This window comes from Pygocentrus nattereri, chromosome 17 (genome assembly GCF_015220715.1).
Source record: "Pygocentrus nattereri isolate fPygNat1 chromosome 17, fPygNat1.pri, whole genome shotgun sequence".
NCBI lineage: Eukaryota > Metazoa > Chordata > Actinopteri > Characiformes > Serrasalmidae > Pygocentrus > Pygocentrus nattereri.
Genome location: NC_051227.1, coordinates 34065533 through 34137288, shown reverse-complemented (window position 1 = coordinate 34137288; position 71756 = coordinate 34065533). Strand labels below are relative to the sequence as shown.

Genomic DNA, 71756 nt, shown 5'->3' with positions numbered 1-71756 from the left:
TCGCCTTTTCAGTTTAAGATGTATGTTACTGTGCTAGCTAAGGCTAGCCATATTAATATTACCCAGCCAGCCAGATGAATGATAGCAGTGAGGCAGCAAGCTAACGTTAAAGCTAAACTTGGTTCTCCAGCTACGACCTGATTAACCCTGAACTGGTTATTTTCTGGGTTTAACTTCAAAACGAGTGACATTAGTCAAGCCATAGCTCTTTATAGTAGACTGTTTAGCTAGCTAACCTAGCTAGTCAACATTCTAGTTAATATCCTAACCGTGGTAGCCTGGTCTAAAGCTCAGCTCTCTGGTGTCACTAAATCATCTTAAACTCTTAGTTTCTAGCCACATTCAGACACATTCAGCCTGTAACGGTTTTAGTTGAGTTTTCCTTTACATTTTTATTTATTTTGTCCTTTTATTTATTTAATTTTGTTTGACCTTTTTATTTATTTTATTCCATACTTTTCACCTTTTACCTTTTTATTTCATTTATTTCTTCCTTTTATTTATTCTGTCTTCTGTTTTACTGTTTATTTTATTTCCATAATTTACTTTTTTATATAAACTTGGTGTTTTAACCCTCTTTCTTTGTGCTTATATTTTATTATTCTAATTATTAATCTCTATTTTATTGCGTTACATTTTAGCCTGTCCACTTATCAGTTTATTCTGAATTATTTTATTTCTTCTTAATTAAATCCTCATTGCTTGTTTTTTGCTCTTACCATTTAATTTGTATTCTGTTTATAAAGTTCCTTATTTTAGCTTGCCTGCTTAAATATTTGATTTTAATTTTAATTTTTTTCAGTCACTTTAAGTTAAGGGGCGGGGTTTTTGGGGGGGGGGGGCGATAATATGTTTGCATCCACCTCAGAAAGTATGTAGTTGCACCCCTGATGCAGAGCAATAGCTGTACACAGTCTGTAAGTGTGTAACTACAGGGCTGATAAAATGGACACCCACTCACACAATTTTCATGATGATTCTGCTGTTCACTAATGTTTTCTCATTTGTTCTCAGGTAAGAACAGAATCTACACGCTCAACCCTGATAGCACATATACATCTCAGAGACGTCTTTTGGATGTAACACAGTTCGTCTGGAATACGTATTTAATAAGCGTGTGCTCATCGGCAATAGTCTCTGACACGTCTCTGGTGGATCGTGAAAGACCTTCAGCTGCTGCATACCATACCTATCTGGCTGCGTCATAATCACGCCTGCGTCTCGGAGACGCTTCTGAGATCTCTCCTAGACCATTTACTAGAGCGTTTATTCATCTGCAGTACATCTTTTAAACATCGGGCTTGGATGCCAAAATGACGTTCATACGCTGCATTGCAGACTGATATGTACAGTATACCTAAATTGCAGCATCTGAGCGTAACTGAATGTGTGACATTTAGAATCAAACCTTCTTACATAAATTACATTCAAAGCTAGATTTTATATTCTTCTTCCTCCCTGAGTTAAAGATATAAAATATACAAGCAGAGAGATCGTATGAGCCATTAAGAAGCCTAAAGACTCAAACAGAAATCTACACTGGAAAAAGTATGTATAGAAATTATGCTATATTATTTTATGTGATTAATCAATATTATTATTAATATTATTACCCCAAAACAAAATTAAGTGAAAGGGAATTTTCCTTTAACGTGTTTATTTAACAGAAAATCAACAATAGAATAAAGAATGGAACAAACATGTGGAATTAACAAAATAAAAGTTTAGCGTCTTGCTGGTGCCAGGCGGAGGTAGTCCTTTAGGCATTTTTCAGCCTCTGCTTCCGTGGGAGCTGGTAGCGCTGGGTTCTTCACTGCGGCAGCTGTGTGTCAAAATGTAGAATATTATTACTATTCTTATTAAAGAGGCATAAGGACTATACATTTATCAGCTGTATTACACTGAATAAATGGAACTGCCTGTAAGAATTAAATAATCTAACGTATCTGTTATTAGGCCAGGTTTTTAAGGTATTATGCTACAGGCATAAATATAATTTTAAAATATATTGTTAGTAATATTTTTGTGACAACACTCCATACAGATACAGATTAATATTGATGATCTCAGTCTTTTTATATTACTTAATGATTGGTATTACCTTGCATTTTTGACAGATCTGTAAAAATATTGTCTCCCTGCTGGTTGTCCTGGGCTAAAGATGAAACAAGTTAAGGTAAGTTAACTGCCATACTATAAATTGCCATTGTTTGAGAATATTAGTTGTTTAAAGAGGCATACATTGTATTACTGTTGGGCTACTAAGTAGTAATGTTTTTTTTATAATTACAGGAAATCGTTTAAATTTTTGTTCATGGCAATTGGCAGTGTGCTACAGATGCAAGACCGAGATCAGAATGCTATAGTATTCATTTATCCACCCCTTGGAAATGTTTCAGACATTATACCTTGAACATCTGATGGTTTGTTGCACCACTCTTGTTCTGCTCTTGCTCCCGACTGGAAGCTGCTGGACAATGCTGAGAATGCAAAAAAATAAGTAAGGAATAGATATCATATGGGACAATATTATTAAGGGACATTACGCTGGTTTAACTATTGTAGCATAATACACTCTTTATATTTGTGGCTTTACACTTAAATATTTCACAGAGATACAGAAGACTGTGTAAATGTCAGAGACCATTTTTTTGCAAGTTCTTGATTTTTCAGATATTTCAGCATATCCTTTATTCAGGATATTAAGAGTCCTTAACGTCTTTGAATGTCATTGGGATGTCTTGGATAGTGAGAAGCAGAAAATGCTCCAACTTCAAAGACTGAACTTTGTAGTTATGGAAAACCTCTCTGCAGATCTCTGCAGAAAAACTGAAAAGAATTACAGTTGTAACAAATGTAAGGGTTGAAAACTTGCACTTAATGTTATGATAAATAAAATGTGATCTCTGACTTTAGCACAGTACTGTAAACGTATAGTAATAAACCATTATGGTAGCATCCTTATTATGAAGTTAAATGCAATACCATTTTGTGTTCCAGGTCCAGGCTGGTTTTATTTTTTTTTCACTGGTGGCGATTCATCAAATTCACCAATAAGATGGTTTTCTGCAAGACATACTACACAATAAAACAGAACATGCAAAACATTGTCATATTCAATCTGTTTTGTCAAAGCCATTTAAAGGAACTTTTGTATCTTCAATTCATACCTTTTTTTTGGATGAAGGCGGCACCTGTCTTGCAAGTCAACCTGCACAAAAAGAGACAATTATTGAGTGTTAGATAAAAGTAATTTGGGACTTGCAGTTAATCATCTTGCCATGTTAGACTTGGTGATTACTTTAACTTTGAAAAAAGAAATTTAATAAGTTTTATGCATCTTGATCTTCATCCTGAACATTGTTGGTCACTATACCATGAAATGTTTGGAGTCACTTGTCATATGCTAGTTGTGATAAGCTTGTTTATAGCTTTATTTTGAGAGGGATCCAGAATATTTATGGGAGAGATAGAAGTATATGATCAAACAGTTTATGTCATATCAGTTTGTCTGCCTCAAGATTTAATATATGTCATTCTAGTTAATGAACCATTATATATTTAATCTTTATACAACTTTCTGAATTGTTTTAGGTCATCTGCATTGCTGCTAATTATTGTGGATACATGAGCAGCAATGCAGATGAAGTTGTGATTAAATATTAAATATTAAGATTAAATATATAATAGTTCATTAACTATAAATGTATAATAGTTCATTAAACCCCCACTAGTTATTCGAAACCTGTGCAGAACTGATGCATTTAGAAAAAAAAAGTAAATTTGTTGCAGTGTAAGTGAATATTTTGTTGCCAACATGAACCAAAAGTGGTTCTTCTGTTGCATCACTCAGAGAACACTTGAAAGTTTTCCATAATCTGTAACCTGCGTGTTGAAATGTCAGTTTACAAATTTCCTGACTTTGTCTATGAAGCACACTGTTTACATTCAGTAAAGGTAAATATTTTTTTCACTCAGTTTATCTGTTATCTCAGATGTGAGAAAAGTGTAGGTTTGATTAGTTTTGTTTATTTAATAAGAAACCTCTTAATGAGATAATGTTACCTATCCACTGAGTGTCCAACTTTACCATACTTTTTAATATATAGTTTTTTCATAGTGGAAAGAGCCTGCATATTTTTATTCAACAGGCCAGGTTTACTGCTGAATTTCATTCCAGACAAGCCAGAGCACATCAGATTAACTGTTTGAAAACTGACGCCACTGATTACCCTTTGATGTTTGAGCATTTGGACTCTTCTCTTTTTGACATTTTAACAAAGCATAAACATTTATCCAGACAATATGATTTATTTGTATGTATTGGTTAATAAAGGAATTTGTTCATGCCTGATTTTTTTACAGTAACCTGTTAAAAACATTTTTAACACATTCACATTTTTAAAATTGGGAAAATGTGAACCTGTTTATCATTAAAAACAATATGATGAATTGCACAGAGCAATATCAAAATGTCAACAACCATTGTGAATGTAATGGTAGTAATACAAAACTAGCATTTTAAATTACAAAACTAATACTTTCAAATTACATGCCATCAAAAACATGTTTTCTAAAATATTACATTATAAGATTTTGTTTAAAAGATAATGCAAATAATGACTAAACCAGGTCATTTTAGACCCACTTATGCATCCAAGGGCTAAACAAGTAAAATCAGATGTGCTCAGGCTGCTTTAGAATGAAAACCTGCAAGCATCTTTGTCGGCCCCGCCCTCTTTTATTTAACTGGGCGAAGTATACGTCTCTCACACGCGTTACGTGAAGAGGCGTGGCTTCCCGCACAGAGCTAAACGCGAGTGTGGTTCAGCTGCAGCCGGTGAGACATGGATGGAATTCACGTAAGTCGTTAAAATTTGATAATAATATAGCGCGAGACTGACGTAGTGCTAAATTAATAACAGAATTGTATTTGCTAGCATGACTTGACACGTTTCTAGCTATGAATATAAAAAAAAAACTGCTCCTAAAAAGCGAAGCTACCTCAGGAAAGGTGGCCACTCATAGTAAATGTTAGCCAGTTAGCAAAGTTACTTACTTTTGTAAACGGCGAACAAGAGTACTCAAGTAAAATGTATTGGAAATGAAAAATGTCTCAAAAAATACTACTTACAAACACAAGAAGCAACAAATATATACAATAAATTGGCTTGAAAAAAGGTAGTGGAAGAGCCCAGGCCCGTAGCCAGCATTGTGATGGAGGGGGATCTTTTTCCCCCAAAAGTGGACTTCATTTGGCTCTATACTCCAATGCCCCCTAAATACACGAGCACACTTCAAACCTTTTAATTTAGACATATTTTATTCATTATAAGTTTGTTGTGAGTCTGTTGTTGCTGTCCTTATTTGTTCATCTGTTGCTCCCAACTGTTAACATAAATTTGATATAAATGTAAGTCAGGCCCGTAGCCAGGGGGGATCGAAGGGTTCGTTCGACCCCCCGCCCCCCCCACCCCGCCGCCTCCTCGCCCCCTCCCCCCGTACACACATGCCCCTCAAGATAGGTAGGCTATTCAATGAATGAATTGTTCATCTCCGGTGAATATACATCAAATTTTAATTTACAATATCACATCCAGACTAATAAAAAAGAAAAGTAGACTCAGAGAAGTGAGGAGTAAGAAAAATGGTTAATGTTTCTCTTTACACATTTTGTTCAGACTGTTTTACACCAATCCAGTAGGCGGCGGTAATTCCCCCATTTCTGTTGTTAGCTAGTGGAAAGAATAAGAATCAGGGGATTAAGTTACTTGAGAAAATGGGTAAAAAAGAAGACAAGGAGCGAAAACGGAAGAAATCGGCGGCAACATTGTTCCAAAACATTGGTGACTTGTTCAAAAAAAGGCCCAAATTCGGTAAACTGCTGCTGCTGAGTGCAGGGCTTCTATTTCTTTACAACTCCCCTGCGTTAACAGTGCCGGACAGAGAATGGTGGGTCATTTCATATGAAATCAGACACTTTGGGGCCCGACCAACACGGATTTTAATCAAACTTTGTGTGCCTTTTTAATGGCAAGGTAGAACCCCAGAAGTGCATTTGCATAAATCTGCCACTAATATAAAGGGAGAAATGGACTAAGAATGTTTTAAGTAAGAGGGTAGGACACTACACATTCAACCTTGATTGTCAATTTAAATTACAAACAGATGGTTTTGATGCTCTTTGAAAGCTCTTTTCTAGCTCTACAGAGTACACAAACAACATTGAACTCAACAGTTAGCCGAGTATAAATTATGAGATATTAAAATACTAAAATCTGAATATAAAAAAAACTATTTTAAAATGGTCAGTATCTTTTCCACACATAGCCTGCAATGTCATGAACAACCTCTGAAATATTAGTGCCAGATTCATGCAAATGCAGTTTTGGAGTTCTACCTTGCCACTAAAAAGGGCCTGACTGTTGAGTTCAATGTTGTTTGTGTACTCTGTAGAGCCAGAAAAGAGCTTTCAAACAGCATCAAAACCATCTGTTTGTAATTTAAATTGACATAATCAAGGTTGAATGTGTAGTGCCCTACCCTCTTACTTAAAACATCCATCCATCCCTCCATTTTCTAAGCTGCTTCTCCGTCATGTCGCGGGGGGATGCTGGAGCCTATCCCAGCAGTCTTCGGGCGGAAGGCAGGATACACCCTGGACAGGTCGCCAGTCCATCGCAGGGCAGACAGACAGACACAGACAGTCACTCACACCTAGGGGCAATGTAGCATGTCCAATTGGCCTGACTGCATGTCTTTGGACTGTGGGAGGAAACCCACGCAGACACGGGGAGAACATGCAAACTCCACACAGAGAGGACCCTGGCCGCCCGGCCGGGGAATCGAACCCAGACCCTCCTCGCTGTGAGGCGATAGCGCTACCCACCACGCCACCGTGCCGCCCTACTTAAAACATTCTTAGTCCATTTCTCCCTTTATATTAGTGGCAGATTCATGCAAATGCAGTTCTGGGGTTCTACATTGCCACTAAAAAGGCACACAAAGTTTGATGAAAATCCGTGTCGATTGAGTTCCAAAGTGTCCGATTTCCCGTAAAATGACCCTAAAGGAGAGGAAAAACAGACAGACAGTGAAGGCAAGACCCAATTAAAAAATAAAGAAAAAGAAGGCGAGACACAAAAGATGGAGAGGAAAAATAGACAGACAATGAAGAAAAGCAACAGAGTCAGACAGCAACAGAGATACAGAGGAGGGAGAGCAACAACAGATCTAGGTGAGCAACAGAGAGAGACAATGAACTCCCAGCACAGTTGTAGGAAGATTTGAATAAGACAGAACACTTCAATTTATATCATTATTAATTCATGTTTAAGTTTTAATGACCATACCGATAGTGTACCTCATGAAGTAATTCTTATCTATTTATGTCAACAGTAGAGAGATAGGCAATAAAGGACAGCAGCATCAGAGACAGACAATGGAGGGCAGCAACAGAGACAATGGAACAAAGCAACAGACAACTGAGGTGAGCAACAGAGACAGACAATGAAGTCACATCACAGATGTAGGAAGTTTGAGTAACACTTACATTTATATCAAATTTATGTTAACAGTGGGGAGCAACAGATGTACAAATAAGGACAGCAACAACAGACTCACAACAAACGTATAATGAATAAAATATGTCTAAATTAAAAGGTTTGAAGTGTGCTCGTGTATTTAGGGGGCATTGGAGTAGAGAGCCAAATGAAGTCCACTTTTGGGGGAAAAAGATCCCCCCCATCACAATGCTGGCTACGGGCCTGCAAATAGCCAATGAGCTGCTCCGCTTGCCAACCAATCAGCACGCAGTATGACCATTATGACTAGGGGTCATTGATTAAATGAATCCTAAATGATTAATGAAATCAAATTTACCAGGGTAACTGTGCATCTAATTGCTGTAGACAGAAGCCAAACAATATTGAGAAGAGCAAAGCAGTTCTTTAAGATGCTTAATATAGCAGCTTCTGTTGAATCTCGCTCCACCAGTGAAGGACCTTTCAGAGAGGCTTCAACAGATACAGGTGCAGAGGTTTAGTCATGGATCAGGTACAATTGTGCTTATTTTGACAAATCAATCAGGTTTAATTTTAATGTGCAGCTGCGTTTTAAACCCCAGAAGTTACTGGATTAGCCAAAATCTCTGTTAAACTGATGCCGATCAGCTAGGCCCTTTTTGATGCAATTTACAACCATTTTCAAAAAAGTTCTATATAGAACCATATATCACATTCTCCATCAAACCGAAGAGCATCTCACTGTGCGCAGAGGTATTTAAGTATGCAAATTTATATAGAACAAATTTCTTTACTGAAGAACCCTTGAAGAACCATCTTTATGAGTGCAGAATTGCTAAGGAAAACCATACAAACACTTTGCAGGGCACAAACAGAGAACAGCTCAATATAAAGCCTGTTCATCAAAAGGAAATAATTAACTGGTGATTGGGCAAGAGACTCAATGCTAAGGTGAGAGTGACCTCTGCAGGCAAGGAGGAGAATGACCTGGCCTGAGCCTGACAGGCATTGATTCATATGGTTAATCATTGATGTCATGATGTCCTTGGCAACCTGTGCATTTGTAATAAACATCTGAATGACTATGGAGTTACAGAGATTAACATGCTGAAAAACTATGCTAGAAGGCAGTTTATGTGCTCATTGTCACTTTCAATGATAGGTGGGATTGGTGGGAGGGAAAGGTAAATCGTTGTATCGTACATTGACGCTGTGTTTTCTTGCTGTTGGTGCATTGTGATGTACCAAAAATTTAGGAGGTGCCTTAAAGGTGTGCAAAAGTCATTACAATGATGCTCAGCGTGACCATGGACAGGAGCAAAAAGGTAAAATAAAGACCTTGTAATCCAGTAGCCATGGAGGAAACATTTGACAACAGTGTAGATTCATTATTGTCTGTCATTGGCAATAGTTGTAATTTGGTCTATGTTGATAATGAATAACATAAATTTTTCCATATATAAAAATACAATTTGTTTGAATTATTAATATTATTTCGCTCTTTTGTATGAGACCGGTTCATCATACTGGGCCATGCACAAAAAATCTTGATGGATTGCTGAAGAATAAAACATTGCAACCCCTCGCCCCCAACGTCTACATTCTTCAGTACCTCTAGAACACTGGACAGCTGACTGCAGCCATCCGTGAGAGAATGCTAATGGCGTCCCCTTGTGGAGACATTATTTTGCTGCGGGAGTGTTGCATCTAAAGCCTCTTGCTGAGCTAACCATGATAATCATTTGCTTTCACACAGAATATTAGAGACAACTGAACTGCAAGCATGATGATGGTGCCTGCAGCACATTTGGCAGCAAAGAGAAGAATACATAGTGAAAACCTCCTAAAGCAAACTATGACACATACAGCTAGAGGAAATAACATGAATGAGCAGAAAACCTGTAACTTTTAACTCATGATTTTCTAAATTTCAAGTATAAAATATCAAATCATGCCAATGATGAAAACATGAAGAACAGGGACTCTCCTTAACCACTGCTGGGAACCACTGGCCCAGTGCAGTCCATTTGAAAACATGTCAGTGATTTAAGCATAGAATTTGTTCCAGGCAACTGAACGCAACAGACATTGAACAGACATTCACAATTACGCATATGCATTAATCAATAAATCACTGCATCCTCTTTGAATACCCAGTTAGGAGGTGATTTCTGATTTTATGTTATCATCTTGACCTCTGGGTAAATAATGCCTGAAGGGCAATTCCACCGATTTTTAAAATTTCTGTATAGTTTAGTGGATGAGACGTAAACAGAGTTATTCAGAACGGTTCATTGAAGAGAAACTTACAGATTCAGATTTCTTTACAGTGGTGATGATAGAAAGCATGTGTTGCGATGTGTACAACAAAAAATTAAAGCCATTATATTTACTATTTAAAGCTGCCAGAACATTAAACATTTCAGATGTCTGGCTCCGTTCACCATGACTTTGGACAATTCTGACTGGTTAAGTTTTTCTGAAACTAAGCAATTCACATCAAACCACTCTGAATGACTTTGTTTACATTTTATCCATTTAATTATCCAATTATTAGTTATAATAAAATTTACATTAGTTATCATGTTTAAAAGCCTTTGTGACCCAACAAAAAACCTACGCCACTGCACCGCTGGCCTACACTTTCACTCTGGCTGGAGAGCATGATGTTTGAGCGCAGCTGCTGAAGAAGATGGATAGTGTTTCCAATTTAGAAGATATGGAACGATGAGAGTAACTGTAGTAGTTACATCATGAAACCTTTAAGATCAAATGTTAAGCTATTTTGGCTATGTTATGGTTTATCTCTTGTAATCTATAGACAAGCATATTCTCTTGTTTTCCTTTAATTATAGATGGTCACCATCTCCGGTCTCAGTCTGCATCAGACCTCCAGCAGTGAACATCCAGGGAACGGACATTGAAAGAGTGGACTCTTAGGTACCTGGGTGTGCATCTTAACCATAAACTGGACAGGTCAGACAACACATCTGCACTTTACAGGAAAGGACAGAGCAGACTCTACCTGCTCAGGAGACTGAGGCCGTTTGGAGTGCAGGGGCCACTCCTGATTACCTTTTTTGACACAGTGGTGGCATCAGCCATCTTCTATGGAGTGGTCTGCTGGGGCGGCAGCATCTCCACTGCAGACAGGAAGAAACTGGACAAACTGATCAAACTCGGTCCTGGGAACTCCTCTAGACCCAGTGCAGGCGGTGGGAAAAAGGAGGATGCTAAACAAGCTAGCATCCATGCTGGAGAACAAGTCCCACGCCATGCATGAGATTCTGGCAGCACTGGGCAGTTCCTTCAGTGACCAGCTCCTTCACCCCAAGTGTGTGAAGGAGCGCTATTGCAGGTCCTTCCTTCCTGCTGCTGTGAGACTGTTCAACCAGCACTGCTCCCAGTAAACCACACACATACAATATACACACGCGCACACAATATACACACATACAATATACACACATTCAGAATACAAATATTTTTAATAGTGCAATATGTTCATAAGTGCAATACAGATCTTATGCAACTCTTATTTTATTCTTATTCTTATTTTGTTGTAAAGAGTCTAGAGATTTAGCTTTAATTTTTATTATTTATAATGTTTATACTGTTTCCCATTTTTGAGTGCCTTACTTTTATTACTCTGCTGCTGCTGTAAAACTGTGAATTTCCCAGCTGTGGGACTAATAAAGGATTATTTTATCTTCTCATCTTATGACTCTGACACCTTGTCAGTGGAGATCAGCTCCTATGTTCTTCTAGCGGTTCTCACTGCAGTTGAAGTGACTGCTGCTGATTTGGGCTATGATAATAGGATTGTCAGCTGGCCGGTGAGGTAGCAGAATCCCTATGGAGGCTTCTCCTCTACCCAGGTACTCAAATTTAAGTCCTTTGCAATTTTTTCTGGTATACAATAAAACAGAAATCAGAGTTGTGTTGTGACTGTATAATTATTATTTTGTGTTTGGATCCCTTTTTATATTCTATGTTTTATTGTTCCTAATATGTTAAACTCAGTAATGAATTTGAAATTCTAATATGCAGACAAATTCATTTATATGCAAATGATTTCATTGAATTTAAATCAATGTAAATCATTATTCATATATATATGAATATCCAGTATAACAAAATGCATTATGTTGGTTCTCAGGTATAAAACAAGGTATAAAACAATGTATGCAGTAACTTTACACCTTGGTTGCACGAGCCGATGTTGATGCAAAAAGCCCATTATTTTGGGATCAATATTTTTCATCAATATCTACTCTTGGTGGACTACTTCTTTTTCTCTTCATTCGTTTTGTGCTCTGCCTTCATATCTAATTAACTCACTTTTGAACCTGAGTCAAATGCACCTGATACATTTTGGTATTACGGGAGATCTTTTGAAAAAATATGTGTGATCAACAGTCAAAAGATATGAAAAAGTCAAGACTTATAATAAATAATCATGAGACTTTTTACTGTCCTGCCTTCCACCCAGTGACAGCTGGGATAGGCTCCAGTACCCCCGCGACCCTGAGGGAGAAGCGGCTTAGAGGATGTGTGTGTGTGTGTGTTTTTGTCTGTGTGTGTGTGTGTGTGTGTGTATGTCTGTGTGTCCAAAGGCCAATTGGACATGCTAAATTGCCCCTAGGTGTGAATGTGTGAGCGAGTGACTGTCTGTGTCTATCTGTCTGCCCTGCGATGGACTGGCGACCTGTCCAGGGTGTATCCTGTCTTTCGCCCGAAGACTGCTGGGATAGGCTCCAGCACCCCCCCCTGCGACCCTGATGGCTTAGAAAATGGATGGATGGATGTATGTATATATATATAATGCTGAGAAAACATATATATATATATATATATATATATATATATATATATATATATATATATATATATATATATATATACACACACACACACATATATATATATATATATATATATATATAGTTGGCACGATACTCACAATATTTTAAACAAAATGGGAATGAAAATGGTGAAAGTTACCATGTTGATGCACAGCTTACCAAAGAGACTAGAGCTGAGAGGTGGGAGGAGTGTGGTGTATGACGGCCAAACGTGCTGGAGTGGGTTGCTGCTCGTTTGCAGTCTGCTCTTGTAAACTCCTCATTAAGGGGAATAATCAATGAAATGTCCATTAACCACCATGCATTGTTACATTTCTGCATCATAATATGACGATGCCACAACTGTAACAGCCCCAGCTGTTTCATACGTTTTCTCTCAGTTTACTTGCATTATTCTTGAAGTGTGACGCTCTTACAAAAGCAGCATTTCTATGATGGTGCTCCCAATTATTTTGACTACTTTTGCCAGCTGCCTTTTTATGTAATGCTTTTTTTTTGATTCAACAAAAAACGTACAGTGCAAAGACAGAGAAAGAAACCAGCACAACACACAGAAAAGCAAAAGCAAACATAAGTGAACGAGCGACACACGCGCTCAGGCTGACTTCTCATGTGACCGCTTCTTTTTGTTTCTGGAGCCATGCAGAGACTTGGTAGGCTGCTCTATTTTGGATCAAATTCATTAAAAATGAAACATATTCATTTCGTTATTTGACGAGTATCAAAGAATAAAATGTTCCTTAAGAGCCCACTCAGAATACAAGATTTTTTTTTTTCGTTATCTTTTTTTTTCCCCAATAAAGTCTTGCGTTGATTCTTCCAAGCGTTTCTCCTTTTCTCTGTTCATCGTGCGATCATGTGAATCTGCTGACTCTGTGTTTGGACAAAAATATGTGAAATTAAATGCAATTTTGAAAAATAAATAAATAAAAACAAAGGTCGTCAAATCACAGTCCGTGGCCACATATGACGTCACTTCCTACACAAATGGTCTGGTGTGACAGCTAAAAACAACAATAACAAGACGGAAGAGGAGCTCAGAGATAAAAGTGACTGTTTTCTTCTGTACGCTCTCTTGGCGTTACGCTGCCTGCCTTTTCGTGGGTATCAGCTGAGCAGGAGACCGTTAACCGTCACCCCAGCAGCCTTGTTGTTGTGAAGTGTAAAGCTAGCTGCGGTGGTCGGCCGGCAGTAATAACAGTCTCCGGGTGGACAGCTTCACTCTCAGGCAAACAAACGCTGCTCGTCCGTTAAGTTCGTTAGCTAAGCGGCTCCGGCAGGTTTCGTCGTTTGCTCACTCTCTCATTAACGCTGTTGTTTCCTAGGTGGAAACCGCTAGCTTTACTGGCCTGTCTGTCATCATTACGGCTCGCTGTAGGATCCAGCTGTCCATTCAGTCCGCAAGTTAGTTACCAGCTTAGCTTACAAAGCGATTTACGAGGAGGACACAAAGCAGACTGCTCCTAAAACAACGCACGGTCGTCTCTCGTGCTTAATTCCTTGTACTGTCACAGCTGAGTTGGGAATCATGTTGATCACATGTTAGTCTTTGAACTTTCCACCAGATCTGGTGAAGACACAGTCTGTAATGTTATATACGTGTTCAGTTCTTTGACGCTTCTTTTTCAAGACCCTGTGTGGTGTCATTACAGTGTCTTAACCCAGCTTGGCTATTAACAGATGAAGAGCTATAACGTAATTTTTGCCTTCGCGTATTTGAAGTCAGTTAAAGGGAACGTCCACACAGCTTTCAAAATTCCTGCATAATGAAACGTTTAAGATGTCTTTCAGAGTGGTTTTGCCGAGAACTGAGAAACTTGCCAAGTCAGATTCGCTTACAATGGTGGTGATAGGAACCAGATATCTGAATGTCTAAATGCATTTAAGAGCTAGCCCACAGAAAGCTGTTAACGCGAAATAGTTATGAATGTGGTGACTGAGACACTGTTTTATGATAGTTTTTTGAACGGCTTAGGTCCTAACTGTGTTTTTAAAATTCCTTCAGTGTGAAGCGGTCAATGGGGGCCTTGTAACCATGGCAAACATACTTTATTATATGTAACGTTGATTACTTTAACGTGATCAACATGTAGGTTCACTGGTTTTTGCTGTATTTGTGTATCACAACCTGGTTTCTGTCACAACCACTGTAAAGACATCTGAGTCGGTAAGTTTCTCTAGAGTGAACTGTTTCATACCAAATCGCTCTGAATGACTTTGTTTACATCTCCACAGGTGTGTTATGCAGGGAATTGACCAGAAATGAAGACAGAAATATAGATGACAGAAAAGTAGCTAAATTGTTATTTCCATGCTCATTCAGTAAAATTTCCTCTGGCTGTAACACCATGGCAACTTTGTCGTTGAGTATACTAGTCTTTTGTTTTGTCATGTGCAGCTGCCGCTGCTCCTCCTGCTTTCTTTGTCATGCAGAATGAAACTAGCACTGAGTTGTAAACTTAGGTTATTCAGTCTATCTTGAAAAAAAGCTGTCTGTTTGCATGGGCTTGGGCCTCTTGCTGATTCAATACTTGTTTTCCTCAGTTGCTTCTGGTGTCCCTCCTCACATCTCTGAGCTCCGTGTTAAGGAAAGGTGAACTGAGTAGCCTTACAGGACACACAGAAAAGTGTGGTCGAGGACTTGTGGAAAGACACATTTACAGCAGGTAAGATTCCTAAAGTACTTTTGCTCCTATTTTGTATGTTAGATTGGAACAGTCCATTGCAGGCAGCTCAAAATTCTTCAAAATAATATCTAGACCAGGGATCGTTAGTTCTTGTCCCAGGAAGCTGGAGTTGAGGGCACTTTGGTGTCTACCGTGTTACCGTTGTTTGCTGTGTTTTTCTTACTGTGAGGTAGAGTGTTTAAGTGTGATGGCCCACTCTTTTAGATGCGTGCCTTAAGTGAAGTGCTTTAATTAAATATTTTCTCATTTTAAAGATAGAATATCAGATCCATATCAGCTGATAATCAAGGTTTTAATGTCAGTACAGGTAACATGCCATCTCTACCTCAGCCTTATCGGTTTTGCAGAATTAATTTTGCATTATTTTTATGCTTTCATCAGTCAGTGTTCTACCACTACAATACGCAGCATCCATTGCATCACACAGTCATTAGGAATCCCTACACCGCTCAGAATATCCTGACTGGTTTAGGATTTGATCTGATCTAGAGGCTAATAAATATATCTGTGGTGCTAACTTCCTTTAGCACTGCATATATGTTTATTAAATACCTTATCGAGGTTACTTTATTATCAGTAACCTCAGTAAGTTGTTAAACATTGTTCTTGGTTAAAGGAGTAATTAAGTTAAGTAATTAGCCAGGTAGCCACACTTGTAGTCTTTCAAGATTTACTTCCAGCTTTAAGACACTTCAGAAGGAGGTTTTTCCATTGTGGCCAAAGTGGCCCTTAAACCTAGTAAATAATTCATAACTTGAATCAGGTATGAGTGAGAAGAGAAATGACTTGTGTGTGTTGTGCTATACCCCTCCAAACCAGAATTGAGTCTTTGTTTTCTAAACATGCTGGTTTACTAGTATTTGGGTCACAGAACAATATTGATAAAATTGATTATAATTTTTAGATATACTGAAAGGTAACACTCTGTCGTTTGTGTGGTGTTTCAGAATGCTTGAAAGAACAGTTTAAAACACATACAAAATAAATAAATAATAAGTTTCCTTTCTGGAAGTTTTTTAGTTAACGCTTAAATGTGGTGTAAGAGATGAAAACATTCCAGCTATGTCAGGTGTGTAAGACATTATCTTAGCGTGAAGTAGCAGCACTCTGGGAAGTATGGGTTCTTTAACTATATTAACACAAACTTAAATAGCATAGACGTTTAACAAGCTGTTAGCCTTCTTGGACAACACCTCTCACCACCTGCATGCTACACTGGATAAACAGAGAAGCACATTCAGTGTCAGACTGTTACAGCTGCGCTGTGTTAAAGAGCGCTGTGTGAGATCTTTCTTACCCACTGTTGTAAGGCTCTACAATGAGTCTCCTTACTGCAGAGACGATACTGAACTATGCTGAATCACATCACTATAATCACCTCTCCTGTTAATACTCACTGTGCAATATATCATAACTGCTACTGTAATGACACTCTCTCTGTGAACTTTGCACTGTAATATCCTAGTTATGCCTATACTCATTGTGCTTTTATACCACCTCATACCACTTGGTGCCCACTGTCATGTAAAGACAATAAATCTGTCTTATATGCAAATACAAATATAGTTTTATTTTTACTTTCTTATACTTCAGCTAATGTCTTTTTTTTATTTCTATGTTTTATTTTCTGTGTATCACATAAACGTTTATGTGCAATTATGTCTTGCTACTGAAACACTGCAGTTACCCTTCATAAAGTTCTATCTGTCTGTCTATGTGATATTGTGCTATATTCGCTGAATATAGTGATGTTAAATTGTATCAATACTACTAAACTACAAACCTTTTTCTGACCTGGTCATGAATTGAAACTGTAGATGCGTACTGAGTTTTTTGGTCTCTGTCTCAGTTTGATTGCACTTAAAGCAGTGAATGAGTTCTACGTGCGTCGTCTCAGACGTCAGTCCTGTGTTGGACAGGGCCATGGAGGCACCTGAGGGGGAAGGCCGCACATTCATGCAAGTGATCAGTGAAAAATACAGCCCAGAGAACTTTCCGTACCGCCGAGGCCCAGGAATGGGGGTGGTTGTACCGTCTGGCCACCAGGGATCTCCTATGAAAGGTGAGGCAAGTCTTTAGAGAAGACCGATACCACCATAAGAAAGTGAATTCAGTCAATAGGGAGAAAATAATATGTTCTTATATTGGCTTAATTTATGCTTATTAGTTTGAATCCAGAGTAAATTGATGGGATAAGGTTTTTTTTTTTTTCATCCCTATAGACCGGCTGAACTTGCCCAGTGTGTTAGTCTTGAATGGCTGTGGAATCACGAGTGCAGGAGATGAAGGAGAGATTGCAGCGTTCTGTGCTCATGTAGTTGAGCTGGACCTATCTCATAATAAACTCATGGACTGGCATGAGGTGGGTGTCTTCTTTCTGCCCTCTTGAGCCACTGTAGGTAAATAAAGATTGATAGAAGGGCACAATATGATGTTTGTTACCCATTATGGCAGCCGTTGCAGTTCTGATATGGTAAGTTATTTTGGTCACACTATTACAACCCAATATTTAATCATTATTGATTCACCAACGCATGTCATGGGCAACCAAATGTAGCAGGTAAACATTTTTAAAGTTTCATAAAGTACCATATGTTCATCAGTCTATAGAGTCTGTATATGGAAACTAAGAAGCCATTTTGAATTCATTGTTTTTAAAATGTCATGAAAACCAAAGCATTTACATACATCTACCTGTTCAACCTACAGAGGTTTAGCCCTGCCCTTTCACAAGCTATAATAAGTGTTTCCGGCTGAACTGCTTTTTGAATGAGGCAAAATACATGGCAGCCAATCGGAACAGAGGTCATTTATGTGCCACAGTATGACTAATTAAAACAGCCTGTTTAATAATAAGTGCATGTTTTTGTTACATAAACCTATACCAACATCAAAGAGGACCTTGGAAAAAAAATAAAATACAAAAAATGCAGGACAAGGGGGGCTGTTTATATATTCCAAGGTGCTGAAATCTCAATGTGTAGAAGTATAATAATAATTTTATTATGTCTATGTGATGCAGCCTTATTAGATACATCAAGTACATATCGCTGCTGTCAGAAGAAAGCCTTGTATCTCCTGTATTTTAGGCTTTTTGTCATTTTGGAGATATGAGGTTTTCTTCTGACAACAGCAATTTGATTTATTGATCCTTGAGGGGAAATCTGGGTTCTACAGTAGCAAAAATGTATACAGCTCATTCCTTTTTTTTCTTCTGTCATTCTGAATTCTCATCTCAAATCTGAATGTTCTGCTTTAACTCCTGTTTCAGATCAGTAAGATTGTTGCGAACATTCCAAACCTGGACTTCCTGAACCTCAGCTCGAACCCACTGAGTGAAGCGGTGCTGGAGCCAGACTATGCTGAGGCTTTCTCCAGAGTGCGGCGCTTCGTCCTCAACAACACCCAAGTGTCCTGGGATGTCGTGCACACCTTCACGCGCGAGATGCCTGAGTAAGATCACCAACTCTTAGTGTCAGCATTTCTGTAATCAAAAACCGCATGTGCTGATATTGAGGTTCACTGAAAGAGATCACTGCACGTGACAGACACTGGCCTTGGGATGCCCTCAGGATTTCAGACACCATGTTGGTTACTGATTCCTTAAGTTAGAAATATTGAATTCAAGTGGATTTTGGTTTATGCTGTCAGCTTCACTTCTCTAGTCTTAAGATCACTAGACATTTTATTGAGTTATGCACTTGTAGTTCTACTGTAGTCCATCTGTCTTTGTGTAATTTGTTAGCCTTCCTTTGCTCCATTCATCAAGGGCCATGACCCAGAAAGGGACCACCAGTGTGCATGTATTATTTGGGTGGTTGATTATTCTCTTCAGTGACACTGACATGGTGGTGGCATATTAGTGAGTTGTGCTGGCACAAGTGTATCAGACACAGCAGTGCTTCCTTCCAGTTTTTAAACACTCGTTCCACTTACTGTCCACTCTATTAGACACACCTACATTGTCAGTCCATTTTGTAGATGTGAAGCTTGAAATGATAGGTTATCTGTTGCTGCCATCCTCTAGACCTTCAGCACTGGTTTCTGGCAACGGAAGGCTGGCTGTAGGCTGTAGGCTGGACATTTCGATTGACAGATTATTTTCAGGCTTGTTTTACCTGAGCGACATGGCATGAGCCTCTCAGAACATCTTGCTTTTCATTTTGCTGCTGATGTCAACAGGCTGTGTGAGCACAGTGGCAAAGCATTCCAGATGTGGCATGGTGTTCAGAGAATAGGCAAGGAATAGGCATGATATGTATCACAAAAGACTCCTCTTTCCACTGACATTCATGTGGGTCCTCTAGACTGGAGGAGCTGTTCCTGTGCCTTAATGAGTACAATACTGTGACGGCTTCTGCCACTCCATGTACTTCGCTTCGGCTGCTGCACATAACGGACAACAGTCTGCATGACTGGAGCGAGGTGCGCAAGTTTGGCTCAATGTTCCCCTCTCTGGATACGCTCGTCCTGGCTAACAACAACCTGAGCTCCATTCTTGAGTCGGGGGACAATCTCTGCCGACTTTTTCCCAATTTGCGCAGCATCAATCTGCATAACTCAGGTAAGATTTCTTATGATTAAAAAGATCATATAAATTGGCGTCATCTATTAAATGTGTGTCTATTGTTTCATTTTAAATTGGCCTAGTTCGTTAAAGAATTCAAGTTAGTTTTTAATGTAAAGCAAAGTAATATTGTTAAAAATAATTATTATAGAAAATAATATTGTGTGAAAGTCAGCAACCACCCCTTTATTTAATTTCCAGTCAGATCAGCCCACAAGTGCAAGTTATTCATAAGTTATTCATTTTCAGGATATATTTCTGAGGAGGTTAGATGTAAGATAATGTACTTGCATAAGGACGTGGAAATTCAAACGATCTGTCTGCAAATCAACCACCGAGAAAATGCTGGTGTTGTCAGAACAATGGGCTGATCACCCTATAATCCAGAGCTCAGCATCACTGAATGAGATGTGGAAAAACATCCCTGAAATTTTCTTTAAAAAACTGAAAACAAGTCTAAATACTAAATTCTGAATAAATTAGATTATATTTAGTTATTGTGGCTTTTGTGTAAAGTCAAAATATGTTTTCTGCCGCCCCTCCCCCTCCCAGACACGGGGAGAGGACCCCGGTCACCTGGCAGGGGAATCAAACCCAGGCCCTCCTCGCTGTGAGGCGACAGCGCTACCCACCGCGCCACCGTGCTGCCTCAAAATGAATAGCTTTAATAATTGAAGGGTGGTCTCTGACTTTTGCACAGTGTTATATTTACATAATATTTAAATATTAAAAATACAAGTACGGTTTTTTGAGTAGCATTTCTAAATCTGTTAAATTCTAAATCAGGCAAACCCTTAGTAATGCAGCACAACACAAAATGACCTGATTACCTGGGTTTCTTTTTATTACGGCACTTGTGTGTGTAGGTCTAAATCGCTGGGAGGACATTGAGAAGCTAAATTTCTTACCTAAACTGGAGGAGGTGAGGCTACAGGGCATTCCCCTTCTGCAGACCTACACCAACACGGAGCGACGCAGTCTCATGATAGCACAGTAAGTGTCTCTGTTTCTTTGTCCTTTCTTAGACTTTCCTCTGGGACTGAAATTAAAAAAATGCTGTCTGTCTCCTCCCACCACAGACTGGCGTCTGTGACCTGCCTGAATGGGAGTGTGGTGTCAAAGGGAGAGCGAGAGGACGCAGAGAGGTTCTTCATCCGTTACCATCTGGATCACCCTGAAGAGGAACTGCCTCACAGGTACAGTGCAGTTAGTACAAGGAAAAGCAACCAGCTTCAGAAAAGCCACAACTGGTTTATTACAATATAGTTGGTTTTTGGGTTGGGCTTTGTAAAAGTGTGCTCAAAAAATTGATGTAAAATTAAATTTGCAATTCTGCACATATCAATGAAAATCTTGTTTTCAAATGTTAGGGCTTTTATTTGACTTTTTGTTATGTATTAATGCTTAAAATGTTAGATTTCTACTTGTTCCACTTTGTACACAAATTATTTCTTTTATCAAAAAATAACATTTAAACAATTCTCCCCTTGTCCCAGATGTCCTCAGTCAGCCAAAGATGTTTGATATTCAAAGTTTGTTTCTTAATTACTCGCACTATTGCTACAAGTCTCATGTTGTTGGAAGCCACCTAGTCTTAGTCTTACAAACCCAATTCCAATGAAGTTGGGACATTGTGTAAAACATAAATAAGAATACGATGATTTGCAAATGCTTTTCAACCTATATTCAATTGAATACATTACAAAGACAAGATATTTAATGTTCAAACGGATAAACTTTATTGTTTTTTTGCAAATATTCACTCACTTTTGAATTTGATGCCTGCAACACGTTCCAAAGAAGTTGGGACAGGGGCGACAAAAGACTGGGAACGTTGAGGAATGTTCAAAAAACACCTGTTTGGAACATTCAACAGGTTAATTGGGTATAAAGGGAGCATCCTTGAAAGGCTCAGTTGTTCACAAGCAAGGATGGGGCGAGGTTCACCACTTTGTGAACAACTGCATGAGTAAATAGTCCAACAGTTTAAGACGTTTAACAACGTTTCTCAACATGTAATTTCAAGGAATTTAGGGATTTCATCATCTACAGTCCATAATATCATCAAAAGATTCAGAGAATCTGGAGAAATCTCTGCAAGTAAGCGGCAAGGCAGAAAACCAACATTGAATTCCCGTGACCTTCGATCCCTCAGGCGGCACTGCATTAAAAACCGACATCATTCTGTAACGGATATCCCCACATGGGCTCAGGAACACTTCAGAAAACCACTGTCAGTGAACACAGTTCGTCGCTCAACAGCGTGGCTTCGTAGTAAAAGAGTGCGGGTACTAGACTGGCCTACCTGCAGTACAGAACTGTCTCCAGAACTGAAAACGTGTGGCGCATTATGAAGTGCAAAATACGACAACGGAGACCCCGGACTGTTGAGCAACTGCAGTTGTACATCAAGCAAGAAAGATTTCCACCTACAACGCTTCAACAATTAGTGTCCTCAGTTCCCAAACGCTTATTGAGTGTTGTTAAAAGGAAAGGTGATGTAACACAGTGGTAAACACGCCCCTGTCCCAACTTCTTTGGAATTGGGGTTGTAGAAACTCTGCCCAGAGAGGACTATATTTTACTCATTGCTTTTATGGTGTTGTAAGATATTGGAATTTTGTCAACTACATTTTCTTTGGCTATCTACACGTCCACATGTATGCACTTTCACCACTTTTTACTAGTACACTGGGAAATCTTGTGTATGCAGTCGCATACCATGCACATCATAAAAACAATAAGCTTCTCAGAGTAATATATAGTAGCTGGATTAAAAAATGTGAAGTGCAGAGCATTGTGTTGTTAAATGTTCTTCATTAATGCTTGTTGAAGCAATTAATTGCTAGTAAATTAACGTGTTTGCCAGTGCACCTTGTTTTACATGGATATGTTTTTGTTGGTGCACCATTTCATTAATCGCCTGCTCTTACATGTTGCATGGTTTATGGTTGGGTTTTTTGCATGCCAGTCAAACGGACCTTTCCTGTCAAAGTAGGCACATAAATCACCACATTTTATACATGCTTCCCTCCCTTTTTAGGGGCTTAAAAGTTATTGGACAAACTAACAATAGATTAAAAAATGACATTTTTTAATAATTGGTTGCAAATCTGTTGAAGAATTGAAGTCTTAAACCATTGATGTCATCGATGTTGTTGACATCCAAATATTTATGGACTTAATTATCCCAAACAATGTTGTCCCAAATTGAGTTGTTCATTGCTGCAAAATAGACTCACTTAGACAATTTCAGACTACATGACATACAGTAATCTAAAAAGGGACAAAAAACAAATAACAAAGCAGCTGTACAAAGATTTAGACATGAAGTTCCATTACAATAGCTATAAGCTTCCAGTAGTTGTTAGATATATTATTTTGTAGTGCCAGTGCAAAGCTGAAGTGGTGTACATTTGATTTTTTGGCTTTGGAATACTAATGAATACTCACTGTGCCTCCACTTGAAAGGTACCACTCGTTGGTGACCAAGTATGGGAAGCTGGCGCCGCTGGCTGAAATTGACCTGCGGCCACGCTGCCACGCTAAGGTGGAGGTGCACTGTGAGGACCGAGTGGAACAGGTGAGCATCCGGTTGGACCAGACTGTGGCCGAGCTGAAGAAGCAGCTGAGGACAGTGGTTCAGCTTCCCACCAGTAACATGCGCCTCTATTACATCGACAAAGACATGTGCTCCGCCTTCGGCCCTGAGGAGATGAAGTACAGCACGAGGGCCCTCCACTCCTACAGCATTCGCGACGGGGACGAGATTCTGGTGGTGCCCAAGACCAAATGACTGACCAGCACTCACAGGACCTAGAAAAACTGTTTGGAATATTGAAATCCTTTCTGAACTAGACCTCTGAAGGGTCCACGGTATTTGACATGATTCAGGAAAAAAGAACACCTATACTTATCAGACTGGCTCAGATTTTAAAGACATTGTAGTGTTGTAAAGGGCATCTCACAGATCACAGTCACTACACGGTCACTGCACACATTGCTTAATGTGTGCAGCCCTGCACTTGTTGCCATAGTATATATAAGTGGCTTCCCTTGTTTTTGTTGACTTTGCCCTTGTATGGGGTTTGCTATTAACTTTCAGTAAATGCCTGTCTCTTCAAGACAAAAGCACAAAAGAGGATGCACTTTTTGGCGGTCCAAATCTTATCCATCTTAAGAACCTTGTGACAATCATCTGCGACTCATGCTATCCTGGTTTGCAGCAAGTGCAGAAAAGGCGTTGGATGGTGCGGATGTCTTGAGGAGAAATGGTGGATTTGCTGTTGGTGTATGTATGCTGTGTCAGCCTAGTAAAAGACTCATATTTGGAAACGTCTTACGGAGGGGAAGTGCTGGCCTTTCATGCTTTTTTTTGTAGAAACAGATGCTACTGAACTTTGTTGGACATTGCAGAGTTGAACAACAGTCCTTTTTCATTTATTTTGTATTGTACCATTATTGCATGAAAACAAGCTAACTGAGTTTGCTCTGGTGGTTAGAGTTGGGAATAAGTATCAACACCAGAATCAGATCAGAATCAGACAATAATTATTTAAAACCTCAGCATCAGTATCCATTCAGTCTAAGGGTTTAGTAGCTGATATTCAGAGATGATGCTTTGAAAGAAAGGAAGGAACTGCTCTGTAGCATTGTGCAAAATAGACTTGGTGTGACCATCTAGTAAAAATGTACAAGGTAGGGGTGCACAATCGTATCATAATCAAATCAATAATGGCAGACAGTTCCTTAAAAAATGATCAGATAGATGTTTAGATTTTACAGGTATCTCAAACCAATATCTGTTGACATAAATTGTACTCTGGAATAGCGTAATGTTTAGGAGATGCTAAAACATCTGCATTTTATTCATTTTACAGCATTTTAACCCTTTACAAATATATTAGATTTCTCTCTAATGCTATTCCAGGTAGATTTAGTACCAGTATCTTTAATGTTTATGTGTCGGCATTGGCTGAAGCGTATTGAATATCAGATAATGGATATTGGTGTTAGCCCACATTTCCCATATTGGTGCATCACTACTACATTTTACATTTATGGCATTTGGCTGACGCTCTTATCCAGAGCGACATACAATTTGATCATTTTATATAGGTATGCCAAGGCGGTGTTAGGAGTCTTGCCCAAGGACTCTTATTGGTATAGTGTAGGGTGTTTGCCCAGGTGGGGATTGAACCCCAGTCTACAAGGCAGAGGTGTTAACCACTACACTACCCAACCTACTGTTATTCACTGTAAAAACGTTTAATTTGCAGTCATCTTCACCCTGAAAACAAAAGGAATGTTGGCCAAAACAGCCATTTAGTAGGTGATTCAGTTAGTGCATCTCTAATGGTGATTAAAGGTGTAGGGTGAAAGATTGGGGAATGCGTAATAACAAGTGAATTAAAGTCGTTGTATTATCAAAACTTCACACACATCTTACCTCCAAAAGTGCAGTTAAGCATGCAGTAGTCATGGCATTATAGCTTGCATTTTGTGTTGCATATTCTGCTTGTGTCTTTCAAGAAACCCTGTTGACTGAAAGCTGATTCATATTATTTCTTTGTGGTTTGACTGACTTGCTTGGTGATGAGGACAAGCTGGACATGTTTTTGTGATTTTTCTTTAATGAAGCCACCAGATTGATAAAGAAAAGCCGCTATTCTTTAAAGGCGCATACAAAGCCGAATGCCCAAAAGTTCCATCTTGCCAATAGAAAAAAAAATGCTACATATATATCAGAGCCACATGGTGATATCTTAATGAAAAAAATCATACCTTAATGACTTCTGTTCACTGGTACTTCTAGGTTTAAATCTCCACTGCATTTATGCAGCTGGATTTAATTTCATTTGTTTTTTACTGTGTTATATTATATACGCTTGTCTTCTTTTGGTTTGGTGGCATTTGTTAAAATATGAGTATGCTCTGCCGTTTTCATTCTCATGAATCTGTTTACAAGCACTGGGTGACTGTGCAGATCAGGACTGTTTCCTTTTTTTTTTCAGGATATGACCATGTTGAAAGTTTAAAATTTAGAGACTAGAATCAATGAGTTAGTCCTAGAAAAAAAAATTCAGGATTTAATTTGCACTGGATATTCTTTGTTATTGGTTGTGACAAGACTGTGAGCACGCATTAAAGCAACTGGCAGCAAAATGAAGATCAAAAAATAGGCACAGTTCTCACTCAAATTTAAAATACAACAATGTCTGATATCAGTAATATGTCATTATGTTGGGATAACTCCATTAAAAATACACAGTTTTAACAGAGCGGTGGTTTAGATCTACTGTCGTGTTCCAAGTGAGGTTAGTGCTTAGACCAAATGAATATTACCAAGCATCACTAATTTCAAGGCAAATTTTTAAAATATATTCCTATATTTGACCATTTGGATGTGACTTTTGGTGGGCACAGAGTATTATCCAATATAGTACTATATATTCCAGAAATATAATATACTTTAGCAAAATGACCAAGATTCCTCCAGTTTTACAGTTAGTATAATTAATATAATCGTCATATCACTGGCACCTTTAGAACACTATATGATTTTTTTTTTTGTTGTTGTTTTGGTAATAAAATATCTGTAGAAAACATATTACTCTAAAGTATTCTATGAAAGTTAGGGTGTAGTTTATTTATAATTATAAATTATTAGACACAATGTTACTGATCATAGACACAACTCATGTATCTATACAGTTCATGGTTTTTGCACATTAATACCCTGGTAAGATATACCCAGTAGGTTGACAGCTACATTTCAGGTTGTAATAGCTCCAGATTTGGAAAACCAATGAAAATGAAGTGTGCAGATAACTATAGCAATGTCCGTTTAGTTTTTACTGTAACTGTTGTACGTGGTTTAACTGTACTATTGTTTTTTTCAACAAATGGTGTTTAAGGTGACATTGTCCAAATCATGCTATTTCAGAATAACAGAGTAGTTTGTGATGTCATCTTTGTTTTCCATATAGATGATAACCAAAACACAAGTGGGTAGTTGGTTAGAGAGCAAGTAGTAACTTCAATCTGTATTCAACCTGAGAATAGACCATGAGGACTATATGTATAATCACATTCCCATATTGGAAGAAAAGACAAAGCGCTCATTGTTTTGTATTGTATTTAATCGAGGGACCTGCCCATATAAAAAGGTGTATTGTACATGTTTGATTACTGGCTAATATTTGTTGAAAAAAGAATGCTTTGCACCCTGATTGTGCTTAAAGCAAATGATCAAAGTTAGCAGGAGTTTACATCGTGTTCTTTTTGAAGAAATACCTTTGAATGGATGGATAATGTAAAAGAAATTGTCGTTGTTTTCATTGCTTTCTTTTGTAATGTTTTATTTAATGCCTGGATTTTATTTATTTGCATTAATTTCTTCTGAAATTAATTTAATTAGCTCTGAATGTATGCTGTGGATGTTCTCTAGTAGTGGTTTTTAATAGTTTGTTTCAGAGCCACATATCTAGAAGTTATGTATCAGGTATCATTTTTAAACCTTGCTTTAACCTCCAAAGGAAGACCTAATCTTCAAATCTGAACAATGTGACAAATGTGTATTGTGAAGGGTATGTAACAGTACTTCGCTACAAAAGGGACAGAGAAATTGACTCCCACCCATTGAGTACATTTACTGTCCATCAACATGAGTGCTGAGAAAACAGTTGTTTTTGTTCAGTCTTGCATATACAGAAGCGTGAGGTTCAAATGGCATGGTTATGGATTTGCTTTCACCAGGTCATCCATCCAAATGCATGTGTTCACTGACTTATGCTGTTGCACAAATAAGTGGAAATGAATCAATCTGCAACATATTTTCAATGTTGGTGGGCATGAAATGCTTCGAAAGTGGAAGGGAAATAAAGAAATCTGAGGTGTGTTTACAACTTTGTTCTATTCACATTGTGTGGTTTCTTGCAGTTCATCTTTTCAGTTTACTCCCGTCATCATAACAGTATTACTGTCGAAAGCTTATTTGCTTGTATTTACAGTGTATTTACAGGGGCCCCAATAAGGTGGCTATAGTCTTGTGCAAAAGTCAGAGACCACTCATCTGTTTAATTTCCAGTCAAAATGATCTTTAAGAACAAGTTTATTCAAGTCATATAGCAGCATCAGGGAAAAACAGGAAACACAATTTAACAGAAATTTGCTATATATATATATATACATACATACATACATACATACATACATACACACACACATATATATATATATATATATATATATATATATATATATATATATATATATATATAAAATTATAATAATATAATTATACAGTACTGTGCAAAAGTCTTAGTCTCCTCTGACCTCTCACATCAACAAGGCATTTTCGTCCACACAACTGCTGCTCACTGGATATTTCCTCTTGTTCGGACCGTTCTCTGTAAACCCTAGGATGGTTGTGCGTGAAAATCCCAGTAGATCAGCAGTTTCTGAAATACTCAGACCAGCCCGTCTGGCACCAACAACCACACCACGTTCAAAGTCACTTAAATCACCTTTCTTCTCCATTCTGATGCTCGGTCTGCACTTCAGGAAGTTGTCGTGACCACCTCTATATGCCTAAATGCATTGAGTTGCGGCCATGTGACTGGCTGATTAGTTATTTGTGTTAATAAACAACTGAACAGGTACATAATGTAGCTAATAAAGTGGCCGGTGAATGTATACATATTTATATATGTGTGAGTATAATCACTATATTTAGTGATTTTCTGGATGCGAGTGTGTTCGTTTAACCATTTTCAAACCTCTCCTCGAGGAAGCCCAGTATTATATGCAGTTAAACAGCAGCTCCTGGTTTGACCAATCAGTGCTTCAGTAAATAGTCCTCATGATGTAATTGATGATATTAACGAGTCTCTGTGGCGGCTGTGAAGGTGTCAAGGAAAAGTATGGACCCAAGAAATTCTTGTTACTTTCTATTATTTTTATGCTCATTTGAATTATGAATATGACTTTATTCTAATGTATATTGTGATAAACTCACTGCTGAGATAAATTGTTTAAAAATTTGCTTAGCTGCCTAAAACTTTCAGGCAGTGCTGTATATGTATATAAACATGTATATATTTGCTTGTTGTAGGGATACACCTCTAAAGTTCAGTTTCAGAAGAAATTTCTACAGACTCATAGCATTGAGCTGTCTTCTCACGGGGGAGGGATAAACACCTGTGGAGTTTTTCATGTCTGAAGCAGCCGTGAATCTTATTTGATGATGATGGTCTAACAGGACTTGCACAGTTGTTAAGTGTCCCATTTTAAGTGTTAACTTTTAATCATTAATCCTGTTTTTTGTTTGTTTTAACTACAGTTTTGGAAACTCGTTTTTTCCATGTTTTTCTTTGATTTTCCCCTTCCCTAAGTGGATTATCTCAGACAAAAAGATTCTGAAAATGAATAACTTGTACTGAATGGCAGTTTTAACAGGAAATTACATTCAAAAAGGGTGGTCTCTGACTTTTGCCTAGTGCTGTATTTGGACACAAACCATTGGTTAAAAAAATATATAATAATAAAAAATACTGAAGTCCTTTAGTTTACTTTACCAGATGTTTAATAAAATCATCATTGTTTCAGAGAGAAGAATACTTTTGGAACAATATCAAACTAATGGTAGACTGTGTGGAGAGAGCCTGGAGAAAAATTCCAACCAGACTGCATTAAGGTTACTGTAAAGCGCAGCGCTGGGGCTGTTTCTGCTTGCTCGGAACCTAGAAGTGGGGCATTGTGGATGCAAACCTGCAGAAGTCAGTTCAAACAACCAGAGTGGAAGTGGATCAGCCGCAGGGTGATCTGAAACACATTAGCTGATTTTGTAAAAGGTAGTTTGTGTCCCATTACGATGAACTTAACATGATTATGTTAAGTATGGCACAAACGTCCTAACACTGTTTAGTCCCAATGTGTGGTGAGAATGCGCCTTAATAACACGTTAATAGTCATTTATACCTGCTGATTTACAGACCTTTAAAACTGATCTGCTATTTTTCACCGCCACCGCTCGTCACAACGAAGTGTTTAGTCCGTCACCAAGGCGATGGTGTGGGCGGTGACACCGTGTGACGTTAGATGAGGGACATTGGCCAATGAGCTGCCAGGACGGGCAACTGACGTCACAGTTAAAGCGAGAGAACCGTTATTAGAACGCACATCTTGGAATTTTACAAACGCAAAAGCGCAGCATTAAACAGACTTTACCGGCTGAGACTCCAGCCGTATCGGTTTAGCGTTACCCGTTCGAGTGTCCGATCCTCTCGTCGCTGAGCAGAGTCCGAAGTGGGTTAGGAGTAAATGGGAAGGCTCTGTTGGAGGACCACAGGAGGATGGTTACGGTACAGTGTGGTGAGTAATGCGCCGCTCTCCCTCAACATTCTTCTCTCTCCATATGACTCGGGCTCGCTCGGTTGTCCGTAGCCTTTTCATAGTTAGCCAGCCAGCTAACTCCGACTTACTAGCTGTTCTGTGTGATAACAAGCAATTCCGTTGTTCCACCCGTTCTTTCATTGGCCAGCTAATGGCTAATAACTGCCCTTTTCTCTTCACCCACACCGCTTCCCCTGCTTGCCACCTCCGAGCCTTAATTTGCTTAGTTTTGCAGCGGACAAACAGCAGGGGATTCATATATTCGACCACTGTGGCCACCGGTGCGTGTCCAGGCGGGTTAACTGAGTAGACATGAACTGAACGGCCGTTTGGGCAGTTTACCAGAGTCTTTAAATCAGCACTGCAAAGTTTGAGCTACTGTATTTTAGCCACAGTGCAGGCCATGGAGTTCACTGAAACCTTACTCCAAGAATGGCTGACACAAAGCTGCGAGCTGGTCCAAGTTTGTTTGGTTTCAGTCCATCCCTGCCTCACCTTCATCTTCTTCCTGTAATAGCTTGGCTCAAAGGTCAGCCTTTTCCATGTTTTGTTTTCAAGTGTCAAAAAGCCAAGTGCAGTTTCATGCAAGTACACCGAAGCACCCTTCTGGTGCACTTCATTCTGTTGCTAAGGCTGAACGAGATGGCATCAACTCAACCTCTGAAGTTGCCAACAAACCCACCCAAGTGAACAACCTACGCAAGGCAACAGGACATGGGAGGATTGATTGCCTGCACGCTTTTCTTTTCTCTGCTTTATAAACACGGAACCTCTCCCACCTTCTTCTTACAAATGTTCCTTACAGTTAAATAAGTAATTCATTACACAAATCTCAAGTGCACGACTGTCCTCTCACCCCAAACCTGGCCAGTCAGTCTAGACATGGTTGAACTCTGAAGTTTGCTTTCTTAGTCTTCACTAAAGCTACAAGGCTGGTGTAGCTAGAATCTGTGTCACCAAAATCGTTTTATTTGTTATATTAACCTCATAGTTCCACAGGAAGCAAACCTCTGGCACCAAGCAAATCTTGGCTAGTTTACATTTGGGCAAATGGGGAAAATGTGTAAATTTGAAATTCTGACAGGTCATATGTGAGTTGGGCAACTTTTCTCTGTGCAAGGCTGCCAGTTAAGCCAACAGTGACAAACCATCATACTGAGGAGTTACTCCTTCACAGTTTCATTAAAGAAACAGGTACACAGCCCACCTGCCCATAAAAAGCATCCATTCTAGGCCTTTAAGAGCAAAGTGGAATGCCACTAAGTGTTGAATGACCGACCGAGGTCGTAGGCGATAGCTATATTTACCATCCCAGTAACATGATCTCTGGCATTCTGGATCACTGTGCTCATACAATCCCTCCCTAGTTCTCTGGCTCAGGGGCCACAGCCTCCCAAACAGCACACTGCATAGCTACAGAAAACACTGGTGAGCCTCACCTCCAATTTACAAACTTTACCTTTTACACTTCTGCCTTTTTTTTTTTTTTTAAATCTTCGCCTGGTGCTTGAGTACACAGGACCTTTCTAAGGGGAAAGACGGCGCTTTACAGGTTCATCACTCATGCTTTATTGTGGCGTTGTGGATTTACCGAGGACTTTACAACTGGCTGTTGAAGTGCTGCATGTTTTGCGATGCTAGAACCACTTTGTGAATAAGACTCCTAATTTTAAAGGATGCTAGGAACGTTCATGTTATGCAACTGTACAACATAGATGTCATGGATCATGGAGCAGATTAAGTACAGGCTTATGGAATAACCTATATTTGTCATGATATGAGGATTTTTTTTAATTACCCAAGCTGAGTGCCTGTTTGAAGGTCTGAGTTATATTAAGGATTACTCTGAGGAAACCAGAAATCTGTATGTTTTCATATTTCAAATGGAAAGTTATATGTTTGATTTTGTCAGCGGCTATGGAGCCAACTTTTTTCTGGCTTTTGATAATCTGATCAGACTCCTTCATTGATCCCAGAGGGCAATTGCAGTTGATGGTGGTAAATATTTAAGGATTGGATCATATTTTTTGTTCTCACTAGCCAATGCCCTAACAACTGTTCCCTCCTTGCATTTCTTCAGGTTTGAGCAATGAGAGGTGGATGTGAGATATGACAACTTGCGACCACGGTATTTACGTCAGTTGGAACTGAGAACGGCTCTACTTACAGCAGGTACCCCATAACCTAACACCCGTCTGCTACCAGAGTGCGCACCACATACTGAAAGGGAAGCAACCACTGCTGTTGTCTGCGTACACAAAGACCGAATCCCTGTATAGCTGTTGGTTGATTCTTTGTTGTTTGATATTTTAAATATAATTAACATAATGGAGTCAAATTAAACTGCTTTGAAAACTAACCTGTTTCTTACATTGGCTTCTGATTGTGTCTTTAACCTATAATACATGCACTTTTCTATATTTCCTTCATTTTGCCACATTTAAAACTTCTAAACGAGCTCTGCAGATTGTGATGTGTAGTCTTACAGTGCTACTTTCAAAAATGTTTGATGTGCTAATTAAAGATCAGTCAAGCCAGTCTTCTTGATGCATTGACAATGTTCATATCACCAGATAGCGCTCAGCGCTTTAAAGTCAGATCTAGAAGGTGCTGGAAACACAGGGGGAGCACAAACATGCTAGAAGGTGCACATTTCTGAGCTTGTGATATTGGAGGAAGGGCTGAGTTTAGCTGAGAGCGGAATCATAGTGGTCTGTCATTGGTCAGAAGGGAGGGCTGAGGCGTCAGTTTGGTCCTGACAGACGTAGAGCTCCTATCTGCTCATGTTTCAAGGTAAATATAGCTGTGCCTAAGACTCTGCCTTAAGTATTCAACATACTCACCACAAGCGCTGTTTATGTTAAAAAAAAAAAAAAAAATTGAAATGTGGGAATGGCATTCATCGTGTTTTGGGTGCCACTTCTTTGCTTTGTTTCATTACTTTGTCTCTTTAGTGTATTTTTGATGTTTTTTTGTTGCCGTTAACACAACATTGATATTGTTGAATACCATTTTGCCTGGGCTTTGTTTTGTTTTTGTTTTGCTGCAGTTTGTGAGGCTAAAAGAGTACATTAAACAAAAATGGAAATGTAAAATAAACATAGGGTTCAGTTAAAAGGTGCACAATAGTGACTGTGCCTTTCAGAATCGAGCATTCTGATCCACTCTCAGCCCTGTTATCACTGACACACGCTCGTATATTAGTCCTTGTTAGGCTGTGTCTGTATTGAATGTTTGGCTACTCTCATCATCCGCCACGATGGAAGCGCACTTCTGACTCATCAATGGTCCACACATATACTCTCCCATAGCACTTCACACCTGTCTTCGTGCTGATTCAACACTCAGTCTGAAGTGTCAGAATTGTCTAAAACACATCTCTCAAGTTCCACAACTGGTTTGAGAAACAATCTGGCTTCTTTACATTTCTATTCATAGAAAGTACACTTTTGTGCTGTTTGGGCTTTTTTGCGTTAATATGCACAAAAAAGAGGTAGCCATGCCAAGAACCAGCCCTTATATGGTAGAATAAGGGCTGTAATATAAGCTCTAATATGGATCTGTATAAGCTCTAATATGGATCTGTTTAAGCAAGAAAATACAATCTCCGTTGTTCTTTCAGGGTAAAAGTATATAATAATACAGCATGGGAAGGCTGGATCTGTTTAGGCTAAAACAAACGGTGTTAGGCTAATGGGGTAAAAAAAAACATCAAAGAAAGTCCTGTATGGATCATTTAGGCTGGAAAAGTATCTGAATCCATCTTAAAATAAAAACTCAGCAAAAGCCCTTGTGTGGATCTGTGTAGGCTAGAATGAATAGGGTAGAAAATGTAACAATAAGTCAAAGAATGCTACGTATGGATAAGTTGAGGGTAGAAAAATATCTGCATTCTGAATCTCTCATATAGGGTAAAACTTTTAATAAAGTGTCAAAGATAACTAATGTATAAATCTATTTTTAGGCTAAAAGAGTATCTGAATCTATCTTATAGGGTAAAACGTTTAATGAAGAGTCAAAGATAACTAATGTATAAATCTATTTAGGCTAGAAACAAGTATCTGTGTTCCTTTCATATGGTAGAAAGTTCAGTAAAAAGTGAAAGAAAGCTCCTGAATGGCTCTGTTTAGTCTAGGTTTGCTTAGCAACACACCTTGGAAACGGATTACAATGCTCCGCGCTGTCAGTTAGCTGTTGTTTACTTTGTGAAGGACAAGAAGGGAACATGCTTTGACAGTGGCAGACAACTGTCTTAAGGCATCTGTAGTAAGTGTGTATGCGAGCAGTCATGGTGTGCTGTGTGCTTTGGACTTCCTCCAGTGTGCTGCCTACCCCAGATCTATATGTTGAATTATTGATGCTTCTGTGGCCTGCACTAAGAGAGAGAGACGGAGAGAGAGAGGAAAGAAAGCAAATTGCATGTCCGTGTTTGAATGAGAGAGTGAGAGAGACAGAGAGAGCAAAGAGAGGGAGAGAGAGATCGATTAAAGAAACAGGAGCCTTGGTACTGAACCCAACACGGATCAACAACACCAGATACTTTTATTTATTCAGATGCTGCACTGCCTTGTGAACAAGAGCCTGTCTCTCTGCACCAGAACAAACTGTGCCACTTTAACATGCAGCTCCACTCAGGAGACTCTCACGTTACACACAAAAACAGCAGGGGCTGTGGTGCACTGCCCTGGCCGCAGCGCCGGACAAGTCCGCCATGAAAAAATGTAGGAGGCAGCTAGTGGCACAACTTGACGCAATGTTCTACGTAAGCAGCATGTCCCCTGCTTACATACCTCCACGTATAGTGTGTGCTGGGCTTGGAGGACAGTCACGTGTTCTTAGCCATCAATGCTTTAAGGGTTTAAGAGCACAGCACTCTCCATACAACACAAAGTCATCCAGTATTTAGCGCCAGTGCATGCATAGTTTCACATTGCATAGATAAGCACATGAAAATTTTAGTTTTTGCTCTCTGACTCACTGTCAGCATGCAGGTTGCAGAATGATAAAAAGTAACTAAGCTTTATTATTAATTAACTAATAAGTTATTATTAGTTATTAATTGCCATTATTCATTTATAAGAGTGAACAGTGGAAGTCAGAGATCACCCTTTCATTTACTTAATGTCCATTTATTCAGGACTATAGCAGAGGACACTTATTTAGCATAAAATTGCACAGAAGCCTCAAATCAAATATATAGATAATTTTTCAGCAGTAAACTTCCATTCTTGACATTTTTCAGTTTTTCAAAGAAATAACACAACTCTAAAGTTCAGTCTTGGCAGTTGGTTGTATTTTCAGCCTCTCACAATTTAAGTAATGTTGAGGTCTGGTCTCTGAGGTGGTCTGTTTTCTGAGAACACCAGCATTATCGCTAGTGTTGCACCAGTATGATCCCATATTTGTTTTGGCCCAATAGTATCACATGAATACAGTATCACGATCAGCAATAGAGAACACTGATACCATGAAGCAATTTCTGATGCACAAGTGTGCCAGTAGATGGAGTTTAACTGAAACGAGTATCATGTCGGCAACGTGGGATTATTTCACGTATGAGACAAACAGTTGTAAAAGATGCTCAATGCAAAATCTGTAACGCCAACATGGCCTCACCAGCAAGGCTTTCAAGACATCAAATTTAATGAAGCATCTAAAGAAAAACCATGCAAAAGAGCACTTTTTGTAGCTCTGAATCCATTCAAATGTGAAGATATCCAACCAGTAAATGCCTTTTATTCAGTCTTAGGTTTTTATTTGTGACACAGAATACTGCTTAAGCCAAAATAAAGTATGTTAAAAGTGGTGTAGATATCAGGATTTGTAGGCAAGTATTGAATATTGACTAGAGGTTGGTGATATGGCAAAAATAAAATGTCACGATGCTTCAAGAATTTTTTGATACACATATATCACAATATTTACTCATTTTGACATCTAAAAAGTTTAAGTGGACAAAAAAGAACCTGTCCTGCCACATTCACAAAAATACTATCAAAAACTTGCACAATGATTTTTATTTAACATTCCACAAACTTCACTGCGCTAAATCCTAATAAACATGACTAATTATGCTCTCATTGTAATGAAACATCACGTTGGTCAGTGTTGTAGAAGTACTGAGGATGTCCACGATAAATTATGGCAAAATGTGATGTAATTTATCTAAAAAACAATGAATATTTTCATATTGCCCAGCCCTAGTAGTTAGGTAAGAGTAATGAGTATTGGCATTAGAAGGGAACAAGTGGTATCAGTGCACCCCTAATTATTGTGATAAAGTCACTATGTGCTTTTCAGTTCATTTTAAATGTGGCACTACTGTGTCTTCTTGTGCTCCAACTTATCAAACCTCAGAAAGAACTAAATACCCTGATCGTGAATTGAGAATCCCAGACGATTCATTGATGTTGTCTTTTACAGTCGATGCGGCCTGCCACTGCCTCGCCTCCGGCTGACCTCCCAGCATGTCTCGCGTCTCCTCCACGGCTAAGCGCTATGCCGGCTCTTCCTATACGAGCCACTATAGCTCATACAGCTCCTCCTTGACCCCTTCGCTGAGCTCCTTTGATCGGGACAAGCTTCCCTACAAAACCTCCTCCTCATCTGGCTACTCCTCGTCCAGCTACCTGAGCTCCAGCACCAGCCGCGTCCGGAACTACAGTGCCTCATCCGAGCCCGACCGTGGTCGGCCTGTCCCCCGCAGCACCGACCTGCTGACTGGCCGGCGCAGCGAGAGCCTGAGCCGCACACCTGTCAAGGGCTACGGCTCAGGCCTCAACGGGGGCTCAGGCTACTCGGGGTATGGCTACTCGTCGGCCCAGTCCAGCTACCTCTCAGCCTCGCCCTCCAGCATCTCCTCTTCCAGTGTCTCCCTCAGCCGCCGCAAGTCAGTAAGTCAGAGCGACCTGACGAGGGACCTGTCCTCACTGGGCCTGAGTGAAGCCTCCAGCAGCAGCTCCAGCCTGAAACAGACCTACAGGAGCCAAGCCAGTGACAACACAGAGTGCTACAGCAGCAGCTCACGCTCTGGATATGGCCTGTCACGAAGCTCCACGCAGGAGGCCCTCAGCAGCACCAGCAGCAGGCGCTTCTCCACCTTGAATGGCCGCTCCACCTCACCAGTCAGGGATTCACTGGTAAGATTCATGACGTTCACTCACATTCTCTAAGGGCAGTCTATGCTGTGTGCTAAGGATGTACTTGAACCCTTTTTACTGTTTGAATATACACATTACAGATACATTTTCAGTATCCCATAAAAAAATCTAAACATTACCATCTGTTAATTATAATTCAGTTGTTAAGATGTAAAGAAAGTCATTCATAGTGATTTGATGTGTAATGGATCAATGTAGAGGAACTTCCGATTTCTGATTTCTTTACAATGGCTTTGATAGGAACCAGGGTTGCGAGCACAAGTTTACAAGGTTACAGCACAAGTATAGCCATTTATTTTCTATCCAAAAATGACCATTAGTACTGGCAATAGTAAAGTAATGGTAAATTGTACCATTTGCCTTACAACAAACTGCATGTGCCAGAAATAAAAAAATAACATTTTAGCCTAAAGCTTTTCTTAGATTTATTGTAAAACAGTGTCTCAGGCAACAGATAACATATTTGTACCCATTTTTACCCACAGCAAGTTTCTCTAGAACTTGATCGAAGCAGTTTGAAGTACTTTGCTTACATCTTAGGGATTTAGTTAAACCAAAAGTGGTGAAGAGCAGTTGGTGGATTACCCCCTTTAACTTACTACCAGTTGACCTACAGTTTCTCTTAATGTGAGGTACAGTATCAGCTGCATGTGTTCTGATATTCTCAGCAGTTCCATGTTGCTTAATGAGTTGAAAATGTACAAGATAATACATGATTTATTTTATTTCAAACTGCATATACGTTGTTCAGATATTTGGTTAGGTAAATGAATGCTAAGATTGCAGATACTTGGATATTCAAATAGCTTCACCCATCCTTAGTGTTTGCTTGGTGGAGGTAGTCTGGTCATGTGGGCAGTTACAGAAGATGTTGTATTGTAGAGCTCCATTGGGGGGCACCGTTGTAAAGTTAAACTTGTGCGCATTTTTGTGGGCACACGCATCTGAAAGTATGGTTTGCATGTTGCGCAGTATTTTGTCATTTCCATTCCTGAAGGACTTTTATGCAGTCTGATTGTCCCTTGTTTGTGGGGTGATGTGGTATTGCTGACTGACTGCCTCATTTGACTGAGAACAATGGCATCCAGGGAGATTGTGACACACGGAAAGAATGTTGAGTCACTGCTCAGATATACGACACTGAAGTGTCACAGTGTGCGTCTTTATGGAGTTCAGGTACCAGCTGCTGAATCCTCATTGGCTAAGATAAAGAAACAAGATGAAGATAAAGGTTTGTATTTAGCATTACTAACTGTGACAGGCAACCGTTTGGCACTTAAGGTGCCTAATAAATTGTCATTATTATCATTAGCTCGCTTGCTTGTCAACGCAGAAGACCGAGCTAAATTTGGAGCAGTGTCTGTCTGACTTTAAAATGAGTTGTCTGGATTTAACAGATTAGTCTACACATCTGGGAATTTCACAAACCAATCATTTCAACAGTGCTCGCCTGAGTGCACTAATCAACTCACTTTAATTCTCCTGCTAATGCTCTGAATATCCCGGGCTGATTGAATTCAGGCCATTTAGAAGACACTGAACCAGGTCGGTACACACAAATGAAGATAGCAGACAAATCAATGTAAATGGTAAAAAAGGAAGAGCGGTATATGCAATCAGATCGTGCCTAAGCTGTATTGTTTGCACTAGGGAAGGGCATTATTTCATCCGTGTCCAAAAAGATACTTCCATTATTTTTATTTATTTTTTATTTTTTTGGACATTTTATGATGAATGGACCAATATAAGTAAAATAGAATTACAGAAATCTAGTCACATTAACTTACTTACTAACTAAAGAATGTTTTTGCTTTCTTCTGATAAGTTGCTGTTTTGGAGATACTTGTTTTTGGACAGCGACAGTTTGCAACTTCCTGAGAATAACTGAATAATTTCCCAAAACAAGTAGGTTTTGTCATGTTTTGAGGAGTCCATGTTTTACAGCTTTACCATATAAGAGGTAAATTACCTACCAGTAGAGGAATCAAGTGGTGACCCTGAATGAAAAGCTGAAATAAGGTTGGCTTCACTTAAATTCAGCAGAGCTGTAGATGCAAGAACCAAATACCAAATTTCCAGTAACAGCATATTTTGTGGTATTTGAGTAGCCTGAGTGTCTGAGTTAGTACTGGAGCGATTATGTGTCTGGAGAGCATTAACACAGTTTTCCTGCCAGACACCCGCCACTCTAAGTTTTGCGAGTCTCACTCAGACGAAAAGAAAATGTTGTTATTTTGTTGGCCCCAGACTGACGTAATAATTTCAACATTCAGTTTTGTATGTCGTCCAGTCCAGGCTCTGTCACCAATGTTAACTGTAGGCAGATAAGGTCGTTCTGAGAAAACAAAAATCCCAGTGTAGCTTAATGAACATCACCTAAAAGAAGTTATCTCAGTCAAGCTGAGTATTCTGTGTTCTTGGCACTAGTACGCTTGGTTATCAGTGATATCACTGTAATGCACAAGCAGGATGTTCAGAACTTTTTATTCTCTTGTTTTCTGGTAAGCAGGAGGCAGTGGAAAGGGCAGTAAATTCTGTTTCTGCAGAAAGACAGATCATCCCTCTGGGTATATGTCATGTGTTTGAAGAGCTCTATGGATTAACACTGTTGCTGACAAAGATCTCAGTTTGCTGAATGCTATAATACATGGGCTTGTTTATTTTGGAAGCTTATTTAGGACTCCTTACACAGCCAAACTAAAGGGATACAGATTTGATCCACACAAGTGCTGAATTAATAACAGGTTTTATGGCTTCATAAAAGTGTTGTAAATTGTCAGTACATAGAAAATGACACTGTATTCAGATATTAAGACCCTGTGTGTGTGTGTGTGTGTGTGTGTGTGTGTCTGTGTGTGTGTGTGTGTGTGTATATATATATATATATATATATATATATATATATATATATATATATATATATATATGTATATATGTATGTATGTATATATATATGTATGTATGTATGTATGTATGTATGTATATGTTTGTGTGTATATATATATATATATATATGTGTGTGTGTGTGTGTGTGTGTGTGTGTGTGTGTGTGTGTGTGTGTGTAAAACAAAAGCCGGTGACATCAATTATGCTCTTCTTCACCCAGCAGCTAATTATCAGTAATTGAAAATGTAGGTCAAAGTTAGAAATGAAGGTCAAGATAAACACAAAATAATGAGGTTATTCATTTACCTGTATTGAAAAGTCTTTTCCTCGTTTTGGAATATTTTACGTTTCCACTGAATAGTGCTGGTATTGTCATCAAAACTGTATGTGAAAAAACATGCACACAAGCATGCATGTACACAAACACTCCTCGTCTTGAGCTGTTTGTTTTGTACATAAACCTAGTCATGAGGCTCGTGCTCACCCCGAGCGAGACATCAGGCCACCAACAGACCCACAAACACCAGCTTACCTCACCCACTGCTGTTATTTAGTACAATTTTCTATATGGTTCAACATGTGCAGTACTGTTTGTTCTCTTCAGGCTATTGAAATAAGGAGATGTGCATGTGCATGGAAACTCTCTCTAGGCTATTTGTTAACAAGCGTGGTCAACTTTACCCCTTAAATGGCCTGGACTCTTCAGCGGTTCCAAACATTTATTACACACTTCTATAATTTAAAAATAACTCGGCCAGTTTCTCTCACAGCACATGCTGTTACTAAATTGTTGGCGTCAAATGGTAATAAGGCAGGGATTTTAAGGTGTTAACTGTCTTTCTCTTGGCCTCTGATATGTCAGCTAACCCTCACCTATCAGTAAGACATTCTTCAGGGGAACCCCAGTGGCTCAACCATGTAAGTGTTGGTTCTATTATCAGGAGATTGCAAGCTCAGTCCCTGGTGATGCTACAACCATCCGTGGCTGGGAGTCCAAGAGAGCACAATTGACCTCACTCTCTCTGAATGGGTAGGATGGCCCTCCTGCTATCCTATCATTCAGTGCAGTTTTAACCAGCGCAGGCGTCTGTTGGCTGACGTAACAGAGCTGGCGGTTAGCGCTCTCCTCCGAGCATGTCCAGCTGTCCAGCTGGCATCATGTTAGCAGCCGTTTTAAAAGATGTGGTGAATCGCTTCACATGACTTGAGAGAAGCTTGTGCTTGCCTTCACCCTCCTAACTAGTGGGTGGAATTGGACAGGACCCTCTTCAGTGCCTTTTTGAAGGCCTCTTGAAACTAGGATGTGTTTTAAGCACATCAGTAAACCAGCTGCAGTAGAACAAGCAGCTTGCAGATCACACTGTAGGATATGCTTTGGATTCTTCAGTCTCAATACTATGTTCTCTATCATGTCCTAATATCTTTGATTCCAGGCCGGGGGCACAACACCAGCTCACGTGACTTTTAGTAGCACGTGGAGCTTGCCTCCTGATCATCCTGACCTCAGCCACATCCAGTTTAGCGCCATCGTTTATACATTAAGACCACTGAGAGGACTTTGAGTCGCGATCAGACACGTCCCATTTTCATTTCCCTCACCGTCGCTATCAGTCTGATTCTCCTCTAATAATAGGAGTAGTGGGTTCCCGGGAGATTGCCCAGCAGGCCTCTTTATGCGCCACATTTAGCTCTTTCATAACTTTATCACTGTTTTAATAGGAGTTTACAGTTCATTGCTCGTATCTGCTGAAAATGTGTGAACGGCATCGTTTACATCCTTAACACGTGCAGAGTGTTTGCATTTAGTCAGTTTTTCACACAGTTTTACACGCAAAACATCTTTAAACGTGTTTCCGTACTTCCTCGGACGTCGTTCTTTATTTTGAAGAAGACGTTTTTATAGTAGAAAGCAAAAGCAGTGTGTCGTTTAACGCTGGCGCATCAGGCACATTCAATCAGAAAGTCCTCTGTGTCTTTTTAGCCGTTGTTTATTCCCCCACTCGTTTTGTGAGAAGTCCCGCCTCCGTGCACTGTGATTGGCTACTATGATCTCGCGTCCTGGGCTAGGATTGGCTGGGACTTGCCATGTAAGAGAGTAGCGGTAGCTCCGTCCAGTCCAGTGGGCCGCGTTTTCCAGCGATGGCCAATCAGGGAGCCTCGCAGTAGTTGCCGGATGTTAGCAGCAAATGCTAGCAGCGCAGCCGAGTTTCAGCAGAAAAGACTGGTTGTGATGCTCTTTTAACGGGTAAAACAAAGAAAGAATCAGTTTATACATAATAAGCACATCTGAATCAAATTAACACGTATATTAAACTATATCAGTGGACTATCCCCGATTAAAATAGTAGATTTAGGGAACGTTAACAGAGGATACTGAGTAAAGCTAGCAGGCTATAATGCTAACCGCAAACAGCCTAGTAACTGTGAAATCCCGTCTTAATGTCATTTCATTCACCGTTGTTGGGTTTATAGAAAAAGGCTTCTGAACGTGATTTTTCGCGGGGTGGGTGGGAGTTAAGTATCAGTTAAATATAGTATTGGGGCATGAGCTTGTGGGGTGGAGGTGGAGGAGAGAAAATGAGACTAACGTTAGGCATTTTAGAGCTAATGTAAGAGCTGTTTTCGTGATACGTCACTGTAGATATGGATTTATAGCGCATATTGGACTTTAAAGAGTAAACGAATATAAGACTTGCGGGTTGAGTGTTTGCAGGCTCTGTGAATCTGTTGACTGTTGTCTGTGCATCATGTTGCAGTTCAGTTGACTTTGGATTAATGGCAAGAACCACGGGGGGATTCAGCTCAGCCTAAAGACCCCCCACAGTAAGACAGCACCCCCACCCTGCACCCTGAGTCTCAACTCCCTGGGTTTTACAAGTCTTTACCTGTTCCTTATTTTTAATAAACACGTGATTAAGCTTCCCAGTGGTGTGGCTTTTGTTTGTGAAATGTATGCGGTCACGTTGTTGTTGTTGTTGTTTATCTTCAGTGATGGTATGTTATTTAGGAATTGCTCCTGCTGACTTGAGCCAGCAGTTTTTTTCTCTTCTCTGTTTCAGTGGAGAATCTAAACATTTCACTCTTTTCTCTGAGCACCTGAAGCATCTCCATGCAACAGAGCAAAAAAGGATAACGTGGAGAAAAGGGCACAGACAAACTGCCTGCCGGGCTATTCATGTTTGAGTTAGTTAGCTTTATTTAATGAATCCATCACAGTAAATGTGTGCATAGTAAAAAGACAAGATACATAAAATATGTGTATATGTGTACAAATAGGAATAGATGTGTTTATGATGACCTGTCCTGTCTGCATGTGATGTGTTTTAATGTGCCCTTTTAAACAGCAGAGTTTTGCATATGCAGCCCCAACACATTTCTGTGGCTCCTTCTCCTTCTGTCCTTTCTGGAAGTCATAAAGTTCACAGTAGTGATCAAGTCATTAAGATGATCTAGGCATTGGGATCACTGAAACAACCTTCCATTAAAGATATATTAATGTTAGAGAATTAATACCAGTACACACTAGGGTATGACTAATCTAAACTACCGCACAAGTTTAAGAACTTATCTATAATATTAAAAGCTATTTAAAGCGATAAACAACGATAAAACACTCTGAAAGCATGTTGACGTTAACCCAACATGTCAACAAGGAAAGTAATGATAGCTGTTTAATCCTTAAATAGTAGCGATTTTTACTTTGAAATATGTCATATTGTTGTAACTACACACACACACACGTTGGTTTTCTATATAAATACTGTAAATCGATGCGTTTATTGACTGGGGTTTAAACTGCCCGCTGGGACTGAATCTGAACTCTGCGTGAATCATGTGACCATCAAACATTTTGAGCTTCTGTTGACGCGACTCTGCCGTGCGGCTGGCCCGTTCCAGCGGGCTTGACGGAAAACGGGTGGGAAAGAAGAAAATAAAGCGACGCGTGTCTGACGTCAGCGCTAAGCCGAGGTGGGCGGGAGCTCAGCGTAGTAAAGAGGAATGCAACCGCAATATAGGGGAGGTCCGAGAACACGAACATCTCATTGCCCACACCGGTTGCTCATCTCTACGCTGACCTATGACGGATTTTTATTATTCACGTTCTTCTGTTTGTTCCTGTCATTTTGGTACTCTGCTATGACTCTCCACTTCACTGACCTATCCTGAACACAGTTTGTCTCTATGAAGAACCAGCTCGAGACCGGGAGCTGAGGAGAGGAGAGCATCGCTGAAGCTTAGTAGTAACAGGTGTCGGAAGAGAGTGAGAGAGAGAGAGAGGGCTCAGTTGAACTCTGGTTTGAGAGTGGTGGTTTTTAAAGGAGGCTGACCATCATGCCCAGCATGCGACAGTCCTACAATGTGACCATCCCAGAGGAGCCCCCAGCCACGTCCTTTCCCTTTCTGAAGCAGGACGTGCGGCGGAAAACGTCTGTGCCAGGGTCCGTGTTGGTGTCCACGTTCGTGGGGCTCCTGATTAATCAAGCCAAGGTATGAGCAACCTGTATGGTCAGAAACAGTGCCCAGGGATACAGGGATGGTCAGAAACAGACTACATGAATTGATTGGAAATAGAAACAGAGCAATGACTAAGTGAGTGGATGTTTTGGAAAACTCACAGCTTTTTATGTCATTGGTGTTGCATGCAGTCTCCATCACTAAGCTCTCGCTAAGCTTTCGTGAGGGATCACTATTCCCACTGGTTTCTGGTTATATAATGTCAAATTCAGCCCACTCTTTTCTATTGTGTGTTGATTATATGAATTTTTTGTCTTTTCATTGTGGAATTGGATTTGATTTACAGTGCAATTATAATGTAACTGAAAATGGGAGTTTGAGGGCCTGCTGATGTTGAGGTCATCAGAGTTCACGTAATAACACATTTAAGCCTTCCTAGCCAGCACTCTTGACGAAATGACAGAGAGTTCACTGCAATAATATATGCAGATCAGAGATGGCGAGCTGTGTGACTCATGACATGTGAGGGAGTTCTGCGCAGCTGTCCAGTGTTATGTAATGAGCAGAAATCTCATTAGACCTCTCTTTAATGCTGCGGTGGCTGCCACTGGCCCCTCCACTCATGTCCTTCCTTTATTGTTAAGCATCTCTCTTCTGCTCTCTGTGTTCCAGCAAATGCACAGCAGTTCCTGTGCGTTTGCTGTGCTTTGACGCTGAGCTGCAGGAATTCTCGGAAGGCTTTCAGCAAACAAAGCAACAAGTCATGCCAAAGTCAGTTGATGTTGATCAGGGATGTAGGCTGACTGAGATATATTTAACCTTGTTAATAAAATGCCTGAAAATATGTTTTGAACACTTTGATTGCAGCAGAGAAGGTGGTTTTGAGAAGTTTACAGTGTTGAAGCCAAATCCTGAAGTGTTTTTGGATAATTAAGCAATCAGAGAAGCTAGTAAAACCACTGCGAATGTACTAGGATTGTTTTCATTAAGTTAAGAATGCTCATAGGTCATAGTACAGACATGGGCCAATACCTGGTACTATCGAATATTGTAGTAATTTAAATAAGTGCCAGTATTAGGGGAATTATTGTTCTTTCAACATCTCCAACTAATTAACTACACACACACTTCACACAGCACTTCGAACGATTATAACATCACCTTTCAATCTGGCTAAGTACATGCAAATGATACGAAACTCCAGTACAGGAGATCTGCTATCCAACAGACAGTAACGGATAACCTTATCCAGAAGAGCTTTCTTCAGGGTGCCAACGCACCAGTTTGCAAATATATTGGTTTCCATCCAAACGAATGCATACCACTGGATATTAACAGTTTTATGTGCTGTCTATGCAGAATATAGTTGTCATTACAAATTACTAAGTAGCATTAGAAGCTAGCTCAGTTGGTAATTATTTGCTAATTCTATTGACATCAGTGAAAAAGTGAGCTGTAGTATAAGAATATGCAGATGGTAATCTAAATTTACATCATTCAAGGATGAAGAATGCATAGTGAATAGCATCCTGATACACAGCATTCTTTGTTAGTTAAATGAGATAAATACTGCTGTAAAAAATAGTTCAATAGCTCTGTCCTTGTGAATTTCACTCCTGCCTCCTCTCTCTCTCCTAACCTCCAGTGACCCTCTCTCCTGGCCCCTTGGTGTGCTGGTGGAGTGAGGTAATAAGTGAGTGTAAGGAGCACGCTGGCCAGTTTGTTTACGATCTGCTGGCTGAAGGAGGAAGGACAGTACGCAGTGTTCTCCAGCACTGTCCGATATTCTGCCAGCTCACGGTAGAGATGACGGAGCGAGGTGGAAGTGTGCTCCTTTGATACTCACCACAGGAATCAGACTTCTAGTAAATCAGCAGTTTAGAATGGAGGCAGTGACTCTACATTTCAAGAGCAAAGGGATTAAGAAGCACTTAGAAATATCATTATTAGGTGTTGAAGTGGCAGTGTGCTGGTAAAAACCAGTGCTATCAAGCGGAGGTGAGCCTCAGATCAAATCTCAGAAAGTGCCATTTACCCACATTCCCAGAGGAAGTAAGGGTCACTCTCTCTCCCTCAGGGAGCAGTGTACTGATTCTGTCAGCTTTCCACAGTCACGCTGGTTAACCCTGTCCATCCTCTGATGTATGGTAGTGAGTGGTCATGTACATTTTAGTTTTATTTTGCTGTATGTAACAAATGTGAAATACAGTACAATGCAGACATCAGGCACCAAGCTTTGATTGATTTAATTTCCAATCATGTACAGTCAGAAGAAAAGGCAGAAAACATAAATAGACCAGCAGCTTCATTAAAACACCTCTTTGTTTCTACACTCACAGTCCGTTTTATCATCACTTTGTAGTTCAACGCTTACAGGCTAGTTTATCTGTTATACTTTGCATACTTTGTTAACTGCCTTTTGTTCTGTGATTTAATAGTCAGGAACCAAACAGGACCATCACAGAGCTGGTATTATTTGGGTGGTTGAACATTTTCAGCACTGCAGTGACACGAACGTGGTGGTGGTGGTAGTGGTGGTGTGTGTGTGTGTGTTAGTGCATTGGTATGAATGGATCAGATACAGCAGTCCAGTAATGGATAGGATGACCTGTAAGTGGAGCTTTTTTTTCTTTATTTTCTCTCTTTCAAAGATAAAAACTGTTCCGATGGATGATAGCACTTAGTGAAGTGCTAAGTAAATCACAGAAAATTCCAGTTTTTTCACATATTTCCACAGTTCTCATTTATTCACTTATATTAATTTTACTTTGCCCTTAATTATCTTATACATCTTATATAATCCATTCAGAAATATCTCCCGAAAAAGTGAATAACTTGTACTTAATGGCCATTTGACTGGAAATTAAACAAATGAAGGGTGGTCTCTGACTTTTTCCCAGCCCTGTCAGTGATAAATGAATTCCATTATCATTGATTTGCTGTGAAGATCTTGATCTTGGCATAAAATACGAGATAAATAATAACTGATATTCCACAGCTTTGAGTGTACACTCCCCAAATCTGTAGTTTGACAGCATGTTCTACTGGCAAGATCACAAGTCTCACATTAATATCATCTTAAAACAGCTGAAGATACCAGTGAAATCCCTGTTCATTCAGTTTCATTCCCTTCGTCTCGATGCATTCCTCTAATGTTTCTCTAATATTTACGTAATGGTAAATTCTGTGCTTGAAAATGGTTTGGAACACAGTTAATAACATTAATGGTATACTGTTAGTGTGATGTCACATAATAATCTTCCGTTGTTGTACAGCTGTATTCCTAATACAGGACAGTGAATGAAGCTGTGAAGACCTGTATGATGCAGCACTTAATCTTATCTTTTGATCTGAAGCTGTGGTCCACAGTGTGCACTGAGGGAACCAGTTATAAAAGCAGGATTAGTCTCCCTCACCTCTCTGTATTAGGGACAGCAGTGCACCATGACCCACTTCCATCCTTGTCAACAGTCAGACAGAAAGAGAGAGCAATGAACAAGGACAAGAGGGTGAATTGATGTCTTTTTGCGACTGAGATGTACAATTCATTTGACAAACTCATTTAGGCCTTGCCCCTGAGGCAGTCTTCTGCAATTGGTCCCATCTCTTCTGATGACAGAAGATGCTAATAAGTTATCATGAAGCTCTTTTAACAGTGATTGTGACTGGCAAAGCTGACTGCCCTGAATAGGGTGGTCTTAAACTGACTGTGATTACTCCAGGAGCATCTCTAGTGACTAATTTGTAATGTCTGGTATCTCTTCACTTTGTCCCTCTCTTACTGGTCCTTAGACCATTCTGAAGAAGCTTATTCTGATTCCTACTAATTGGGTCGTTTGATGTAGTCTTATATTAAGCCCATCTGAATCGAGGCGTCATGGCCTTTTGCAATAGGAGCAAACTTGTGACAAGTTGATTAGCTAATACCGAGTGATTAGCTGCAGGGTTACTCCGGCTTTTCACACTGGGCATTGAGAAATGCCCCAAGCAGGCAGCATTAACCTCTTACGCACCATCTGGATACTCCTTGAAAACTCGCTCAAATCTCAAATGTTATTGCAGTCATCTAAAGCTGGATGAACTAAAAGTGTCAGGGATAAGCTCTGCTTAATGTCAGAAGTCCTACTGGATGTGGCAGTGTTCTCGGTTTCAGTGACAATTTTAAGAGTCAGAATGATTACCTAAATATGGACTTAATCTTAAAATTTTGATCAGTGTTTTCAAAACAATTAAAGAGACAAATGTTCCACTGTACAGAATCTCTATGAGAGGTAATGGCGTGATTGCAACAGCTACAGTAGAGTACAGTAAAGTAGTTGCCTTTAGAGCCTGTACGGTCCATTTGTGGAACATAGTTTATGTCCCTTTGCTCCTTCAGTCAGTGGCTGTAAAAATAGAGTTGCTCAGCTGAGGAAGCAGTCAGGATGGCTCCCTCCAGCCAGCTGCTGATATGGGATCAGTGTTGCCGCTGGTACAACAGATCAACCAATGGGCAGACAGCCTGTGTAAGAGGGTGCTATTTTTGGCCTTGGTGATATTACTCAGCAGAGTACGACAAACTGAGTCGAAGTGGCCGCTCTTGAAATGGCAGGACATAACAGGCAGGTTTCCAATAGCAGCATTATCAGAGTGGGACACTGTCAGTCCCTTACACAGCTGTTCAATGGAACGTCAAGTGCCAAAACACAAAAGCTGTGGTATACATCTGTGTGTAGAGGCTCTTAATATTTCCGTGGAAATTTGCCAAAATGAGGATTTTGATAATCCCCAGTTAATTAAGCTGTTATTTTTTCTAGTGTTGTTGAGAAATGCACAGATGGTAGACGCTGTCATGGTAACAATGAAATGCTTGTTCCCACTTGTTCACTGGACTTGTGGTGAAAACTATAAGATTTCAGTTCCAGTTGCAGATTCTCTCTGTTCAGTTGTGTAGCCACTCAGTGTCCAGGTGAAGCCTACTGACCAACGTCACAGTCACCCTGCTGTTTGATTGAGTTGCAGCTCTGGGTAGATCACATTTCCTCTCCTGTGCTTCAGTGCTCCAGAAAAACAACACAGTGTCAGGTGTCGAGCCAGTCTGCTCCATTAATGTCTAGCTTCAGCCTAAGCAGTTCTAGGTGCAGTATGGGTTAGCTTTTTAATCCCTAGGCTTATTGCTCTTATTACTTATTGTATAGTTCAGAATTATTCAGTAACTACCATGAAACTAATATGTGAGTTAAGTAATCAAGAGAGTGAGGAACTAAAACGTGGGCCTACATAAAGACCTACATAAAGGTTTAAGTGGTTGAAGGAAATGTGGTATTTTTGTAAAACACAAATATAATTACAATGAACACCAATGAACCTGTGTACACCTTGACAAGCCAAAGTTTTGTTATACACATCCTTAACCTAAGAAAATCTCAATTAGTTACTGAATAATAAAGCTTTGTATGAAATAAACCTGGACTGTTAAGGGGTTAACATGTAATTCATGACCAGATCATACCTAGATATACTTTGGTCAGACTTTAATTTGACTTTTTTTATTAAATTCTCCATGTAAAAAGGACATTGACACGTACATCTATTTTTTGGGGGGTTTTGCCAGAGTGCAAGAAGGCATTTGGGTAGTGGATAACTCCAGCCTTTTTCTCCATCTTTCATTTCTGTGTTTACCTTCTCACCTGCTGCTCAGCTTTTTCCACTTACTTTGTTGTTTGTGGATGTTGAAAACGTGTTCTGTTTACCTCTGAGCGCCTCTGAAGTGAGTGATTGAATATCAGTCCAATGTCAATATATCCTGGGTGTGTTTATACTTGGTGGAACCCCAGTGTGACCTAATCACCAAAAATGCAGGTTAATGCAAGCTGTAAACAGCCTGTATGTTGAAAACAGCCATGTTTATTTTTGTGTACGGGAAAACTGTGCTGTTGGTAATTAACCAATGGTTTGTCTTATTATGTTTTTATAGAACTCCAAGAGTGCCCAAGGCCTGGTGGGTCTGAAGAATTTGGGAAATACAGTGAGTACACTACTGGTCCATCTTTTCCACAATGACATCTCACTCATAAACCAGTGTAGAAATATTGCTGCTGTCAGAACAAAAACCTTCTATCTCCAAAAAGATCATTTTACAGGAGAAGGAAAAAACCTTCTTAACTTTTATTAGAAGTTAATGGAGAAGTGAGTTGTTCCAAGTAATTTTGGACCATTTCTATTGGTCTATTCATCATTAAATATTGACACAATGTTCAAAAAATCAGCTCAGTGACAAAAACAGAGATAGGAGTTTCTGTTGCAACGGAGATGACATCCAAATCTGTTCTTTCAAAATGGGATTCTCAGTAGTATGGAAGCATCTCAGTGGCGTACATTAGCAAACAAAATTCTTCTCTTTCCAGTTTATTCTTGTCATCCACTGTTTACCGAATACAGAGTGTGTCTGACATGCTCGAAATAGAATCTGTTTATTCTGTCAGGTCTCTCGTCTTGTGGTCGCGACAAATCCTACAGCTCACAGAAGAAGTGTTTTGATATCACTTTCACATTCCTCTTGGTCTTTCCACTTGATGAGATTATTTGTCATGCTATCTCTTTGCACTGAACATTCAGTTAGGAGGCTTTTGCCAGGCAACAGTAATCGAGTGCTCCAAAAATAAATCATTACACATTACATGGCAAACTGGTCCGAGCTGGTGCTCTTGCCGCTCCTTCAGCTCTTACTGAACTGAGCTGTGAAGAGCAGTGGAGGGAGCTTTAGCCTTCTCTGTTGCTTTTTATGCCAGTATGTATGGTAGTTTTTGAACCTTTTCACTTTGTCTCTTTTTACAGTGTTTTATGAACTCCATCCTTCAGTGTCTTAGCAACACACACAGCCTGCGAGACTACTGTCTGCACAATTCCCACCGCCGAGACCTCAACAACAACAATCGTACAAATACTGCACTCATGGAGGGTGAGGACGCTTGCCCTGAGCAATGTTTTTGGGCTTTCTCATTTTTTCAGTAACTCCCCTTGTTAGAACTCAAGCCTGTTCAAAGCATTCTTCTTGTCTCTTTGATCTCAGAATTTGCCAAGCTCATTCAGACAATGTGGACGTCGTCCGGCAGTGAAGCGGTCAGCCCTTCTGAGTTCAAAACCCAGATCCAGCGATATGCCCCAAGATTTGTGGGCTACAAGTAAGCTTTGGCACAGTCTCAGCTACGAAAAATGAAAATGAAAACCAAAAACAATATTTTTTAAAGGACTTCCAGCTTCCAGAGTGAAAACTGTTTTAAAATGAAACTGTTTCAATTAAATGTTTGGCGAATAACTGCAACAGTGTCTGCTTTAAAGCTTTTTTTTCTCGCTACATTAAAAGAATGGTTCTTGCTTGTTCTTTTATATTCTAACCAACTGGAGAACAGGGTGTGGAACATTATTAACCAGTTAACCACATTTGGTTACCCAACAAGTCCTGTTCTCAATTTTGTTCTGTCAGAAAATAATATATTTTGTTTTTGTTTTCATTCACTGTACCGTTTCTGATCCTCGTTAGCAAACTGTACTTCATCATCAGCTGTCCACAGGATTATTGGTGGGCAGTTTGTTACTCAGCCTGGTTCCCTGCTGTAGCCATGGCTAGTGCTGAGAGATATTCTCTGTGTTGTTCAGCCAACAGGACGCTCAGGAGTTTCTGCGCTTCCTGCTCGACGGCCTGCACAACGAGGTGAACAGGGTTACAGTCCGACCACGGGCAACCACAGAGGACTTTGACCATTTGCCGTAAGTTTGTGTTTTTATTTTACTTGCTGAGTGCCTGGAGCTGAGCCAGGCATGTGTTTACTGAAGTGTGGGCCAGAGGGCAGCTTGCTTGAACCAGCAGCTTGTGCGCTTTGTGTTCCAAAAGAAAAATTTATATTTGTAGCAGAGGATGTGTGTGACCATGAGTGGCAGTGCACATGCAAGTTCCACTGACTGTCAGTCCATTTTATTTCCCACAGTGATGAGGAGAAAGGGAAGAAGATGTGGAGCAAGTACTTGGAAAGGGAGGACAGTAAAATTGTAGGTATGTATATACACTGAGAATGTCCCTCCAGACATTGAAATGTGATTGGCATCAAGAATCAGTGTATTGTAAACCAATGCAATGTGTGCCTTGTTATTTTGTTTACTGTTATATATACAGTAATAACAAAGTGTAGGTTTCCACTTTAGAAAATACAAGGCATTCTGGAAATGAGTTTTATTGTGCATATCTATTACAACTTCATTTTAAATCTATTCAGCTTTCTCTGTGATTTTTGAATCAGTTCCAGTCATCTGTTCTCTGCCATATAGATCTATACGCGCATACCAATGAGCCAAAACAGTATAACCACTTGCCTATTTTGTTGGTCCTCCACATGCTGCCAAAACAGCTCTGACTTGCCAAGGTGTGCACCCTACAAGATCTCTCGAGGTATCTGGCACCAGCATGTTGGCATCAGCTCTTGCATAATGTAAGTTGCAAGTTGCAAATGGACTTGTTGTTCCAGCAAATCCCACTGTGCTTGATCGGATTGAGATGTGGGGAATTCGGAGGCCAGGGCAACACCTGGAACTCTTTGTCATGTTTCTCAATCCATTGGTGAACAATGTGTGCTGTGTGGCAGGATGCATTCCTGCTGAGTTCAGCCATTGCTATCAGGGAATAGCATTGACATGGAGGGGTGTACCTGGTCCACAATAATGTTTTGGTAGGTAGCAGGTGTCAAATAGGTGTTACCATGCATGCCTGGACCCAGAATTTTTCCAGCAGAATTGTCCAGAGCGTCACATTCTGGTGCCATCACCTCACCTGGTAAACAGCACACATGTACCCGCTATCCACATGATGAAAAAGAAGTCAGGACTCATTAGACCAGACAACCATCTTTCATTGCTCCAAGTTCCAGTTCCAACACTCACATGCCTTGGACACTCAGTATCTTGTCACTGGTTCTTGGGCACTGCTGTTGACCGGGAGCACCCCACAAGCCTTGCCCTTTCAGAGATGTTCTGACCCAGTCGTCTGGCCATAACGACTTGGTTCTTGTCAAAGTCCTCTAATGGTCTTCACACCTACCCATTTTTCCCACATTCAACAAAAATATGAGAACCCAGACCCTAACACGTGCAGTTGTTATGACAAAATCAATATTATTCGCTTCATCTGAGAGTGGTCATAATGCTTTGGCTCATCAGTGTATATCTGTACAGCTCAGGCTGTTTGAGCATTTTCTGTTCATAAAGGCTGTACATTTTCCTTTGTAAGTGTAGGATTCATTCTTTTTCCCCTCCTAACTCATATTGACTCATTCTACTTATATTTATCCAGTATTAGTACGTGGTATTGAATTGGTGCCATATAATATAAACAAATAAATAAATACATATTATTATAATTCAATATAGGAATCTTTTTCCGTGATTATACTGTGCTTAATGTTTCTATCTTATGTGTTCAGACTTGTTTGTAGGGCAGCTGAAGAGCTCTTTGACATGCACTGAATGTGGCTACTGTTCCACTGTGTTTGATCCATTCTGGGATCTTTCCTTACCAATCGCCAAGGTCAGTTCTGCTCAGTAAACCACACACACTTGCTCTGTGATGTCCTCTGTAATGCATAAGGTACATTGAGAGGAAGTGAGCAGTGTTTAACAGTGTGTATTCCGCTCAGAAGGGCTACGGAGAGGTCAGTCTGATGGACTGCATGCGGCTTTTCACTAAAGAAGATGTGCTGGATGGAGATGAGAAACCGGTGAGACTTTGTGTGTTTTGTCACATCCTGCCCTGCTGCCACTGATAATTTAACAACTACTTTTCTGGATAAAGCACTTTCAAAAAGCCCATATTTGTTGGGCAAATAGTGTTGGGTTTGCTAAAGGGCTTGTGTGTCTCTTTCTCTTTCAGACATGTTACAGATGTAAAGCCAGAAGAAGATGTACTAAGAAGTTCACAATTCAGAGATTCCCCAAAATCCTAGTGCTACGTATCCTTTTCGTTTTGTTTTTTTTGTTGGTTTGTGTTTTTTACATGAACACAGACTGTAAACCCTATAGATATATTGTTGGTCTTGGAAAAAAGCCTCTAATCTCAAATATGGTAATAAGAGAAGGAAACAAGGTCTTACTTATGGATTTAAGTTAATACTAGATTCAGATACTAAGATTTATACCAAATAATTTTAGGCCATGACTACATTCAATAACTACAGAAAATCGGGTAATTGGGTAATCAGATAATGGGAAAACTCCCGGTCTACATGAGTCAGGCAGTTTTCAGATGCTTTGCAACCAGACAAACTGGCAGAGGAAGACGTGATATAACATTGTTAATGTTAAAAAACATTGTGCTACTTTACCCAAAATATGAACATACATCATCCAGAGGACGAAGAATATTTAAATTCTTCATTTTGTGAGGCAGGTGATTGGTTTCAGCGTCATTCCACATGTTTTGTTGCCACCTTGCAGGTGCTGTGTTAAACGCTGCTTACTTATTCTGGTACCACAGTCTGTTTTCGCTGGCTGAAAAACCCCAAAAGAAATTCGAACAAGAATGTACATGCACTGAGAAATCTAATCACTGGCTTAAAATCCAGGTCTCTTTATCAGATGTCTAGATCTTACTTCACTCAAAGAAATCAGAGTATGTGTTTACATGAGTGTGTGTGTGTGTGTGTGTGTATGTATATATATATATATATATATATATATATATATATATATATATATAAACTCACGTAAACACATACTCTGATTTCTTTGATTGAAGTAAGATGTGTGTGTGTGTGTGTGTGTGTATACACACATGCATATATATGCATACAGTGCCTCCAAGTACTATTCAACCCCCTGCAGATTTAGCAGGTTTACACATTTGGAGTAACATTATTAAATTTGGACTGTAGATGGGCCTGGACATGTGAAATGCACTGCAGCAAAAAAATGTTATTCCTCTGTTTATTCATTTTTGCAAAGTTACCAGAGAGTTACCAGAAGTAATTGAGGTATTAAGAACAATGAGCTTCACATGCTTGGATTACTTATCTGTTTTTTCCCACCTTTTCTGACTATAAAAGCCCCTCCCCAATCAAGTGAACAGCACTCATACATAGTCAACATGAGAAAGACATCAAGCATTTCAAGGCCATCAGAGACAAAATCGTGGAGGGTCACAAGGCTGGCAAGGGGTACAAAACCCTTTCCAAGGAGTTGGGCCTACCTGTCTCCACGGTTGGGAGTATCATTCGGAAGTGGAAGGCTTATGGAACTACTGTTAACCTTCCACAGCCTGGAAAGCCTTTCAAAGTTTCTTCCCGTGCCAAGTCCAGGTTTGTCCGAACGGTCAAGGCTGACCCAAGGACAACAAGGAGGGAGCTCTGGGAAGTTCTCATGGCGGTGGGGACATTGGTTTCAGTACCATGAGTAATGTACTCCACCGCAATGATTTCCGTTCCAGGTGAGCCTGTAAGGTACCTTTACTTTCAAAGCGTCATGTCAAGGCCCGTCTAAAGTTTATCCATGATCACTTGGATGACTCTGAGGCGGATTGGTTCAAGGTTCTCTGGTCTGATGAGACCAAGATCAATGTCTTTGGTGCCAACCATATCCAGGGCGATTGGCAAGAGGATGGCACTGCTTATGACCCCAAGAATACCATCCCTACAGTCAAGCATGGCAGTGGCAGTATCATGCTATGGGGCTGCTTCTCAGCCAAGGTGCCTGGCCATCTGGTCTGCATCCACAGGAAGATGCATAGCACAGCCTACCTGGAGATTTTGGCCAAAAACCTCCGCTCCTCCATCAAGGATCTTAAGATGGGTCGTCATTCCATCTTCCAACAGGATAACGACCCCAAGCACATGGCTAAGAAAACCAAGGCCTGGTTTAAAAGGGAAAAGATCAAGGTGTTGCAGTGGCCCAAAGAACCTAGACAACTTGGAGAAGATCTGCAATGGGCCAAGATTACTCCAGAGACCTGTGCTGGCCTGATCAGGTCTTATAAAAAATGATTAATAGCTGTAATTGAAAACAAGGGTTATTCCACAAAATATTAAACCTAGGGGCTGAATAATAATTGATCCTAATTTTATGTTTAAAATGTATTATAATGTAACTGAGCAACTTACATTGTTTGTCTGTAATGTTTAGGCATCTGTTAATAAATGCTACTCTTGTTCACAATGGTTGAATACTACTTGGAGGCAGTGTTTTTATATATATATATATATATATATATATATATATATATATATATACATACATATATATATATAAATGATCTCTGTTCTGATAGGCTGCCCTGCTTTGCACTTCATTCAAAAGACATCTGGGCTTGAATACTGATTTTAACTCCTGCATGAATGGGCAGTGCTAAACTGAGGGGTAAGGTGAATAGTTGTATATATGTAAAAGCGTAGATTTTTTGATATGAACAAAAGAGTGAATTCTAAATGGGCTGTATTTGCAGTTCAGTTTCCACAGAGGACTGAGAAGTAAATAGTACGTTCTGAAACTTTAATAATTTTTGTATACTACATAAAACTTTTTTATCTAAAAAGAAATCTGTGATATAGACCCTTTAGTGTTTTCCTCATCAGTTTCCCAGGAATATTAGGTGTGTATTATGTTTGTTTTTATGTTCTTATGTTTGTTAGTGGCTGCTGTGTTTTGGTAGGACTATGTCTTTCCTTGATTCAGACATTCAGATCTGAAGCGGTTCTCAGAAGCTCGAGTCAGATCCAGCAAGCTGTCCACCTTTGTCAACTTCCCTATGAAGGACCTGGACCTCAGGGAGTTTGCCTCAGACAGAAGCAGTAAGTACTGTTGCGTGTTAGACTCACCAATAGATAAACAGATAGCACAGTCATTCTCTGTTTCTGTTTCAGTGTTTTTAAGCATAACATTTTGTTCTGGTGTCTTTCTGTCTGCTCTTGTTATCTGTAGGTAGTGCAGTCTATAATCTGTATGCAGTGTCCAATCATTCAGGCACTACCATGGGGGGACATTACACAGCATACTGCTGCAGTCCTGCCACCGGAGAATGGTACACGTATAATGACTCCAGGTACCCTTTACACATTCAACTCTTACTCAAGCTTCTCTTCAGATTCCCACTGATGTTCCTATTCACAAAGGGCTGGTGTGGCTGCAGGTTTTCACTCCTGCTTGGTTGAAGTGAAAACTTTCAGCTGCTCTGGCACTTTGCAAATAATGACCCCTGTTCTAACACTGCTACTGTCTACTACTGTCCACTCTTGTCCATGTTCCCAACCTTCATACAAGGGTTTAGTCCTCACAAATGCTTGTGTACCTCAACACAGCTTATGCTTCAAGAAAGGCTCCTTATGAAGCTTTTGTGCTGCATGTTGCCAACTCCTCTCAGCCATCATTGTTTTCTTTTCTCTCTCCCTTGCTGAACCACCCCCTATCTCATTTGTGCTTTCTAACCTCTCTCCTCCCACTCGCTCTCTCTGTGAACGCTGTCCTTAAAACTGCTGAAGCTTCAACATGCATCTTATTTTTCTGTGGAACTGTTCTCAGTGCTGGTTCACAAGATTTTTGCAGCTGACTTTAAGGAAATAGTTTAACAAAATATCAGATTTATACAATTTAGTAAACCTTTCTAACCCAAATACAGTTGATTAGGACATTTTAGTTAAATAAATCTACTTCAAAGCTAATGTCGTTATCAAACTGCATCCCTTAATCATCGCACATTTGCCTCCAACCATTCTAGGTTAATTAATCTCAAATTGACTTACTTATGTGCTTTCTGACACCATATTACACACTGTTGTCTGTAAAAGCAGGCTATCTTCAAGGATTTAGTCTGTGCTTCTGTCTGTTTTTATAGATAATATTAAGACTCTGATAACACCTGGTCACTTCATGTGATTTGTATGAGTTTTGTATCCTGATAAGATTTAAGTCACATGCATTTGCACTTGGTAGTCAGACTGAAATAAGATTGCCATGTGGGACAGACTATGCAAATTCATTACACAGCAACCAATTACCAATTGTTTACCCATTAAGCCTCTTCCTGTGCTAAGCTAAGGATGATTGCTGTTCTAAAATTTGCAGTTTTGCATGCCGCCATGCATTTCTTAAAACCTAGGAGAACCATGTGTGCGTCCTCCATGATTATCTGCCTTGTAGACACAGATCACATGCCCTGCAATGTGCTGTATGGGGAGGAGGTTCGGTTGTACTTGGAGAGACGGTGGCATTTACACTGCTGTAACATGTGGTTCAACGTGGTTTAAACAATCACATTTGTATCCGTTTTAAATGTGTCTTGGGTACTTTTACCCTTGCACGTTTATGTTGCTTGACCAGACATAATCCTGATTTTAAAGATGCATGAAATGACCAGATGTAAATGTTGTCATAATCATACGCAAAAGTTTGAATGCTGCCAGTCAGATTGCATGTATTGTTAAAGTTAACACGTCATCTACAGGAAACAAATGTAAATATGGCATTTTCTTACAAATTTTGGAAATGATTGGGGGAAAAAAATAAACACATTAAATACAGCAAGTAAACAGTAATTGTGCATTAAAATGTGCAGTAATGTGTTCCCTGTAGAGGATTTTTTCACTTAGAAAACCATAAAAACATGCAGTTTGGCTCTGCTTCCTAGCTACAGTGCTACAATAATAATGATACAAATACTTCAGACAAATACTGACTAAATTTTGACTAATACCCAAATTCTTGCTTCATTATTAATCATAATTGTAAGTACAGTATGTTCATTCAAGTACTGTTCAAACTATATCCAGTACTCAGTAGGTGGCAATATATAAATGTGTATGATGTGTTAATAGAACTGAATGGCTAGCCTACCCATCAGACCTAGGAAGCAGCACCACCGTGTGGCCCACTAAGCAGCAATCGGATAAATATCTCTATATGTACTAAGCTCTTATCACAAATTTTGCACTGAGCATCTTTCTTATGGTCCAGTAATTTAAAGCGTTCCATCACGTGTGATTCCTCAAGTACCTTTTCATTTTTATCTTCAGCAGCCACATGGAAATGAGTGAAGTGCATTTATTTTTAACATATTACATATTTTAACAGTATGCTCTGTTCATAGGCGTTTGTTGATTAAATGTATTAGAGTTTAGCATTTGTTTTTGTGGCTTTATAATAGAATACTAAATGGAGCAATACATTTCAACATAACAAATGATTACTGCAGTATTCAGATTTTTCAGGCCACTTAAAAAAAAAACTATTGTTTCAATGGGAGCATTGTTGTCCTTTTCAAAGTATCATCTGTCCTCGTCAGTAAAGTAGTAAATACTTACTTCTACATTGCCTGAACCACTACTACTACTACATTAATCAGTTTCCTTTAAGTTGTGATTAAATATAAATGAAAGCATTGTGAGGTTATTTATATAGCACAGAGACATAGGCAATCCAAAGTGCTCTACATATAAAAACAAAATAAAAAAGCGTAAAGAACATAAGAAGTAATAGATATAAACTATATTATGGCTAATCCTATTAGTTAGAATAGAGTATTGATGGTAATGATGTTATTGTTTGTTTCAGTATTTCGTATTAAGAAGCTTTGTTTTTTGCGATCCTAAACTACAAAACAAACCACATTTCACCAGCAAAGGCCTTGAGCAGTGTTTAAAAGGATAGTGTTTGTCACTATATGGAAAATGTAACAAAATAAATATAGCAGGTTTAGTTCAGACACACTGGTCACAAATAAGCGGTTGGTATAAAGTGTAGGCATGACAAGGTTGATGAATCATCTGAAATATGTAAATATAGTGATAGTTAGAGAAGTACAACTATTCTCTGGTAAGAGTGATGCTAAAACCGGAAGCTCAGAACATCAGATCTGTTTGTTTGGGTGAGTTCCTACAGTGCAGGAGGGGGACACTGCATCTGCCGCCACTTCCAGGGTGGTCCTCCACTTGTTCAAACAGGCTTCCAAAAGCCTCTCAATCGTCGGCTTCACTCTCTACTATGACTGAACTCAATTCTCACTGCTGCTTTTCATTATAAAACAGTGAAGCAGACACAAATAAATGTGATAGAATAAATAAAAGCAATGAAGTTGTTTTGTGAAGTTGAGAAACCGTCCTAGTAAGTTGCAGGATACCTTATGCAACTTAGTTTCATGTAGGTTTCAAGCAACTAAAGCTGCATGAAAGTTTAAGTGTTTTTAAGACTGATTTTGATTTCAGAAATACCAACAAGTATTCAGAGCCTGTAAAATGCTGTCTGGGCCCTAAATTATATATACAAATAATTACAGAAAGTTCTTAAGTGTCAAAGACACAGGATAAAAGATGTGAGTGTGTACAGTGTCTCATACAGCATGATTCTGTTTCTCCTGCAGAGTAACGCCAATGTCCTCCAGTCAGGTGCGAAGCAGCGATGCATATGTGCTGTTTTATGAGCGATCTGGCCTGTGAGGGCATGTGGGCTACAAGCGAAGGAGAGGGAAGGACCCCAGGCCCCTAGGGCTCCATCACACACTCCCTCACAGCAGTTCTTCTCCTGACAGACAGATAAAGAGACTGTCGCCCTCTGCTGGACACCTAGGAGAAATACATGTAATGTCATCAAGTGTTGTACTGTCTTCTTCTGTGTCCAGTTCATTTTCATTGGGGGAGCAGAAGGTGTGTCCTGATGCCTCTACGTATGAGTGCGTGCACGTGTGTGTGTGTGTGTATGTGCGTGTGTGTGGGTAAACGTCTGAGGGCAGCTCCTGGGGAGACACTGTCAGGCAATAAACCCCTCTTGGCTCTGTCTCAGAAGTCTATTGCTATGCACTGCAACAGATATTGTCCCACCTGCGCCTTCTTCTTGTTCAAGATCGCCTCAGTATAAAGACTTGTTTTAAGTTGTTTATAAAGATTTTTTTCCCCTTGTCGTTTTCATTTGTATCTCTGACCCTCTGGGAATAGAACTGGTAAGAGGTTCCCCCTGCTGGGGCATCAGAAGAACAACAGGATTACAACTTTGAGGCCACTCTTGCCCTTCCGTTCCCACACTAAGCTCTTCACCTCCCACACTTTGTTGTTTTTGTGATTCTTTTCACCTGTCAGTCTCTCGTGATCGGTCTCGTACTTCCCGAGGGCTGGAAAGGGGCAAAAAGTCTGTAGAAAGGTCTGCCGAAGTCAAAAGGATGCCCGTGTGGCTGTGGCGTGTTTTTATTCAGTGTGGCTGCTACTGATCTCTGATACTAAATGCTGTGAATGAAAGGACAGTCCTGTTCAGACGACTATGATTAATGAAATAGTCCTGACTATGCGGATTGGTTTATCCTTGATTTCATGCCATTGAACAACATGGGAAGAATGTTTTGAAGAAAACAAAACACTATATCTGTATATTTTTATATATGATGCAATATAGAGAATGTACTATACAGTGGTGCTGAAAATGACCTGTTACTGTTTTCAGTTAATTTAACAGGAAAAGAATGGATACTATTTATGCTTACAGGTGAAACAATGAGATGAGCCACTTTTTAACAGTGGCAGACGAAGTATGTGCAAAATAATAAATTTTAGACAAACAACCAGCTTTTGCCTTTTTTTGTCTGCTTAGAATTCAGAATCCAGGATTTAGAATTTTTGATCAATAATTTAAGATGGGCTGTGACTCCGTGTCAAAGATGCAGATGAGGTAGGCTGCGTTTCTCTTGATTTTGTCTCACCTTTTTTCTGCTAATTTAATGTTCAATTTCTGTTTAAATTCTGATTTTTCCCAGCAAATAAACAGTAATTGTGCATTAAAATGTACAGAAATGTGAAGGTTGTGTGAAGGGTGTAAACTTATTTTCACTTAGATAATCGACATAACGTCATTTGACCAGGGGCACCCAAACTTACATACTTATATACAACTGTATATATTAGACACATGAGCTCAGTTCCCTATTAGAGAAATAGTGTGTTATATGTTATATTTTGATACACAACACTGTGCAGAAGTCAGCCTTTTGTTTATTAAATTTTCAGTCAAAATCCTTTTATATAAGTTATTCATTTTTCAGTTGCAGCTTCCAACAGTTTAATACCAAATTTATCTGACCTAATTTTGTCCACTCTTTACTTTTGGACATTTTATGACATTTTCATCCTTGGAATCATAAAACTAGTCAGTTCCAGCTGAATCCTCCCAAAAAGGTCACTGACAATATGATCCTCTTCAAACAGACACTAACAGTCACACAAGCAAGTACACAAACTCACCTTAACTGCCTTTATCAGCAATCATCGGGCCCCGGGGACAGGCACAAATCGATAAAATTGAGATTAATAACTGATCATGACATTGATTTATGTTTACTCAGGCTTGAGCACAGCTCAGTAACACCGTGATCAATGCCTAATCATCACATTGATTTATCAGTCTACTCAGGCTTTAGCAGAGCTCAGTAACTCTGAGATCAATGCCTAATCATTTTATTGATTTATCAGTCTACTCAGGCTTTAGCACAGCTCAGTAACAGAGATCAATGCCTAATCATTTTATTGATTTATCAGTCTACTCAGGCTTTAGCAGAGCTCAGTAACAGAGATCAATGCCTAATCATTTTATTGATTTATCAGTCTACTCAGGCTTTAGCAGAGCTCAGTAACAGAGATCAATGCCTAATCATTTTATTGATTTATCAGTCTACTCAGGCTTTAGCAGAGCTCAGTAACACTGAGATCAATACCTAAGCATTACATTGATCTATCAGTCTACTCAGGCTTTAAGCATGTACTTTGGTGTCTGTAAAAAAGCTGTTTTTTATATGCTGAAATTGTAAAATAGCTAAAAAAAAGAACAAGCATAGATGATGTTTCTTTTAAAGATATTTTTTGAATGTAGTTGGTATGTATTCTAAAAGTATTCTCCTAAAATGTAAAAGGTAACTGTTCTGAACATTGCCTTTATAAAATAGAATTTGGACTGAATATAAATACTTAAATTTCAGTACTCTAAATACATACTCTCATTTACATCCTAATCCTGGGACTGACATATCTATGCTCTGCCTTCAAATGTGTTCTTTTGTTGCTATTCTTGCCAGGATGGACAAGTTTTACCCAGCACTGACAAAAATCTCATTCAAACCTGAGACAAATAGTAGCGCATTACTCAGTCACTGTAAAATATGTCAGTTATTCACACCAGAATGTTGCTACTTTCAGAGCTGCTAAAAACACTGATTTTAAAATGCTACACTGCTGAGCTGGACCATGCTGCTAACAGCTAATCAGAATTAGGCAGTTTGAAAAATGGCACAAAGAATTGGAATTTGACATTCATGCTAATGTTACCTTGCTTTATAGAAATATAAGCAACTTCCACACACATACAAAATAAAAGTCATTTCAAAAGATCCGTTTAAATGTACATACTGTATTCTGTGAGTTGTGAGTTCTCATTAATGTTCTGTAAAGTCCAGTCTTGCAACAGCTACCATGAAAGAGCACATTTGTGGGCAGAATATGACACGATCAGTGCTTTTGCTTGGCAAAAACATTATCTGCATGCAAGTCCAACATATAGGTAACAATGTGCAGCAAGTGCAGATATGAAGTATGTAAATCAGTGGTGGACAGTAACTAAGTAAAAGTAATTTGTTACTGTACTTAAGTAGTTTTTTGTGTATCTGTACTTTACTTAAGTTTTTCCATTTTGGGGCGACTTTTTACTTTCACTCCACTACATTTCAAAGTCTAATATCTGACTTTTTACTCCACTACATTTAGAGAAATCTGTCATTCCTTTTGGTTTCTGTGTGTATAAAAACGTAACATGTCAAAACAAAAGAAGTGCAAAGCCAGAGCACCAATCAGGGCACAGTGGTCACTTTGTTCTGAGCTTGTTTTGACCTGTTGGTCATACCGACCCAGTGCAAGCACACGGTTCAATGTCAGTGCAGCAGTGTAAAAATTTGGGAGCACATGCGTCTATAAATGATGAACTAACCTAACTTTGTGTAAATAGACCACAATATAGAAATATGTACACATATGCAGTCGAGACTGGCGTGTTTCTTTTTTCCTGAATTTATACAAACACTTTCATTTTATAATAAATTAGTTTGTTAGTTTATGTTTATGAACAGAGGCCTACAGATCAACACAGTAAAGGAAAACTTATTTGTGATTCTGAGTTTAAAGCCAGTTTTTATTCAACTTGTAACTAATTTACAAAGTAATCTGAAACTTTGCTTGTGTGTAAAAGTGATTTCAGAGCCACTCGGTTCTCCCTGATGGAAACTGTTTACCTCCAGTGTTTTGTGTTTATGATCATTTTAATAGACGTCAGCGTCACTAATTAATGACGTTATATTAAAAGACTGCTTTACCAAGAGAGACGCTGGAGGACTTTCACCTGAAATGAGTTCATGAAGCCAGTCTTGTTATGAAAATGATAACAGGACATCAGAGCCATAATTACTCTTTTAGTACTTTTACTTTCATACTTAAGTACATTTGAAGGCAAATAATTTTGTACTTTTACTCAAGTTGAGGTCTAGAGTAAGGACTTCTACTTTTACTGGAGTACTATTTGACCTTAGGCATCTCTACTTTGACTCAAGTACATGACTTGTGTACTTTGTCCACCTCTGGTGTAAATACAGAAATAACCTGGCCTAAACTTCCCCACCCATAAAAGACACCCCTCAATGAGGTCCAGGCACATTTCAACAATCTTAACTTTTTCTCCTGTACTTAAACAAACATTACATTTGATTTGAGTGTTTTATTCATTCACTAAACAAGCTAGTTCCTCCCCAGTTCTCAAACATGTTTACATTTAAAGGACACTGCGCTGAAATTATACAACTTCCACAGAACTGAGAAGTGAACTTTGGAACTGTAGGTGTGCAGCGATTAGGTACAGGTAAAAGATAGGATGAAGGAACTGCAGTGAAGACTGAGAATCAAAAAGAAGAGAGTGCTCTGGATGGTCTCAAGCTAATGGAACTTAAAAGTTTAGCAGCATGTGGTAAGTTTAAGGGATACTTATTACATTGCGCTGCATAAGTAGGTGTGGCAAACACAGGAGGTCAATAATACAAAAAAAAACTATTGTTTTATGAAGTTCAATTAATTCTGATACACAGTTCCATTCAATTAGGCAGAGCAGAATAAGCATGTATTGACTTTTAGTGTGTGGTGTAGTGTTTTCAGGGTGGAAAAACACTTAGTAAATACAGTCGTATGCAGAAGTTTGAAGACACACATTTGATTTGTTTTTGTTAAAACGTCCAGCCACATTCATACTAGCGTAAAATACAACAATATGCTCGTCTGTTACTGGGTCAGGTCCAGTACTGCTCATTAAACACTGCAACACACACCATCAAAAAAAAAAAACTCTCAAATTTATTTGTTAAAAGTTGTCTTCTCAGTTTAAATACTAAATACTTACATTTATAAACTTAGTATAAACAGCATGAATGGTTAATATGAGGGTTCTTCCATTGTTACAAGCTTGACAACATACCAATAGAAGAACTCTTTTGGGTGCTATTTAGAGCCTATTTAGAACCATTTTCAAAAAGGTTCTCCATAGAACCATACACAACACATGCTCCATCAATCTGAAGAACCATTTCACTAAGCAAAGAGCCATTTAAGCATGAAGTTGTTCTATATAGAACTCATGGTTCTAAGTAGAACCATTAACTTTACTAAGGATATCTGGAAGAACCATCTTTTTTAGCAGTGTACTTGCTTGAGAAAAGAAGTGATGACTCCAGCCCCTCCTGAAAAGACTGTAGCAATACCTGTAAGATTTGTAAAAAGGCACCTGAGAAAAAAAAGATTTTGTGTTTATTTATCTGGTAAGTAAGTGTTTATTTTCTCATTAAAACACCAGAATAAGAATGAAGGCAAATAATACTAATACAGTATGTGATGATTTTAATTATACCTCTAACAGCTCACAAGTGGTGGACAGTAACTAAGTAAATGTAATTCATTACTGTACTTAAGAACCTGAGTTTAAAGCATGTTTTTATTCAACTTGTAACTAATTTACTATGTACTCTTAAACTGAAACTTTGCTTGTTTGTAAAAGTGATTTTAGAGCCATTTTAGAGTCTTGTTACAAAAATGATAACAGGACATCAGAGCCATAATTACTCTTTTAGTACTTTTACTTTCATACTTAAGTACATTTGAAGGCAAATACTTTTGTACTTTTACTCAAGTTGAGGTCTAGAGTAAGGACTTCTACTTTCACTGGAGTAATATTTTACCTCGGGTATCTCTACTTTAACTCAAGTACATGATTTGTGTACTTCGTCCACCTCTACAGCTCACAAGATACAAACTACTTTTTTAAAATCAAGAAATTCTTGTTCCTTTTTATTGCATTTATCCACTGCATATCGCTGTTGTCAGAAGAAAACCTTGTGTCTCGTTTTTTGTCGTTTTTCAGTTTTTGACTATATCTGGTTCCATTGACTTACATTAAAAGTAATGCAGGTTTGTTCCTTCTCCTGTAAAGTTAGGATTTTGGAGATACGAGGTTTTCTTTCAACTACAGTGATTTATTCTAATGGCATATGATGTTTCTACAAGCAAAACGCCAGAAAAAAATGGTTTTCATGATGTTTAGGTGCTGACTGTGGCGCATTATTGTTTACTATCTATAATAATCTACAGTTTTCAGTCTGTATAATATTCCTGTGATCTACACTACATGGTCAAAAGTATGTGGACAGCTGGCCATCACACCCACATGAGCTTTCTGGACGTCTCATTCCAAAAACATGGACATTAATATGGTTCAGGTCACCACTCTAATGGGAAGGTTTTCCACAAGCAATTATAGTGTGTGAGTTAGAACTTATGTCCATTCAGTCAAGAGCATTTATGAGGCCAAGCACTGATGTTGTACAAGAAGGACTGGCGTGCAATCAAAATTCCAATTCATTCCAAAGCTGTTCATTGGGGATAAGGTCAGGGCCCTGTGCAGACCAGTTCCTCCACACCAAACTTTACAAACTATGTCTTCAGTTTGCACACAGGGGCACAGCCATGCAGGAAGAGGAAAGGGTCACTGTTGGAAGCATACAATTGTCTAAAATGTCTTTGTGTGCTGTAGCATGAACATTACCCTTCACTGGAACTAATCTAGTTCTGGTAGGTAGCATACTGGCATCCACTAAACCCAGATTCATCCATCATACCGGCAGATAGTCAAGTGTGATTCATAGGTCCAGAGAAGATATTTAAGTTGAGTGACCCTTGATAGTCCCACAATGGTGAAATTTCACCTCGGCACCTCCGCATTAACCCATCCATGAAGTGAAACACCACATACACACTAGTGAGCACACACACACTAGGGGGCAGTGAGCACACTTGCCCAGAGCAGTGGGCAGCCCTATCCACGGTGCCCAGGGAGCAGTTGGGGATTAGGTGTCTTGCTCAAGGACACCTCAGTCAGGTACTGTCGGCGCTGGGGACCTTCCCTAACCTCCAGCCCACGACTGCCCCACACTGCACTTTCAGATTTACACCACTCCAGCCATTGTATAGCATTGTGCCTAGTGATCTTAGGCTTGTGCGCAGCTGCTCAGCCATGAAAACCCATTTCACGAAGCTCGAGATTGCCATTTCTTTTGCTGATGTTGCTTTTACAAGCAGATTGGAACTCTGCAGTGAGAGACGCAACAGAGAACAAGTGATTTTTACATGCTATGTGCTTCAGTACTCAGTAATTTGTGGCAAAAGTGGCATCCTATGACAGTGCCATTTTTTTTGGGTTCTAAGACATTACAAAATGCATTCATGAGCAGTGAGTACATGTTAACATGAAAAAACATTAATACATATAACCCCTCACCCCAAACAAGTCCATCCTCAAAAAAGAAAAGGGAACATTTCAAAGAGAGAGACAGAAAAAAGCAGACAGTGTGATGTTTCGAATGAGCTCTTCAGTGCAAACCATTGAACTGCCAGTGTTTGTCTATGGAGATTGAATAGTTACACTATACTGCCAAAAGTATTCACTCACCCATCCAAATCACTGAATTCCTGTGTGAATTCTGGTGTTCCAATCACTTTCATGACCACAGGTGTATAAAACCAAGCACCTAGGCCTGCAGACTGCTTCTGCAAACATGAAAGAATGGGTCACCCTCAGGAGCTCAGTGAAGTCCAGTGTAGTACCGTGATACTAAATATTCCACAGTCAACTGTCAGTGGTATTATAACAAAGTGGAAGTGATTGGGAACGACAGCAACTCAGCCACGAAGTGGCCAGCCATGTAAAATGACAGAACAGGGTCAGCGGATGCTGAGGCGCATAGTGCGCAGAGGTCATCAACTTTCTGCAGAGTCAATCTTCATGGAATGGGTTTCCATGGCTGAGCAGCGGCATCCAAGCCTTTCATCACCAAGCGCAGTGCAAAGCGTCAAATGCAGTGGTGTAAAGCTTCCCCATCTGGCAATCCGATGAATAAGTCTGGGTTTGGCAGTTTCCAGCAGAACGGTACTTATCTGATTGCATTGTGCCAAGCATAAAGTTTGGTGGAGGGGGATTATGGTGCGATGTTGTTTTTCAGGAGTTGGGCTCGGCCCCTTAGTTCCAGTTAAAGGAACTCTTAATGCTTCAGCAGACCAAGAGATTTTTGGACAATTTCATGTTCCCAAATGTGTGGGAACAATTTAGGGATGAGCCCTTCTTGTTCCAACATGACTGTGCACCAGTGCACAAAGCAAAGTCTATAAAGACATGGATGAGTGACTTTGGTGTGGAAGAATTCGTCTGGCCAGAGTCCTGATCTCAACCCCACAGAAAACCTTTATGATGAATTAGAGTGGAGACTACGAGCAAGGCCTTCTCATCCAACATCAGTGTCTGACCTCACAAATGCGCTTCTGGAAGACTGGTCAGAAATTCCCATAAACACACTCCTAAACCTTGTGGAAAGCCTTCCCAGAAGAGTTTAAGCTGTTATAGCTGCAAACGGTGGGCCGACATCATAGGGTTAGGGTTAGGGTAAGTTCATATGCGTGTAAAGGCAGACGACCGAATACTTTTGGCAATATAGTGTATGTGCTTGATGTTAAACACCTGTTAGCAATGGGCGTGGCTGAAATACCTGAACTTAATAAGGAGAGTCCACTTACTTTTGGCCATATCATGTATAATGCTTGGGTAGTATTTGGTGGTAAACTTAGGTGATAAATATTCCGATTTTATTTTAATATTATAGGAGTCCTGTGAAAATTCCTGTAATAGTACTACACCTTTTTCATAAACCCCCTTTTACGTCTTGCAGACAAAAACCAAAGTGTCTCTTTATTAGCCCTTGTGCTACTGGGCAGGAGGAATTCAGGGAAGACATCTGCAGGGAATACCATCCTTGGAAGGATGGAGTTTGAGACTGGAGTGCAGACCAGACAGAGTGTGAAGAAACACTGTTGGGTGGACGGAGCGAGAGTGGCGGTGGTGGACACCCCCGGCTGGAGTGCGTTTAGTTCAGCCAACACAAAGCACGTGAGGCAGGAAGTCCTCCGCAGTGAGACGTTGAGCTCTGTTGGTCATTGGGTCTTCCTCCTGGTCATCCCTGTGGATGCGTTCAGCAGCAGAGACTGTCAGGCTGTGGAGGAAAACCTAAGCATCCTGGGATACGATGTGTGGAAGCATACTATGGTGCTCTTTACTTGGGGTGATGAGCTGAGAGGAAAAACCATTGAAGAACACATTAAGAAAAGCGGTAAACCTCTCCAGAAGATCCTGAAGATGTGTGGCTACAGATACCACGTCATAAACAATAAAGCAACAGACAAATACTCCCAGGTCAGTCTGCTGATTCAGACTGTGAAGCAAATGTGCTGAAGTGGTGAAAATGAGAGGGATCAACATAAGAAGCACATTTATTATTAACAGAGGGAAGTGTTGTTTGGACTCGATCATTTTCTCATTTATTCTTTATTTGCATGTGATTTGCACCGTTTGTGTGTGTTTTTTTTAAAATTTATTTTAGCATTATTATGAGGTATAAAATATTTGTAAGAAACAAAATGTGTACTTTTTATTTAAATGGAATATATCAATATTTTCCAAATATATCATGATACCAGAGTATGTAAGTTTTTTTTTGTTAAAACAGGACTGAATGTGGGAAAAACACTAAAATATGGTCTACATTCACTGCTCAGAGTCGCCTTGTAAAGCCTGAAGTAATCATTTAAAAGTCGAAGGTTTTGTGCTGTGGGAGTTGTTCTGACCAGGTCACTCATCTCTACGTCTTGGCGTCACATGCTCAGACTCAAAATGAAGCTCTAGATTGACGTTTAGGTCTCAAATGCAAAATCAACATTACACTGATGAAGACATGATAATAGTACTACATAATTCACCTACATCCTCAGAAGACACTTCCTCCGGTTTTGACTGGGTGCTCCTTGAATAATGTTTCAGTGCACATGAAAAAGTCATATTTATCCACTTGGGAAGAAGCCGAAAGCACAAAAGACTGTCAGTCTGCTGAAAGAACGTCAAACCTGCCTGTTTTGATTGGACAGATTTGTTCTTTTTTTCCTTCTCATAAAGATTTAGTCCATTCGACTGCAAACATTAACACGTGATACTAAAGACATCTTATCATAAATTAAAGTTAGAGTTGAAAAATATGGCCATATTAGGAACTCTAGCTTAATTAAGCTGGTTTTCTGTACAATAGAAATTAATGCTATTTTGGAAAATCGCTGCTGTGGCGTCCTGTGGTAAATAAAGCTGATGTCTTCTGTCCTGTGTACATTTTTACTAGATCCTCTGAATTATAATGTTGCATAGCAGTCAAAATATGAATATTGCTACATGCACTGGTGTGAAAAAGTGTCTGCCCCCTTCTTGATTTTTTATTCTTTTGCATGTTTGTCACACTTAAAAGGTTCAGATCACCAAACAAATGTAAATATTAGACAAAGATAGTACAAGTAAACACAAAATTTAGTTTATTAATGAAGGTCTTTATTATGAAGGGAAAAAGAAATCCAAACCTACAGGGCCCTGTGTGAAAAAGTGCTTGCCCCCTAAACCTGGCAGTTGTGGGTTGGAGGTTGGGGAACTGGCCCTGTGACCGGAAGGTTACCGGTTCAATCCCCACTGCCCACTGAGGTGTCCTTGAGCAAGACAACTAACTCCCAATTGCTCCCTGGGTGCTGTGCCTAGGGCTGCCCACCTTATGTGATGTTTCACTTCACGGATGG

At 39.5% G+C, this 71756-nt stretch overlaps 3 protein-coding genes and 1 long non-coding RNA gene across 15 annotated transcripts; all 4 read left to right on the top strand.

Moving 5' to 3' along the window:
* Positions 1-13331: 13331 nt before the first annotated feature.
* Positions 13332-27549, top strand: tbcela (tubulin folding cofactor E-like a). 7 transcript variants are annotated; one of them, XM_017694772.2, is made up of 10 exons: positions 13363-14555; positions 14933-15054; positions 16925-17137; positions 17298-17437; positions 18347-18528; positions 19383-19639; positions 20509-20635; positions 20722-20838; positions 21139-21174; positions 23114-23243. In XM_017694772.2, the coding sequence occupies exons 3-9, from the start codon at positions 16948-16950 to the stop codon at positions 21164-21166; spliced, it is 1041 nt and encodes a 346-aa protein (XP_017550261.1). In that variant the 5' UTR covers positions 13363-14555; positions 14933-15054; positions 16925-16947; the 3' UTR covers positions 21167-21174; positions 23114-23243. The 7 variants fall into 7 exon arrangements, with proteins under 7 accessions (XP_037402622.1, XP_017550257.1, XP_017550258.1 ...); XM_037546725.1 differs by lacking the exon at positions 21139-21174 and having other exon boundaries at positions 13332-13437; positions 16995-17137; positions 23114-27549; XM_017694768.2 differs by lacking the exon at positions 21139-21174 and having other exon boundaries at positions 13332-13437; positions 23114-27549.
* Positions 27550-29817: 2268 nt separating this feature from the next.
* On the top strand, positions 29818-62092 carry usp2a (ubiquitin specific peptidase 2a). Of its 6 annotated transcripts, none has more exons than XM_017694776.2 (14): positions 29818-30016; positions 32118-32209; positions 36461-37176; positions 50495-50545; positions 51355-51478; positions 51590-51701; positions 52177-52287; positions 52506-52570; positions 53991-54094; positions 54204-54284; positions 54437-54515; positions 57237-57344; positions 57475-57595; positions 60905-62092. In XM_017694776.2, the coding sequence occupies exons 3-14, from the start codon at positions 36505-36507 to the stop codon at positions 60978-60980; spliced, it is 1704 nt and encodes a 567-aa protein (XP_017550265.1). In that variant the 5' UTR covers positions 29818-30016; positions 32118-32209; positions 36461-36504; the 3' UTR covers positions 60981-62092. The 6 variants fall into 6 exon arrangements, with proteins under 6 accessions (XP_017550265.1, XP_017550266.1, XP_017550263.1 ...); XM_017694777.2 differs by lacking the exon at positions 29818-30016 and adding an exon at positions 31361-31465 and having other exon boundaries at positions 54207-54284; XM_017694774.2 differs by lacking the exon at positions 29818-30016 and adding an exon at positions 31361-31465.
* LOC119265795 lies at positions 41944-43005 on the top strand. Its single transcript, XR_005131736.1, has 2 exons — positions 41944-42328; positions 42840-43005. It is a non-coding gene; the product is annotated as an uncharacterized LOC119265795 (long non-coding RNA).
* Positions 62093-65421: 3329 nt separating the features above from the next.
* LOC108425785 (GTPase IMAP family member 4) lies at positions 65422-71292 on the top strand. Its single transcript, XM_017694740.2, has 2 exons — positions 65422-65526; positions 69821-71292. Exons 1-2 carry the CDS (start codon positions 65499-65501, stop codon positions 70378-70380), a joined length of 588 nt encoding a protein of 195 aa, XP_017550229.1. The 5' UTR covers positions 65422-65498; the 3' UTR covers positions 70381-71292.
* Positions 71293-71756: the final 464 nt, after the last annotated feature.

Bases quoted from the DNA above. Each gene is read 5' to 3' on its own strand.
- usp2a (XM_017694776.2), top strand. From the start codon at position 36,505: ATGTCTCGCGTCTCCTCCACGGCTAAGCGCTATGCCGGCTCTTCCTAT. The intron at 54,285-54,436 runs GTGAGACTTTGT...TTTCTCTTTCAG, and splicing joins TGGATGGAGATGAGAAACCG to ACATGTTACAGATGTAAAGC. The intron at 54,516-57,236 runs GTATCCTTTTCG...TCAGACATTCAG, and splicing joins CCCCAAAATCCTAGTGCTAC to ATCTGAAGCGGTTCTCAGAA.
- LOC108425785 (XM_017694740.2), top strand. From the start codon at position 65,499: ATGGAACTTAAAAGTTTAGCAGCATGTG. The intron at 65,527-69,820 runs GTAAGTTTAAGG...TACGTCTTGCAG, and splicing joins TAAAAGTTTAGCAGCATGTG to ACAAAAACCAAAGTGTCTCT.
- tbcela (XM_017694768.2), top strand. From the start codon at position 16,948: ATGAGTTCTACGTGCGTCGTCTCAGACGTCAGTCCTGTGTTGGACAGG. The intron at 17,438-18,346 runs GTGGGTGTCTTC...CTCCTGTTTCAG, and splicing joins AACTCATGGACTGGCATGAG to ATCAGTAAGATTGTTGCGAA. The intron at 18,529-19,382 runs GTAAGATCACCA...TGGGTCCTCTAG, and splicing joins TTCACGCGCGAGATGCCTGA to ACTGGAGGAGCTGTTCCTGT.